The sequence below is a fragment of the Nicotiana tabacum genome, chromosome 20 (genome assembly GCF_000715075.1).
Source record: "Nicotiana tabacum cultivar K326 chromosome 20, ASM71507v2, whole genome shotgun sequence".
NCBI lineage: Eukaryota > Viridiplantae > Streptophyta > Magnoliopsida > Solanales > Solanaceae > Nicotiana > Nicotiana tabacum.
In genome coordinates, this window is record NC_134099.1 from 28,956,059 (window position 1) to 29,028,147 (window position 72,089).

At 39.3% G+C, this 72,089-nt stretch overlaps 1 protein-coding gene across 5 annotated transcripts; it reads right to left on the reverse strand.

Annotated features, from left to right (window-relative positions):
- Positions 1–24,012: 24,012 nt before the first annotated feature.
- LOC107784628 (uncharacterized) lies at positions 24,013–33,647 on the reverse strand. Of its 5 annotated transcripts, none has more exons than XM_016605785.2 (11): positions 33,368–33,647; positions 32,242–32,532; positions 30,539–30,616; positions 29,881–30,419; positions 28,118–28,750; positions 27,805–27,959; positions 26,600–26,811; positions 26,345–26,478; positions 25,921–26,267; positions 25,743–25,846; positions 24,013–24,463 (listed from the first exon to the last, which is right to left on the reverse strand). In XM_016605785.2, exons 2-11 carry the CDS (start codon positions 32,522–32,524, stop codon positions 24,393–24,395), a joined length of 2,556 nt encoding a protein of 851 aa, XP_016461271.1. In that variant the 5' UTR covers positions 32,525–32,532; positions 33,368–33,647; the 3' UTR covers positions 24,013–24,392. The 5 variants fall into 5 exon arrangements, with proteins under 5 accessions (XP_016461271.1, XP_075096027.1, XP_016461272.1 ...); XM_075239926.1 differs by having other exon boundaries at positions 25,743–25,828; positions 26,020–26,267; positions 32,242–32,542; positions 33,368–33,603; XM_016605786.2 differs by having other exon boundaries at positions 32,242–32,542; positions 33,368–33,603.
- Between the last annotated feature and the right edge of the window lie 38,442 nt (positions 33,648–72,089).

Consider the following 72,089-nt stretch of genomic DNA (forward strand, 5'->3'; position numbering starts at 1 on the left):
CTCTCTTTGCTGGGGATTCTTTTCGGCTATCAATTCATTTCCAGCTTATGATCTTCTTCTTTGCTGGGGATCAGAGTGTTATTCCCGACTTCCATTTGCATTGACTTGGCACTTCTCAGATATTGATCGGGAGGTCTTTTTTGGACATCAATATGAGTTTTTGTGTATGGTTAAAAAGGAAAAGGGGTATCAAAAGTTCAAAATAATTTTGATGGGTAAAACAATACAACTCTTGGAATCAAACTTTCTTACCAAAATTACAAACGCAAACTTCTGCCCCAGTTTTCTTGCTCGTGGATTTTTATTTAGTTACACTATGTTACATTATGCACACTATGTTACACTATGACCGAGCCGTGAGGCGCCTACGTATCCTTCTTTGAGGAATCAGGTCAAACGTAGTTCCCATTCCTTTATTTTTCTTATGACTTTTTCTTTATCATCATTATTTTTCTCTTTTTCTTTTTCTTTCATTTAAATTACTGATTCCAAAAGTGGGATATGAAAGAATAAATAAGGCTCAAAAGGGGAAGCAAAGGTTAAAGTGTTTGGATAGAAGAAAGAATTGTCTCCGTCATTTCATTCTCCGATAAATGCCAACTACAAACAAACAACCATTACAATCAAAAGAAATCATACATAATATCTCTTAACTACGTCAGAATTAATATCCATATCGAAGCATTTCCCATCGATATCTGTTAAACATAAAGCGCCATTGGACAACACTCTGGTTATAATGAATGGTCCTTGCCAATTCGGGGCGAACTTGCCTTTTGTTTCGGCCTGATGTGGCAGGATTCGTTTCAACACCTGCTGCCCCACCTCAAATTTTCTTGGGCGCACCTTCTTGTTGTAGGCTCTCGCCATTTTCTTTTGATATAACTGGCCATGACACACAGCTACCAATCTCTTTTCATCAATCAAGTTCAACTACTCCAAACGGGTTTTGAACCACTCGTCATCATCAATCTCAGCCTCAGCGACAATCTGAAGGGATGAAATTTTAACTTCCGCCAGTATTACTGCTTCAGTTCCATATACCAATAAATAAGGAGTTGCCCCTACCGAAGTACGGACAGTGGTGTGATAACCCAACAATGCAAATGGTAATTTTTCATGCCATTGTCTGGATCCTTCTACCATCTTCCTCAGTATCTTCTTGATGTTCTTGTTGGTTGCTTCAACTGCTCCATTCGCCTTGGGACGATATGGTGTGGAATTATGGTGTGTAATCTTAAACTACTGACATACCTCTTTCATCAAATTGCTGTTAAGATTAGCACCATTATCCGTGAAGATCACCTTTGGGACCCCAAATCTACAGATGATATGGGAGTGAACAAAATCCACCACTGCCTTCTTGGTTACTGACTTGAAAGTTTTAGCTTTAACCCAGTTAGTGAAATAGTCGATGGTCACCAGAATGAACCTATGACCGTTGGTAGCTGTCGGCTCAATAGGTCCAATGACATCCATGCCCCAGGCAACAAATGGCCATGGTGCTGACATTGTATGCAATTCTGTCGGCGGAGAATGAATCAAATCTCCGTGTATCTGACACTGATGGCATTTTCGCACGAAAGTGATACAATCACGCTCCATAGTGAGCCAATAGTACCCTGCTCGAAAAATCTTCTTTGCCAATACATATCCGCTAATATCTGTGGCCCACAAACTCCAACATGTACCTCTGTCATAACTGTCGTGGCTTGACTGGCATCTATACATCTCACCAATCCCAAATCTGGGGTTCTTTTGTACAACACTCCTCCATTGAGGAAGAATCCACTTGCCAATCGCCGAATGTCTCTTTTTTGATCTCCGGTGGCCTGCTCCGGGTATATCCCCATCCTGAGGTACTCCTTGACGTCATAAAACCATGGCTCGCCATCCACTTCTTCCTCTATCATGTTGCAATAAGCATGCTGATCACGAACGTGGATGTGCAACGGGTCAACATGAATTTTGTCTGGGTGGTGAAACATCGATGCTAAAGTGGCCAATGTATCGGCAACCTCATTGTGAACTCTTGGGATGTTTATGAACTTCACTGATCGAAATCGCTTGCTCAGATCATGCAAACATTGTCGATATGGTATGAGCTTCAAATCCCGTGTTTCCCATTCACCCTGAATCTGATGCACCAGGAGGTCCGAGTCTCCCAAGACCAAAACGTCCTGGACATCCATGTCTGCAGCTAGTCGCAGACCCAAAATGCATGCCTCATACTTAGCCATGTTGTTGGTACAATAGAAACGCAGCTGAGCTGTAATAGGATAATGACGTCCTATTTCAGAAATAAGTACCGCTCCTATTCCAACTCCCTTCGTATTTGTGGCTCCATCAAAGAAAAGCTTCCAACCTGGTTCCTCAGGTAATTACAAATCATCTATATGCATCACTTCCTCGTCAGGAAAATACGTCCTCAATGACTCGTATTCTTCATCAACAGGATTCTCTGCCAAGTGATTGGCCAGTGATTGGGCTTTCATGGCCGTCCTCGTCATATAGATGATGTCAAACTCCGTGAGTAATATTTGCCATTTCGCTAACCTCCCTGTGGGTATAGGCTTCTGGAAAATATACTTTAGTTGATCCAAACGTGAAATGAGATAAGTAGTATATGAGGACAAATAATGCTTCAATTTCTGGGCCACCCAAGTTAGGGTGCAACATGTCATCTCGAGTTGAGTGTACTTAACCTCATATACTGTAAACTTCTTGCTGAGTAATAGATGGCTTGCTCCTTCCTTCCTGTAATGTCGTGTTGCCCCAACACGCAGCCAAACGAATTCTCCAGGACCGTTAGATAAAGAATTAATGGTCTCCCCGGCTCAGGTGGAACCAACACAGGTGGATTTGATAAATATCCTTTGATCTGGTCAAATGCCTCCTGACATTCTGCCGTCCATTCTATCGCAGCATCTTTCTTCAGTAGCCAAAAAATGGGTTCACAGGTTGCTGTGAGTTGTGCAATAAACCTGCTGATGTAATTCAACCTTCCCAACAGACTCATTACTTCTGTCTTATTCTTCGGCGGTGGCAAATCTTGGATAGATTTGATCTTCGACGGGTCCAGTTCAATACCTCGCCGACTAACGATGAATCCCAATAGTTTCCAGATGGAACTCCAAATGCACATTTGGCCGGGTTGAGCTTAATATCGTACCTTCGAAGCCTTTGGAAAAACTTTCTTAAGTCTGCTACGTGGTTTTCCTGATGCTTGGATTTTATGATCACATCGTCCACGTACACCTCAATTTCTTTGTGGATCATGTCATGAAACATAGTAGTCATTGCTCTCATGTACGTCGCCCCAGCATTCTTCAAACCAAATGGCATTACCCGGTAGCAATAAGTTCCCCACGGCGTAATGAATGCCGTCTTTTCCGCATCTTCTTTATCCATCAGAATCTGATGATACCCAGCATAGCAATCTACAAAAGATCCGAACTCATGTCCGGCACAATTGTCGATCAAGATATGGATGTTGGGTAAAGGAAAGTTGTCCTTTGGGCTTACCCTGTTCAGATTGAGGTAATAACCACACACCCTGATCTTCCCATCTTTCTTCGGCACCGGCAACCACATTAGCCAACCAATCAGGATATCGAGTGACACGAATAACCTTTGCTTGCAGCTGCTTGGTTACTTCCTCTTTAATCTTCACACTCATATCCATCTTGAACTTCCTCAATTTCTGCTTGACGGGAGGGCATACCGGGTTAGTGGGCAATTTATGAACCACTAAATCCGTGCTTAACCCCGGCATGTCATCATACGACCATGCAAAAACATCTTTGAACTCAATAAGTGTTTTGATTAATTCTTCCCTGATATTTGGTGCAATATGGATGCTTATTTTAGTTTTCCTGATATCGACTGCATCTCCTAAATTGATGGCTTCTGTGTCATTTAAGTTGGGCCTGGATTTCTCTTCAAACTGGCTTAACTCTCTATTTATCTCTTCGAAGGCTTCATCCTCATCGTATTCCAATTCATTATCATAATCGACCTCTTGTATAGTTAGTTCGGAATTAGATTGATCTTTTAGACTAGGTTAAAGATCCGTTGTGCATGCCATGTCGTTAAGACCAGTATAAAGAGAACTGTTCAGAAAAAGAAAAGAAGAAAATGAAATTAAAAATAAAAAACAAAATAAGGAATGAAGAAAAAACTTTTTATTTTATTGAATTATGGAATAACAAGGTTTCACACTTTGATGAACACAATAAAAATAAAAAGAAATCTGGACTACAACCCTGGATTAATCCAGAAAACAAGAAGGAAAATCAGAGCCAACTACCAGGACTCCCTCCGAGTAGGAAGAGGAGTAGCTATCCAATTGTTGACATTAGCCCTAGGCCCCACAAACTGTATGTCTGCCTTACTGGAACCTTCTCCAGCTTCTATCATGTTGACATCGGCGAACAACCTTTCAAATCCTTCATTCAAATCTCCATTTGGCCCGATCAGTGGTCCGAGAACCTTCGGTACCGATAACTCTCTAATACCCGCTCCGACAAATGATCTGGATAGGCACGGGATTGGCTTAGGAAGGATCCAGACTCTTTTCTTCAACTTGCGGGCCCGCTTTACATCCGCTGCGGTAGGCTTGAATCCCAATCCAAAAGTATCCAGGTTCTTGGGCAAAGAAACTGGCTGGACTACTCCCTGCAGATCAATCCCCAAACCTTTCCCTGGTACAAACCCGTTGTTCAACATCTCTGAGGCTATCATGAAGGTCGCAGCTGCGATTCTGGGAAGTGGAAGGCCCCTACCCTCAGGAATTTTGTCTACTGAGACTGCGTCAAAAACCTGATAAACCTATGGGCCCTTGTCATCGTCGGTTTCTATGAAGGGCACAATGGCATCACTGACGGCATGTGTGTCGTCGTCCCCGTGTACCACAATCTCTTGTCTATCCCATTCAAATTTGACCATCTGATGTAGTGTAGAAGGCACTGCTTTGGCTTCGTGGATCTAGGGTCGTCCCAATAAAAGATTATATGACACCGCCATATCTATCACTTGAAATTCCATGGTGAACTCGACCGGACCAATTGTCAATTCTAGTATGATATCACCCACTGTGTCAATACCGCCCCCATCAAAACCTTGGACGCAGACACTATTCTTGTGGATCCTATCATCAACAACCTTTAGTTTGTTCAGAGTGTCCAAAGGACAGATATTGGCACTTTACCCATTATCAATTAGTGCTCGAGTGACCACTGATTCTTCACATTTCACCGTCAGGTAGAGTGCCCTGTTGTGTTCTGTACCCTCTACCGGTAACTCATTGTCAGAGAATGTCACTCGGTTTACTTTGAAGATTTTGTGCGCTATTTTCTCCAAATGGTTCACTGAGAGCTTGTCCGGGACATGGGCTTCGTTCAGAATCTTCATTAATGCCTGACAATGATCGTTTGAATGGATCAACAAGGATAGCAACGAGATCTGGGCTGGGGTTTTCCTTAACTGCTCTACAATGGAGTAGTCTTGTGCCTTCATCTTCTTTAAAAACTCCTCTGCTTCTTCCTCCGTTACTGGCTTCTTTATTGTTACAGGATTGGCCCTTCTCAATTCTGCGGGAACAAAACACTTTCCCGAACGAGTTAACCCCTGGGCCTCGCATACTTCTTCCACAACCTCCTTCCCCTTATGCATCACTGTCACTTGAATGTAGCTCCATGGCACAACTTTCTCATTTGTTATCGGCAACTGCATTACTGTCCTAATAACAACTGGTTCTACGTGGACCCCCTTCACCACCAACACTAGTGTGCTTGATACTCCCTGCAGCACTGCCTTGACTGACTCTGGCTTCTTCGCAGCAACAGACGAACCTTTCCCCACTACCACAAACGGCTTGTCATCTACCTTTCCCAACTGTACCACTTCCTTTCCACTGGTCGACTTTTCGTTTGGACTGGCACGAATCATCATTACCGTTTGTGAGGGTGTTTTAGGTTTCCCTCCTTCGTGCACTAGTTCGATCATGTGGGCCTCATGGTGCATCGGTAACGGGTTTTCATTGATGTTGGGTGCCTCTGGTGCCTGAACCTCGATCCTATTTGTGCCAATAAGATCTTGTACGACAGTCTTCAACTTCCAACACTTCTCAGTATCATGCTCGGGAGCCCCCGAACAATATTCACAGCTTACTGAGTGGTCCAGATTTTTGGGAAGGGGATTTGGCAATTTGGGTTCAACAGGACTTAATAGGCCTAACTGCCTCAACTTGTGGAACAGAGTAGTATAGGTTTCTCCCAGCGGAGTGAATGTTCTCGACCTCTGCACCATCTCGTTCCTGAAAGCCTGATTTTCGCGGAAGCTTGGCCCCGAAGGATTCCTGTAGGCCCTTGGTGGTGAGTATGTGCTTTGCGGAGGTGGGTATATGTTTTGTGGGGGTGGATATGTATGTTGGGGAGGTGGATATGTATGTTAGGGAGCCGGCGCATGCCATTGCGGGGGAGCCAGAGGCTGGGTATGAGTTTGGGCGTGATGGACGGAGAAATGTGGCTCTTGTGGTGGATAATAGGGTTGTGGAGGGTTGTATGAAGTGTGTGGATAATTTGGGTAATGGGGTCTGGGTTGGTAGCGAGGGGAAGGACCTCTATATTTGGACCAAGTACCTGCTTCGACTGTTGCGACCTCCTCTCTCTTCTTTTTCCCGAGCACACTTCCCGTGCCGCTTTGGATAGCCTGAGTTGTGGCCTTGATCGCTGAATAACTCATTATCTTGTTGGAACTGAGTCCGTCTTCAACCATGCCGCCCATTTTTACTACTTCATTGAAAGATTTACCAACTGACGTCACCAGTTGACCAAAGTAAGTTGGCTCCAACATTTTTAAGAAGTAGTCCACCATTTCACCTTCCCTCATTGGTGGATCGACTCTTGCTTCTTGTTCTCTCCAACGGAATCCGAATTCCCTGAAGCTCTCTCCAGGCTTTTTCTCCAGTTTTAACAGTGTGAGACTGTCGGGGACGATCTCAAGGTTATACTGGAAATGACCTGCAAATGCTTGTGCTAGATCGTCCCAGGTATACCACCTGCTAGGATCCTGCCTCGTGTACCATTCTAATGCGGACCCGCTTAAACTTTGACCAAAATAATCTATCAACAATTCATCCTTTCCACCTGCCCCTCTCATCTTACTGCAGAAACCTTGTAGATGCTCCATGGGATCACCATGTCCCTCATATAGATCAAACTTTGGTATCTTAAAACCTGCCGGCAATTGAACATCGGGGAAGGGACACAGATCTTTATAGGACACACTAACTTGGCTGCCCAATCCATGCATATTACTGAAGGATTGCTCCAGGCTTTTCACTTTACGGAGCACTTCGTCCTGCTCTGGATTCTTAGCTGGCCTCTCAGTTTCTGTCGGGAGCTGAAGGTGAGGGGTGTAAGTGTATGGCTCGGGTGCTTTGAAGGTGAGTTCAGGAGGATAGTATTGATTGTCGTGAACCTGAAACACTGGTTCATCGGATGATTTTTGCAATGTGGTGGGTGGAGGTGCCACGAAAACAGGAACAGCTGGTGGAGGAGGGTTTTGTTTGGGTGGTGAAGCTTGGGGATTATAGGAAGTTTCCCCTTGATAGTATTGGGCAATGGGGAAGCTCGTTCATGGACCAGTGGAAGGGTGTTCCGGAGTCCGAGATGGTGAAAGGGTAGGAGTAAGGGGAAGTATTGGTGGTGTTTGTCCCTTAGCCCAGGCTAGGTGCATCCCAGCTATCTCTTGTCTCAACCTGTCTACTTCCTCCTTCATCATTTGCATCTCCGTCTTTTCCTCCTCAACACTTTTGTCTGAACCAGACATACTTTCCGGAATGGGCCCTTTTGATCTTATGTGGTAATGGTAATCTGCTAGAACATTCTAATGAGCTAACTGTTTTGAAATCTCTTTCTCTGATATAAACAACAAACTTGTTAGCGTTAAAGTTTAACACATATTGCAATTTCACATTGGGGAATGCAATGTTCCTAGGTAGTTTAACCATTTCTAATTACTTCGACTGCATGCGTCATTCCGGCTTATGTATTCACTTTGCCTTTTCCCTTCTTTTTTGACCGTCGAATCTTATGTGGATTGCCTACGTATCATGTCCCCATATGAATCAGACCGGGCGTAGTTCTGCCACAAGTAAAAATAAAGACAATTTTTTTATTATTATTTTTTTTCTTTCATTTTCATTTTATTACCAAAATATGCTATTACAAGCTACCCATTTGAAAAAAGGACAAACAAAATACAGACTCCACACTATTAACATTGTTTGATATGAAAAGAGAACAGAAGGGTAGACAACAGACTCTTAAAAACAACAAGTGTAGACTTGAACTAGGGATACATTAAGGCCTTGAATTTTGGTGCCCGCGAGGCATCGTTCGGCCTTTCCGCGGGCTTTGGTGCCATGCCTCTTTGCAAGCTTTTTAATTCCTCCATGATCCGGTGGACATAACCCATGACTGAGGCAAAAAGGGTATCACGGGGCATTTGCTTACATGTTAGGCACTTCGTGGTGATGTAGTGCCCAATCTCATTGATCCTACCCCTGATTCTATCCCTTTCCATACACAGCTGTTCTATTCGTTGATTCTTTAATCCCAATACTTGAGTGTTGTCAACGAGCTGATCTTGGAACCTATCCATTTGTTCTTCCATTCGGGCTATTGAATCATAGCAGTGCTCCCTGTCTGTTCTAGCATCTCGGGCTTGTTTAAAGACTCGATCTCTGAGAGTGGAATTTGTTTCTCTTAATATTGCAATGCTCCCTTCATAATCCCTTCTCACTTGCCATAGGTGCTTTTTCCGCGCTGCTGTACCTTTTGCCCATCTGGCCCGCATTCTTGCTATGCTAGCCTCGAATCTTTCCAAGTCCTTTCGGCTTTCCATGACCTGATTCCTTAACCCTGCTATCAGCTTTTTATCGGACCGACGTCTCCGTTGGTTTTCGACATCCATTATGACTTGTCAGTTTTGAGCTCTAAGGGAGTCATTTTCTTGGGTTGATTTCTTTCTGTCCCCTTCATCGGCCGCGGTCTGAATTTCTCTTCAAATTGAAGATCTATGACCTGCTGCTTCAACTTGCCTATTGTGGCCCTGTATTCTTTTTCCTTCGCCAATCAGTCCCAATACTCTTCTGAGGACTTGGAAAATTCTTGAAGGTGAGGTCTTTTAGCCGGTCTTCCAGACGAATTCCCCTTTGTACCAAGCTGGATATCCGGGTGAAACTTCTCCTCTTGCCCGATTCAGTACACAAGTATTTGCCTCCAAGTATTGACATTGGCTCCAAATCTGGCGGACCCTTGCTTCAGGAAACTGGCCATCGGAACTGATCTCAATCACTTGGGTGCTCAGGTCCTCATCTTTCGGCACTATCTGACACCTCCCAAGCTGCCTCAAAACCCGATACGGCGCATAAGGTTGAATGCTCTTAAGCCCCATCAAGAGAAAATGGGACCTAGCTGCTGGCATATATATGACTTCGTCGATCGGTAACCATCCCAGTGTCCACTGTATTTGACTGGCATTGAGGGTCCGAAAGTATGAGGTCCATGCCGAGACTCCTTCAGGTAAGCGGACCTCATTAATTCTGGTGTAGAACTCCTCTATGCAGGTTTTCTCAGAGGATCCATGGCTTAGGAACTGGGCTTGGTGACATAGCTGTTCGGTCATCCACATTTGCAATAACAAGTTACACCCTTCGAAAAAGTTCCCTCCGGCTTTGCAGGCCGTGAGAGCTCGGAAGATATCAGATACAATCATGGGCGCAAGTGTGCTATCATCTTGAGTGAGCAAAGTACTGACGACCCCAACTATCTTTATGTCAATATTCCCGTCTTTTCTTGGGAACACTAAAAGCCCTAAGAAGGTTATCATGAAAGCAACCCGTCTATGTTCATCCCACTTTCGACGGTTACTTTTGCTGCACAACTTGTTTTCTGGCTTGTCGAATCCTCCTATGTGGCCGTATCTTTGGTATATGAAGCTCAGAGTGCAAAAACCTTTCGCCAAGTCTGGGTTATGGATCGTTCTGACTATCTTTAACGAGTCCAAAAACCGGTGCACCGCTACGGCTCTTGGAGCAACCAGGTATTTACGCATCAACAAAACCTCAGCACTGCCGATGTACCCTGCTATTTCCTCTAAAGTCGGGGTGAGTTCAAAGTTCGAGAAGTGGAAGACATTGTGCGTCGGGTCCTAGTAAGTGACTAGTGCCCTTATAATATCCCCTCGAGGCCTGATACCCAACAAACCCGTAAGACCTTTCAGATGTTTCTTGACTTCGTCTCGCCCTTCTTTGCCTAAATCATTCCACCATAGCTGCAACTGGAGGGGGATTTTATTCATGATTGAAAAAGGTTCATTTTGAGTCGTGCTCATTCTGCACATTTATTAATGTGATTAAACAAAAGAAAATTTATTTGACTAAAAACGATTTGATTATTTTTCATAAAAGACCCGATTTTCCGAACCCGACCTTTCAGCACTTCAGGGACGAAGATTTTAAGGTTGTGTGAGTCAACCGATCAAAAATCCAAAAATGACAGAAGCGGCCGTTTATGCAAAGTCAGCCTTCCGGCGTCCCTTTCGGGAACGTTTGGCTATTTTTGATAAAAACGGCATCGCCCGACTCTATGGTGAAAAATTAAGATTTGACATTTTTTGTCTACGACGAAGGTTGCCTACGTATCCCATGCCCTGTGAGAATCAAACCGGCGTAGTTCGCCCAACATAAACTAAATTTGTAAACAAGACTCCTTTCTTTTCAAATAAATCAAACTAAAAAGTTTTTTTTTCATTTTTCAAAATTTCGGTAAAGTTTTGACACTACTTGGACAATGGTTTTATTTTTCTAAAAATAAGTAGTTATTTCCCTACACTGCTATTTTTTTTTTTTTTTTTTAAAAAAAAATTCCACAATTTTTTCAAAAATTCCCGATTTCAGAAGCCGGTCAGCATGCAGATCTGAAGCAAATAAATGTGCAAAACAAACAAGATGCAGCAGGATGGTCTTTTTTCATTTCAGGTTGCTTGTCTTAGACGGACCCAACCCCTGTGTTGAGGCCCCTAAGTCAAATGCAACATAATGCAAATAAATGTTCCTACTAGGGATCCGGTATGAAGTCAAGTTATTCTAGGTTCAACCTGGGTATATATTCTAGACAGTGTACCTGAGCGGACAACTCGAGTTGAGGAAGGAGCTCCTTTCCGGGATCCAAAAGGCCAGCCGGCTTAGAAACATTTTGAGCCTCTTTTATTTTAGGGTATGGCACTAACAGAATAGGAAGTCTCAACCAGTAAGCACATCCACGGAGGTGAGAAAAGAAGGTTTCGGCACAGTTTATATGTACAGTTCAAATAATATCAAAGCGGTAAAAAGCATCATTTTGCGCATTTTAGGCCAAAACATGTAATAAGATCAAATAATAAATAAAGTCAAACATAACAATTCATCTAAGCTCGAATTCTGAACCCTAAACTAGAGATTCTGGGTTCGAGTCCCCAGCAGAGTTGCCAGAGCTATCACACCTCCTTTTTCACCCGCGCCCCCGCAGGAGGGGCGCAGAGGGGCATTTTTCCAATTAAAGGACAACCGAAACGGGATTTATTTATTTATTTCAGAGTCGCCACTTGGGAGATTTATGGTGTCCCAAGTCACCTGTTGAATCCCGAATCGAGGAAAAGAATGACTCTGTTTAACAGTCTGTGCACCAGAAATCCGGGTAAGGAATTCTATTAACCCGGGAGAAGGTGTTAGGCATTCCCGAGTTCCGTGGTTCTAGCACGGTCGCTCAACTGTCATATTCGGCTTGATTATCTGATTTTATACAATTATGAACTTATGTGCAAACTTTAAACTCTTTACCGCTTTTATTATTATTATTATTATTTTAACAGAGAATTACAACATTGTAAAAAAAGCGTATCTCGAACCACGTCACATCAATGTATCCGTGGTTATCGACACATTTCGACTCTGTTGAGATTTGGATTTGGGTCACATAAATGTGCACCCGAGTTTAAGAAAGTAAATTGTTAAAGGCGCGCCTAAAGCGACTAGCGTATCATTATTTTGGGTAAGGCCATGAAATTTGCTAAACGGCCGATCCCGAAGTCTATACAATTATTAACCAATTATTGAGGGCCCCACGACTTGTGCATTTTATTGGGCGAGACTCATCTCGTTTATTTTGAAAGGATAATCCTAAAGTGACTACATTTTTTTTATTTAAGTTCGTCTCTAAAAAAAGAAAAATTCTAATTAATTACATGCTTGAAAAGGCCGCTACTTATTTATCGGATTAAGACAAATGCAAACTGAAAATTGCAATCGAGACAAAGGGAGATTGTTTCATGCCTTATTCTATAATTGAATATTACTAAAATTGAAACTATAAATAGAATACAGAATTTACAAATAATATTACCAAAATAAACTAATTATCCTCTAACTAATTTAGACCCACATTGTTAGATGAATTGAACCGTTGAATTTAATTGTTTACAACTATTTGAAACTGGAATTAACCTTAATCACTAATGCTTATTCGAAAGTTTGTTAAACTTAATCGTTAACTCGTCTTGTTTGAATTCAACTCATGCCTATTGGATTAATGATCTTAGCAATTACTACTACGATCCTAACTTAAAATATAGTGGGCCTACTGATTCTACGAAATTACTAGCCATTTTTGATTCTGCCTAATATTTACAGATCTTCATTACTAACATGATTAAAAAATTCACAAACTTTGACTCATTTCTATTCCGGTTTGCATGAATTCAAAGTTATACTTCACTAATTAAACTAAATCAAAATAATCTCCAGTAATGACTATCTATCAATTCATGTATCCATAGGCATATAGAAAACAGTTCAAACTACTTAAAATAATTCTAAGTACAGTCCAATTTTCAGTATAGTTGTACAATGTAAATACATGTTTAAGATGAGCATAAACATATACAATATTTCCTAATGTACATTCTAATACATTAATTGAACACAATTTAATAGGCAAGCTGTTAAGCCTTTTAATTCAGCATTTTTTGCAGTTTGAAGTCACCTCAGAACTAATCTCAGAAATGTGTACCTGGAAAGGGACGACAAGGAAAAGGAAGAAAAGGATCAGCAGGAGCAGGAGCAACAACAACAGTAACGAAAACAGAACAGCCCAGTAATAGTGTTTAATAAAACCAGCAGAATTCCAGCAACACCCCAATGAAACAATAACAAATAACCAACTAAACTCAAGGAACAAACCAAATGAAAGCCCAGAAACACCAACAGCAATCAACAGGCAGAAACAAAGTGAACCAGTAATGCAATAGGACAATCGATTTCTGACTCTCTATCTTTCAGACTCTTAAGGAAAGAAACTCAGAACTTCAATTCAAAAAAAAAAAACCAACACTAATTCTGATTTTCAGTAGTCAAAGCAAGACCTCACTCTTTCAGTTTTTAGTTCTTAAATTACTCACCTTTTTTTTTGATTGAAAGACCCGTTAATGTTTAACCTTTAAAAATCTGCACCCTTAACTTGTGTCAACCCCCTTATTTATAGCCAAACTTGAAGCACTCAAATTAATTCCCACCATCTTCTACTCATCCCCTTTTTGAATCCTACTACTTAATGTTTTGTCCCCCACTATATTAAACAAATATATTAGTTCCCACTACCCCATATCTTTTCTTTATTTAATTCCCTTATTCCCCCTACCGCATGCTTTGTCCCCCACTATATTAAACAAATATATTAATTCTCACTACCACTTGTCTTGTCCCCTTCTATGTATTAAACAATGTATTATTTTAATATTATTTAATACTTAGTGGACAAAGCACTCATTAATCAATTTTTTTTAAAAACTTAAAATCCCGAAAATGCCCCTGAAAATACTACAATTTACCATTCTACCCCATCCCTTTCAATCTGTACCAAAACCATATCAAATATAACCAATTCACCTAATCAATTAATCAAATTACAGCAGCTATAACCAAATCAAGCCTGACAATTGACAACTAATAATAAACTCTGCATAATAAACTCGCCAAACAAACTCCTAATCGACAACGTTCATGAATTAACAAAAAAGTCAGATTCATATCCGAACAAACTCAACAGAACAAACAAGTAAATACAAATCACTAAACTCGATCATCAATCGAACTTCGAATTAAATCCAACAACATTACAACAAAGATGAATGATTCAAACTAAATCAAAAACTAAAGACCAACACATAAACACTCACATTAAATCACTTGATGAAAAACTAACGAACTTCAAACAAAAAATGAACACGAATTAAATCTAACACAAACAAAGACCTGGGTTCGAATTCAAACCAACCTATCGGAACAAGAACAAAATCATGGAAAGAAGAAAAGGAGCAGAAGATGAATTTACTGAACGAAAACTAAAAGAAAAGAGAACGGAAACCTACTAGTTTGAAGTCCGGGTTCGAACGGAAACTCGACGCGCCTGAACAAACATCACTGTTTTCAACCCATTTTCATTTTTGACGCAGTGACGATCGAGTTCATGGCTTGACGTAGTAGAAGTGATGGTGGTCGCTCATGTGGAGTGGTCGTTGCTGGTTTTTCCGGCGACTTGGGGTGTTGAAGACGTGACAGTGGAGCTGGCGTTTGGAGTTGTTTCACGGCTGCTGTTCGTCGTGGGTATGGGTGGTCGACTGAAGGAGCTGCTGGTCATCAGCTGGACGACGACAGGTGAAGCAGTAGCAGCCATGGGATGGGTGAAGCTCGACGGACTGTGGTTGTTTAGAACGAGGGGTCGTTTAGCAGATGGTCGTTTGGGACCTATGGGGACGGGGTGTTGTTTGTTGATGGCTAGATGTAGCAGAAGCGATGGTGGTTCATCCATGGCTGGAGTTGAAGACGAATCAGCAGCCATGGTGGTCGTGGAGCTGCTGGACGTGAGGGAGCTGGTTGCTCCGACGAAGAAGAAGGCGAAGCAGAAGGGTGGACGATGAAGAAGGGGGGTGGTTCGCTGGTTGAAGATGAAGGGAGAGGGGGCGGGCAGCCATGGGAGGTGATGGTGGAGGGGGAAGCAGCGAGGGTATCCATGGGAGGGTTGATGGGGAAGGGGGGTGGTTTGGAGAAGGAGAAGAATAGGAGGGGGCGGGTGTTTTTTTAGGGTTTTGGGGTGGAAGAATGAAAAAAAATGGGAAGGGGGGGGGGGTAACTCGTTTGGTTATGGGGAGGACCGGGTCGGGTTGACCTGGTAGGGGTTTAGTTAAGGGGTTATCCGGTTTTAGGCTTGTGGTTTAGAATTGAAGAAAAGGCCCAATTCGATTTTTTCTTCTTTTATTGCTTCTTTTTTTCTTCTTTTATTTTTTTCTTAAACTAAAACTAAATTCTAAAAATCCTAAATTATCCTATAGAGCTAAATTAATTTATAAAAGTGTTAATTAATTATTAATAACAATTAACACACAATTAATAGCAATTACGATAAAATCACACAATTTGGACATTAAATGCTAAAAATGCAACGTACATTATTTTTATGATTTTTTTGTTCTTGTAAAACAAACTTAATTGCTCCTAATTGTAGAATTAAATCCTAAATACAAATGCGACATATTTTTGTATTTTTTCTTAATTTAACAAATAAACATGCACGAACAAATACAAATAATTATCCAAAAATGCCACAAAATCCAAAAAATTGCACACAAAAGGAAAATTGTTTTATTTTGAACTTTTGGGAGTAATTCTCATATAGGGCAAAAATCACGTGCTTACAACAGTCCCCGAGATAATTTAATCTTCGACTGATGACCCCATATTTTCAAGGGTTCATCGTTATGCCCTCGAGGTGTATGGTGCAGGGTCCATTCTTTGAACCGGTGTAAGGTTACCTGCAATTTGTCCAAGTACCTCTGCATTCGATCTTCTTGAACCTCGAAAGTTTTGTTGACTTGGTTAACCTTGAGTTGGGAATCACACTTGGCCTCGGTGACCTCTACTCCAAACTTTTAGCCAACTCGAGACCTGCAATCATGGCCTTTTACTCGGCCTCATTGTTAGTCAACTTAGGGGTTTTGATAGATTGTCTAATCGTATTGCTTGTGGGTGGATTTAAAATGATGCCTAGCCCGAACCCCTTCACATTCGAAGCACCAGGTCCACACCCCCGAGGATGTACCCGATTTTAGCAATCGGGCACGAGGGCTGGTGTAAAGTCATCCACGAAGTCTGCCAAGGTTTGAGACTTGATGGTCATTCAGGGTTGAGACTCGATATCTACCCACTAATTTAGACGACCCATTTGGCCAGTCGACCCGAGAGCTCGGTCTTGTGCAAAATGTTGCGAAGGGGATAAGTGGTCACAACACAAATTGGGTGACATTAAAAATACGGTTTTAATTTCCTAGAGGCGCTTATTAGAGCAAGCGCTAATTTTTTTAAGTGTGGATATCGGGTCTCTACTTCACCTAAAGTTCGTCTAACGTAGTAAATAGGAAATTGCGTACCTTGCTCTTCTCGAACTAGGGCACCACTTACCGCGACCTTCGAGATTGAGAAATATAACTAGAGTTGCTCGCCCGTTTTCGGAGTATGAAGCAATGGTGGGCTCGAAAGATACCGCTTCAATTCTTCCAATGCTTGTTGGCATTCCGGGGTCCAAGTGAAATTGTTCTTCTTTTTGAGCAGCAAGAAGAACCTGTGACTTCGGTTCGAAAACCTCGAGATGAACCGGCCTAAAGCGGCTATCCGTCTTGTTAACCTTTGTATGGTCTTAACATTGTCCACGACTGTGATGTCTTCAATTGCCTTAATTTTATCGGGGTTGATATCGATTCCCCGATTTGACACCATAAAGACGAGGAACTTGCCTGAACCGACCCCGAATGCGCATTTCTCAGGGTTGAGCTTCATGTTGTATTTTCTCAATATGCCTAAGGTTTCCTGCAAATGTGTCAAATGGTCCTCTACACGCAGGGACTTAACTAGCATGTCATCAATATAAACCTCCATTAATTTACCTATTTGTTCTTCGAACATTCGATTTACTAGGCGTTGATAAGTAGCACCAGCATTTTTTAGCCCAAACGACATTACATTATTGCAATAAGTACCGTACTTAGTGATAAATGAAGTCTTTTACTGATCCTCCGGGTTCATTTGTATTTGGTTGTACCCGGAGTAGGCATCGAGAAAGCTGAGTATCTCGTGGCCAGTCGTGGCATCAATCATGCGATCGATATTCGGTAGGGGAAAAGAGTCCTTAGGGCATGTTTTGTTTAAGTCTTTGTAGTCTTTATACATTCTAAGTTTATTCCCTTTCTTGGGGACTACAACTACTTTGCCAACCACTCGGGATATTTTACTTCCTGGGTGGATCTTATTTTGAGAAGTTTGGTTACCTCGTCCTTGATGAATGCATGCTTTACCTTAGACTGTGGCCTTCTCTTTTACTTTACCGGTCTGAACTTCGGGTCCAAAATCAATCGATAAGTGGTGATCTCCAGTGGGATCCCTGTCATGTCAAGGTGGAACCAAGCAAAATAATTCATATTTTTAATAAGAAATTTAATGAGTTTTTCCCTAAGCTCGGGAGTTAACCCCGTGCCCAGGCATACCTTTCGATCGGGCAAATGCTCGATCAGTATGACTTGTTCTAGCTCTTCAACCTTTGAATTCATGGCATCAAAATCATTGGGGATTACGAAGCTTCAAGGTATCAGACAATCATCATCCTCGATAATTTCCTGTTGTTTCAATCTGGTCGAAGTCGGCGACTGTGGTTTCTATTTGACCTTTTGCTTTTCCTTTGATTCTGCTCCCTTTGTTGATGTTAGAGTCAATACTGGTATCACCTCATTGATTGCAAATATCTCTATGGTTGATAGTTATTCCCCGTACACCGTTTTGACTCCTTTCGGTGTTGGAAATTTCAAGACTTGATGAAGCGTTGAAGGTACCTCCCTCATATTATGGATCCAAGGTCTCTCGAGCAGCGCGTTGTATCTCATATAACCTTCGATTACATGGAACTTTGTTTCCTGGATAGTTCTAGCCACTTAACTAGCAACATGATTTCCCTTTTGATGGTTTCACTTGCCATGTTAAAACCATTGAGCACTCGAGCTGCATGCACGATTTGATCCTGAAGGCCGAGCTGCTCCACGACCCTCGATCGATTAATATTTTTCGATCTACCTGGATCAACCAACACACGTTTAACTTGAATTTTATTCATAAGGATAGATATTACCAGTGCGTCATTATGAGGCTGTTCGATTCCTTCTGCATCCTCATCATTGAAAGATAAGGTATCTTCTGGTAAGTAGTCCCGGGTACGCTTCTCCCTTGTGATTGTGACTTTGGTGCATTTAAATGTTGGACCCTAAGGGATATCGACCCTACCGACGATCATATGAATCATGTGATGCAGTTCCCTCTGTTCGTTTTTCCTATTTGCATCCCTATCTCTGAAGTGATTTTTTGCTCGGTCACTCAAGAACTCTCGAAGATGACCTTCGTTGAATAAACGAGCTACCTCCTCCCTTAATTGTCTATAGTCATCGGTTTTGTGACCATGGGTTCCATTGTACTTGCACATTTGATTTGGATTCCTTTGAGCTGGATTGGTCTGCAGGGGTCTGAGCTACCTAGTATCCTTGATTCGTCCAATGCCTGAAATAATACCTGAAGCATCGACGCTAAAATTGTATTCCGATAACCGTGGTGCTTCCTTAGGCTCGACATGCTTATCGAAGCCACTCTTACTCATGAGCCCTCAAGAATTTTGACCTCGATCATTCCTTCGATCATTTCAAATAGGATTACGTCCTGGTCCGTTATTTTTACGATCTACGCTATATGGTTGGTACCGATCTCTGTTCGATCGAGGCTCTCTGTCCATGTCTCTTTGAATCCTGCCTTCGGACCTATTTGAGTAAACGGAACTGAACGGGGCTCCGAACTGATCATCCTCGACTCTAATCTTTGATTGGTATCGATTATGCATATCGGCCCAGGTCACCGTTGGATATTCAATCAAATTCTGCTTTAGTTGATGTGATGCACCGAACTTCGCTCGTTCAAACCCTGAGTGAAGTATTGGATAATCCAATCGTCGGTAACTAGGGTAGGTCCATGCACTTCATCTAAAATCGAGATACGAATTCCCTTCACATTTCATTGTCCTTTTAAATCACTTTGAAGAGGCCCGACTTCCTAGTCACGACCTTTATTGCTCCGGCATGTGCCTTTACGAGCGAATCGGCAAGCATGGCAAAAGAATCGATGGAATTGGGCGGCAAATTGTGGTACCATATCATTGCCCCATTCGATAAAATTTCTCCAATTTTTTTTCAACAAAACAGATTTAGTTTCATCATCTTCTAAGTCATTTCCTTTTATTGAGCATATATAAGAAGTGACATGCTCGTTAGGATAAATGGTTCCATTGTACTTGGGAATTTCTGGCATGCGAAACTTTTTTGGAATGGGCTTCGGAGCCGCACTTGGTGGGAAAGGCTTCTGTACGAACTTTTTCGAATCCAAACCCTTCAGAATCGGGGGTACCCCCGATATTTGATCAATCCGGGAGTTGTAAATTTCTATTTTTTTATCATTAGCCTCGATCTTCTTTTCTCCGATTCAATCCATTTAGTGAGCTCCTCGAGCATCTTCATGATAGCGGGATCAGTTCCCGATCCATTATCGTTCAATTTCTCCTGTACGGGTTCGACCCTATGAATAACTTCCTGTGATGTATCGAGTTCGATTATGCTTGGGACTCGATTCTGATTTTGGAGGTGCGTTATCGCGGTCTGCTAAGTTTGTAGCATGTCAAATATCATTCGAAGGCTAATTCTGCCTTCTTCACCATTTTGTGCATTCTGATCGGCTGCCCGGACGGCTCTGTATATGCTATTTTCAAGGTCTGCGCCTAAATCTTCACGAATGGTGACACTAGAACGGACATCAACCGGATCTACATCCTGTGGTGCGTCGAGATTGATTGGAGGCACTCCGTTTCCCGGGGCAGTTACGTGTTCGTTTTTTCCATGAAGACCAAGGCTGGTATCAGTGTGAGTGGGTATTGTCTGAGATTTTGACATGTTGATTCGTGAAATCAAAAATACTCACGAGAACAAGCATAAAAGCAGTATGTGTTATGAAGGTTAAAATATTAAGCAATCACTATTATCCTTAGCCCCACGGTGGGCACCAAACTATTTACCCTGAAATTTGGATAACAATTAAACTTATAATGTATTTTTAAGGATATGTGATTTTACCTAATACCAATTGATAAACGTAAAGATAATGATGCAAATTGACAATAATATAAAGCGAACCAGCATTTGGATAGAGCACTCGAGCTCGGACACCCTCAAGCTAGTTATGCAAGAATAGTTAAAGGCACAATAAACTGATGAACAAGAAAGTAAGATGAGAAATATTATATTGCTTTGATATTCGTGAATGTAAGGTCCTTTACAAATGATGGGAACTCCCCTTTATATACTAGAGGAGTCCTAATTATAGTACAATTCAACAGAAGTAAATCCCATGATTGGTACAAATAACCGCCCTTAATTTGATCTGTTCCGGAATTTCCGCCGTGATCTTCGACCGGTTCGGATATCTCGCCTTTCCGTTATTGCACTTCACTCGAAGTCGGTCATACTTAGTTTCGATTGTTGCTGGCCTCGGTCTCGACGGACATCTCGATTCTTGAACTCGACACCTTGTCTTTGTGCTATAGCCCGATCCATTGCGAGGTTGACCCTCGACGTGATCTCTTGGTCTCAATTAAATAGCAAAATGGGGCCTGATTTTAACCGTATACAATAATAATTCAAATAACTCAAGAAACGCATCTAAATGCCTACCAAATAACTCACTTTTCAACTAATTCAAACCATTAGCAAAGTGGTAAGGTTCTAGAATATAAAATCAAATAAATGTGATAAGCTTAGGTCAAGATTAGTATGAGTGCCGCATGAGCCTCAAGTGTGTCTACAACAAGGATAATTTAAGAAAAGATGTAGCCAAAAAAAAAGGTTATCCTAAAGTATGAGAAATTGAGAAGCAAATTAAATCAAAACAAGAAGACCTTTTTTATGTATGACATATATAGCCACTTCAAATTCTTATTTGATTTGTTTATATCTAACTCATGGCACATACTTTAGTTGCTCTTGTCATTTTAATGGTGCGGCTATTTTGTCAGCTCTTATGTTCCCATGATTTTGTCTTAGTTTCAAACAGTAAACTTCCACAAAAACCTAACATCATTGACAACTTATTAATTATAAGATGACTTAGCCTTCCAGCTGCCAACAATTTAGTGCAAATTTTTATGGATATGCAACAAGGTTTAGCTCTTCCATGCAAATATTGTGGATTATGATTATGTTTTAGACCTTTTTTTTTGTTGAGATTTCAGCTGTGTTGGGATATTATTTATAGCTATGCCTCGGACTTATTATGACATTCTTTTCGTTGTTTAATAGTTTATTGGAAATGTTTCGCTTGATGGTAATAGTTCATTGGGTGTCAATTATGACTTGTGATTTTGATTCTTGATAGTGCTATTAGCTATATATAAATCTATTTTTTAGCGTTACCATGTAAGACTTCTCGTTAGTTATCTGGCATGCAATGTTTTAAAAGATATAGGGCCAAAAGTATTGCATTTTACTAACTGTAATAGGGTGAATGTGTTGTTGCAATTGTAAAACCATTGGTCATTACCTTTGAGATCTAAACCTCAAAAGGTTAAAATGTGAAACAATTATAAAATAACTTAAAAAAATTCAACAGAAAAATGCAAGAGAAATAAGTTTGTGTCCAAACATAATAAGTACACATAACAATATATACAATATGTGTCCTATGTGTATATGGATCGGGTTGGTTTGATTTTGATAAAAACTAAATCAAACCAACTATATCGGTTTGGAATAGTTTGGTTTTATCTGGTTTTTTGGGTTTTTGAGTTTTTTGTTACTTAAATATTATTTCAATCTTACTTTATTAAATTTTTGATAAATAAATATATGTTATTAAAAATATAAAACATTGACAAACAATTACTATCTATTAAAATATTCTCATGGGAGAATTTTTTTAATAACACAGAGTAATAGTTATTTTTTTAGTCATTTGATAATAACTTTTCGTTGATATACGCTTTCAAGGTTAACTGAATTAGTAATTAAACATAAAAATCAATATGATATCTAATTAATAATAGTCACTTCACATTCGAAAAAGATATAAGAATTTAATAGATCTTAACATATGATATGAATATGGAAGAATAAAGAGATTGACACATTTCATTAACACTTGATGGGAAAGCGATCATATAACCCATTATTTAAGATTAATAAATATGGAGTACTTTATATTCTATTAAATATTATATTCCAACAGAGAATTACAAATATTTCTAGATATTTTTTTTAAAAAAATTCTATATAAAATCTTATAAGTATATATAAAAATTATATATTTTAATTGTCGATTTGGTTCAAATTTTTTACTCAATACCAATCAAACCAAATCAAACCTAATCGAATTTTTTAATCGAATTGATTTGACTTTTTGATTTGATGCGTTTTTTAGATTCGGTTTGTTCATTCCTATCCACTAAGAACCACATGTAACAGCGTAAGAACAGAGTAACATGAGGTTAGAACTTAAGAGGGTTATTATATTCGAAACGTGGTCAAAATACAATTTTATATGGACAATGAATCCAAAAGAAACCTTAATTTTCTAATTTGCAAATTCAAAGGTTAATGTTTCTGTCACGCACGTAAAATGTGGCTCGTCCTTTCATATGCAAAAGGTCAGCAGCCTTATTGAAAAAATCACCTGACCATAACCAGCTCGACATGACTTAAGTAGGTCATGACCTTATCTACCACTGTACTTCTGGCCCAACTAGCTCTTCTTCCGATTGATACGTCACCCTCCTTCCCCCCACCCCCCCCCCCCCCACACACACTCTTTTTTATTTTATTTTTTAAAGTATGTACTTTTGACCATAAACCACTAGAGTACATTAGATTAGAGAATTTCTAGTGTTAGATAGGTTTTTAAATATTCGGTTGAATGTTTATCAATTCAAATAGAACATTTATGACATACAACCGGTCAAAACTAGCTTTCATTGTTGTTATAGTAGTCAGTGGTGAAGCTAAAGAATGCAAGAGGTTTGGAGCCGTCTTCGCCAAAAAACGTATGCTGTATATACAAGATCAAAATTGTTTTTTATGTACATATAGTAGATGTTGAATCTCTTTGACACAACCTAAGAGTTCCTGTATGTTTACTTTTTCATATTTTGAATCTCCTCGATGAAAAACCTAGCTCTGTCACTTTGAATATAAAATTTGGGCAACTAGAGTGAATGTTAAAGATGTTCCCTCAATGTGGGGGGAAACCAGGGAATGGAAAAACGGGGAAGTCTAGTGAAACTGGAATCATTTGGAGGGTGGGGCTTTATGTCCCCTAAATTTACAAGGCTTTACGTGTCTTCGTAGAAAGCTTGTAGTTTAACAATAGATTGTAAAAGAGAAATTGCTTAACTACCTTTTCTTTTGTTTGGGGGAGGGGTGTCACCATGAAATGCTTAAATTATTCAACAGTCCAAGAACTACATTACTGTCCCTTCGAGGATATTCCGTTTAAATAAAATAAAAAAAGAACTGCACTACCACAAAGGTGTGGTAAGATGATTGAAATTTCTTGTAATCATACGTCTCGAATTCGAGCTCTTAAAATAGAAATCATTTAATAGAGAACGCTTTACGCCTGGGTGAAGTCACCGGATACTTGTAGAAAAGGAAAAAAAAGCTTATCAGGACAAGCTGGTTGTGTAAAAAGGCAAGAGCAGCAACACCAGATACACTTGACATAGATCAAAAGAACAAATTAAAGAAAACGGATTTAACACCCAAAACACAGAGAGCAAGAATTCACCAAGATCTGAAATGACCTGACCATCCTGATCAATTATGGTTTTGTTTCTTTGGAATATAACAATTATACACAAACATGATACTCTTCCTTTTGCTTTTCACTTTTCCCCCTGGTGGTGTTTTGAATTGAACATAACACCGTCTACAATAAGGTACAGACATAATCTCTACGCATAATCCATTCTCCTTTAGTTCGTCCATCACATGCCATTTCTATAGACTGGCATATGAAACAAGATACAAAATAAAACTACACAAAATCGTCAATCACACAAGGGATTCCTCAAATTTACATCTCAACCGCGTATCATCTATGTATGATACTAGCACTATGAATATCTTTCTGTCCACTTACGCTTTGGCATCCAAAACCTGAATAGTCCACCTCATATAATCCCCGTGGAAATGCTTGAAGTTGCATTAATCTTCAACGAATGCTCGGGAATATACGTCACACCTGCCAATGCAGAGTATTTGTCTCAGTAAATTCATTCTCTTACATTGACTTCAACTTGCTATGTACTCAAATGACCACCACAAAGAAAATCAACAAGCAATATCCACAAGAATCAAAAGGATCAAGCAGATAGTACCACATACAAAAGAACATTCTCCAGAAGAAGAAGAATGGAAGGCACAGATAACTAATAAAGGCAGCTCAAAAATGCCTTTACACCGCATGGAGAGCACAGTCAAATTCTTTGGACAGGTGAAAAATAAAATCAGAAGAAAATGGCCGCAGACTCAATAACTTGGACATGCTCACTGAAGCATAGTTCCATTTCACGCTGGAAGCTTGTAGAGATTTGGAGAATAGAGTGTATCCTCAAATTGAAACACCCTAAGATTGAGAAAACTACGAAACATAACTAAAGAGGAATAGGATTAATGCGGGGTATTCATTTCTTTCTTTATCAACAAATCTGGTCATTAATTTGGATGTTAAAGCGGAGGGGGGGGGGGGGGGTACATATTTACAGAAGCTGAATATTTCCCACACGAAATTGGGGCAATACCATAGCTCGATAAGTTCTAATATTAATCAAAACAAGTCCGGTCCTTTTCCATTCTAATACACGTATTAAGAGGAATACTGTCAGGTCATCCAATCCTTTGTTTTCCCTTTACAAGACCAAATATGGGAAAGAACTTCTCCTCTCCTTTCTTTTCCTCTTAACTGACCTCATCTCTGTTCTTTCAATCCAAATAAACCCCAAAACAAAATTGTCAAGGCAAGTGTAACTCATACCCTGCGCTAATTTTCGAGTAATAAGTCAAGCAAGAGCGGCAGAAAGGAACCAAAGAAAATAAGATACAAATCAGACTTCCTGGTATTTCTTATATTCAGGTGAAAAAGTTAACAAAAAACTCATCCATTTGCAAACTTTTGCAAAAACCAGCATCACCATGCCTCTTCTTTCTTTAGGGTGCAACCTTTGGTCATAAGTTCCTTGTGTTTTAATAAGATGGACCTGTGAATTCATAATTCACAAGGTATTGAGGAGGTTAGGTATTACAACCCCCTCTCCACCCTTCACGCATTTCTTTTTAGGGAAACTTGTATATGGGCAGGTTGATGCCAAATTCCTGCAACCTCAAAGGATATTTAAATAGAAGGTAGGAAACATATGAAACTTTGAGCTCTGCTAATACATATATCGACAGGGGTTCAATGCGACAATTTAAATTAAAAAAAAAAACAGGAAATAAATTTAACAATCTGAGCTTGCTAATACCTTTCTCCTTAACATCAATCTGTAAAGAATCAAGTGTGATTATACCATCCGTTAGGGGGAGTAGTTCAAGTTTGATGGTTGCTGTAGATTGAGAGGGCACACATCTGAAGCCACCAAGAAGAGGTATAAGCTTAAACTCCGAATGAGAAATAAAGAAAATTAACAGATAAATGCTTACCCTAAGGGAACTCTGCTCTGCAACCATAAATGTGTACAACCTAAATTGCCATTTGGAAGCACATCAGGTATGGGAGTGGCCCTCTCACTAAATGAAACTGATTGAGAAAGACTTTTTCCTTCCGGTACTTGATTAACTGATACCAAGCTATTGCTCTGAGCAGCAGTTATTTGCTTATCGATACTCACTCTCTCTGTGAAATCAGAAGAACCAATGAAGGGACTCATTGGTGATGTTGGTGAAGTGCTCAATGACACCACAGAAGGTGGGGAAGTAAGGGAAGCTGGAGCAAGCACTGTCATTGTTAGATCTTGTGAAGTCAGGTTTGATGCCTGAAGAGTTAAGACCTGACAAATTGAACAATTTAAGAGAAAACCTTCATCTTGACAGGAAAAATACATGTATTCTCATATCATGTTCAAACCTGTACTGGAAGCTGAGCACCTCCTTCAAAAGATCCAAGGGTTTGTTTTGTCATTTCAGATGCAACAGAGATCATAAGGTCCCTAGAAATTCGTGGTCTCCAGCTTGTTGGCTGCTTGAAGAATAACTTTGATTCTACAAGTATCCACAGAAGATCCGACAACTTAACAAGATTAAAAACCCATAATATCTTTCACATACATGCACCTAAAAAGAGTTCCTTTTTTTTGGATAAATACCTAAAAACAGTTCCTACCTGTGTAGTTGCATCGACATGATACCAGAACTGCATATTGATCAGTAGGTGACCCAATATTTCTTTCCTCAACATTGGAGAAATGGTGCCACGTTGATGCTGCGGTTCTAGAATGTACCCGTGAAGATCGAAAAGCTTTTCCAGTATGGCCGTTGGAACTCTTCAAGATGGGATTGACTGGTTTGAGAATGAAAGAGTGTTCTTCACCTCTCCTGCAAAGGGCATGTTGCAGTTATTCTCTTTAGACTTTCAATCCAGCAGTTATAACAATTCCAACAATAAGTAAGGCCAATACTGGAGTTGAAGCTAGCAATAAAAAATAATAGCCTTAATCTAGAAACACCTAACTGAGGACTAGTGGACTTAGTTTGGACTTACTTGGAGAAAGGAGTAAGATATTTAAAATTTCCTCGAATGTCAATATTCCACTTGATCACTGGTAATTGGCACAAAAACAGTAGGTTTAAATAAATTCTAATCCTGATGTGATATTTGTTGATTTCTTAATAAGACCTGCCTCAATGGAAGGGATGTTTCTTGTTTCTGTTGATGGTCAATATATGTTCCAATCTCCCAGTAAAAACAAGAATAAACACTAAACAAATGTAGATTAGGAAAAGTTCAACCGCTAAATACAAATTAACATACACCAGGGCCAAGAAGTGATGTTTGTTGTGAGCCAGCAAACTAGCACTATTCATAGTGGTCTTATTCATAGTCTTAATAAGACCTGCCTCAATGGAAGGGATGTTTCTTGTTTCTGTTGATGGTCAATATATGTTCCAATCTCCCAGTAAAAACAAGAATAAACACTAAACAAATGTAGATTAGGAAAAGTTCAACCGCTAAATACAAATTAACATACACCAGGGCCAAGAAGTGATGTTTGTTGTGAGCCAGCAAACTAGCACTATTCATAGTGGTTTTATTCATAGTCTTAATAAGACCTGCCTCAATGGAAGGGATGTTTCTTGTTTCTGTTGATGGTCAATATATGTTCCAATCTCCCAGTAAAAACAAGAATAAACACTAAACAAATGTAGATTAGGAAAAGTTCAACCGCTAAATACAAATTAACATACACCAGGGCCAAGAAGTGATGTTTGTTGTGAGCCAGCAAACTAGCACTATTCATAGTGGTTGGAATTAGAAAAAGAAGATAAACCTTTATTAGAAAAGGACAAAGGAGATAAACTGCAGAAAACCTGAGGGCCAAATTTGGCAAACTATAGTCATCCCCAGCTTCAATACATGCAATTGGTAATGATAACGGAGGACCGCTTTTTGAAGCTTCTTCAAAAATGATTGTTACGGCATCTATGTAGACAACAATGTCAGGTGCATTTGGTGGACAAACATTCTGCAAAAGAATACCAATTTCATATTAATCGTCTACACATGCCCAAGCCATAAGGTACATTATATTCTTAGCTACATCGATATATCCAGTAACAAGTTCCAATAACATAAACGATGAAGGAGTTGATGAAGTTACTCTGGCTAATGAATAAAACCCACCTTGATCTGGACACAAAGGAGATCATCTGTATTGCAGTCAGCAGCAAAAGAAGTAATTTCTACTGGTTGAATTATTTCAATTTTCCTCCTCCATCTCCTTCCAGGAAGGAAAATACCTTCTAAACCACAACGAACAGAAAATCTTTCTGGCTCTAGAGATACACCTCTAAAAGATAAAAGCCCTTCACTCCCAGTCTTATCATTTTTCACTGACCTTTGAAATGAAAAACGTTCCCAATCTTCTGGATTAAAACTTGGTCCAGCAGTGGAGGTTGCAACAGACGGAGGTGGTGCACTATTTGGTGGAAGTGAAGACATGGAGTAACTTCTAAAGTTACCGAAAGAAAAGAGCTGTGATCCAGAAGATCCAGATAAGGTGGGCTTTGCGGATGTACTACGAATGCTCGCACTAGAACTTAACTGAGGCGGGGATAAAGGTCGCGCTGAAGGGGGAATAGAATTATCTATAGGGAGTAGCCATTTCAACAGTTCACCACAGGGATCCTGCTTTGCATAAGTCAAATTCTCCTCATTCAAAGACGACAAACTTCTCTCCTGATACTTCTCAAATTGAAGAATTTCCAGCACCGGATCTCTCACAAACTCAATACCGACATTTACTAGTAAAAGTACCTGCATCCTTCCAGACAACAAAACTGAATCCACATCAGTTGTTCTCCAGGAAAAAAGACATACCAATTAAGTATACAATCCCAAGTATAAGCACAGAAAGAGCGGGAAAAGAGGAAATGTTTTTCATACTTTGATTTAAAACTTCCACACCACTAAAACAATACTTGTCTAAGATCTGCAGTAATAATTGTTTTCAGTGGAAATTGAACAAGGAGAAAATATAACAAGGGATGAGATCTGTAAAATCCACTTTCTCATCCTGCACTACATTGAACAGTAAAACCATTCTTCTATAAGTAACACTAAAGACTCCATCTTAGCCTGGAGAGAAGACATTCACAATTTCCTAGAATTTAGAACTTCCATCACCCAATTATAAACCCAAATTTTGAGAGTCATCCCATTCAACACCAAAACAACCTTCTCCTGGACCCTGATACTGCTCTCAAGAACCACACTCTGAAAAATCTATTGTTACCCCTCCCAGAACTCCTTTCCAAACAACCTCCATCCCTGTGGACAAGCTTATGTAGGACATCAGACCACCATCTCCACACCTAAAATGTTGTTTTGACTGGACAACAACAGATTCTGGGAACTTTTGAAAACACAATCTGAATATGATTTCTTTCAACCAGGGGTGAATCTAGCATGTAATATATGGACTCTACATGTTAAAAAATCCACTAAATAAGTACAAAATAACAGATTTTGAACCCATTAAATTAAATGGGCGGTGGTAGAATCAGAAACTCGAAACCATAATGTTCGAATTCTGGATCTGCCTCTGCTTTCAACCACGTAAATCCTCTTTGTCAAAGTTGACATTTCCTACAATCAAGAAATTGTTTCTTGTAGAGCAGCTAACCATCGGCCAAGTAATACAATCAAGAAACTATGTTTCTTGTAGAGCTGCCAACCATGTGCTAAGTGACAGGAAACAGGTTCATGCAGGCATAAGTTAAATATAAAAGCAGAAACATGACAGCAGATACCAAAGCCAACACTATGAAAGAAACAGAATGCCTTTATACAAGCTGACTCAAAGGTTATGGCATGTGGTTTGGTCTGTAGACATTTCACGAGAGATTAAGTATAACTGCAGACAATACAAATTTTTGCCGACATACCACTATATCTCCATTTGGAAGGGCACAACACTTGACAGCATTTCTTGCCACTCCACCAGAGGTTCTAGCATCAAAGTTTCCCTTATCAGTGGAAGTACTCAAAGAAAGCTTCTTTTTAAGTCTCTTTACCGTTTCTGAGCCATCTGCTCCATTCATATCAGAAACTTCCTCCATAGCTTTTCTTTTTGACCACAGAGGCTCATCAGACTCGGCAATTCGAGCGAAAAAGTGAGAATTGTTAAACCTTTGTACTAGTGATTCAGTTTGTCTTTTGTAATCCTCCAATCTCAAAAGAGATTCACCAGCAGAAACCTCTTTTTCGGGATCAATCTTTGCATTACCATTCTCACTCACACTACTATCATCCACTGCTCCTCCAGGGGAAACAGACCCCGAATTACTCCCCGTGTTACCATTTTGTTTTTGGTTGCTTTGTCCAATACCATTTTTATTCATGACGGCCGCAACTTTAAAAGGTGTAATAATTTCTGTATCCTGCTTATAGGCTGAGAGACATGCAAGTATATGGACCTGTTCACCTATAATTGATGAAAATTTTAGAAATAAATAAAAGAGGAAGTCTGAAAGAAAGTGGACGATGATACAAAAACAGAGCAAGAGGAGGAGACAAGAAAAGGAGATTAACAGTAGTAGCTACCAGGTATAACAAAGAAGCGGTCCAGTGAGCATATGGATGATATATCTGATGCCTCACTCCAGTTATCAGGAAGCCTATCTGGAAAGGCATGTCAAGACTTGGTAAATAGTTCATTAGATATGAGTTCTGAATTACTGGACAAAATTTTTGAACATCGAACACTATCTTTTGAAGCAAAAAAAACAGGTCAGACGGAAAAATCAAGCACACCACTTAGATTTCATCCAAGACAAAACAAAGTATTACATAAATGTATGAAAGACAGAATTATAAATATATTAGCTTTCAGAAGATGAAGAAAACAACAACATTCTGTGAAAAAAGAAATAGATGGAATCAGGACTATTTGAATCCTTCTGTACACCCAAGTTTGAATAGTCCCAGTGCTTACAGAAAAAGTAGAGATGAAATAGAAGACAACAGAAGTACTCTTCACGGTGCAACTTTTCAACGTTTTTCCTGAATATTGCAGATAAAACTTATGAAAGTTTAGATCCTTGACCAATAGTTTGATCCAACTAAATGTCATTGCCAAATGCCAAGCACTGCTCGGAATAAATCAGACTTCCCTATTATAAAAAGTTCGATACATAAAAATTTACAGAATACTTGAAGCAGATTATGATCAAAAACTATATATAATAATGTTGGGAACTAGAATAAAAGAAAGTACCGTACCCTGCATTCTAATCAGAACTGAAGTGATGATCCACAATAAAAATTATAAATGATACCCTTCAATTTAAACAAGGAGGGCAAAAGATAACATTTCTAACCTCTAGATTTTGAACTTCATGGATTCGGGATTCTAGGACAGATACCACAAATGCTAATAACTGTGTTTGAAATTTAATATTTGTCCATAATCAGTGGATATCTTAACACACATGTAGGGTCTAGGCCAAAGCTATTGGGTTTCGCCGAACACATAGCTTACACTGTGGATCCCCCTGTTTCCAAGCACTCAATTCAAGACACCCATGAGTAACTTACTGAATGGAACCAATAGCATATAGCCGAAAAGGACACTAGGCAGGCCATCAATATGAATAAAACCATCTGACTCCCTGTCAGAAAAGCTCCCCAACCTTTGGAGAAGATAAGAGTTGTATTCACCAATTGTCCACAGAGATGAGAATATTTGTACAAGTGCTTTCCCTCCTTCAAAGAATGGACAATCTTTCATAATAACTATGGTAATCTAAAGTTTAAAATCGCTATCGAGCCCAGTAGGATGAATACAAGCGATACTTCGAAAACAGGATTGTAGATTAAACTCCTGAGAAAATTCTTTCCCACAACTTGAGGTAGAAGGACATAATGAAATTAGGTGTAAAGCTACTATCCCAATCTGTACTGGAGATTTTTAGGCAATAAAATTTCTAACTTTGAATACAAATGACTCAGAGAGACTTGCAACTCATCCATACAATGAGTAATAGGAGTCCACACAGTTAAGGAAATAGAAATTTCCTAGAGATCGAACAAACTCCCACTCCGTGGGGAAGCAATTCAGATTACTCTCCATTTCTAACAACTAATGCATATGGCCATATGCTACATATCAATATAGGCCAAGACATGTGATGCATAACATCTTATCGGTAATGAACATACAGATACAGATGCCAAACATCAAGAGCAAGGAGCAAAACAAAAATGCTTAGACTTCAGAGCAAATGAGAAAAGAAGGAAGATGTTACCCTTTGGAATAGTTATCCATCCTTCTTCATCTTTAACATCAATGTGGTTGGCAAGAAACCGAGAGTTGGTCTTCTCATTTGCGTCCAGAAGATCTTCATCCACATTCCCATATTCATCACCCTCACCATCGCGTTTCTCACCCTCTGGAAAAGGATCTTCAGCAATAAGACCCTCTAAAGTAGTACTTGGTTTGGAAGCATGGTTTGGCTCCGATTGAACTTCACGAGCAGGTGAGTGCTCAGAAGCTGCAGTCTGATTAGACCTCAGCATCAGGAAATTCATGATTTCCCCTGTAACTCCCTTCAAAAATAAAATCTTAGCTTACATTATCCAAACTTAATCCTAGAAACGGCTCCAATAAATACACATATGTGTGCCAGTGTGTGCGTGTGTTAATTTTCTATGCACATAGAGTAGAGTTCAAGTACAACCAAGGGGTGTGATGGGATGGATGCGATTCCTCCATCGGTCTATGGTTCGAACCTTGCGAATGGAGAAAACCCTGGTAGGGCTTCCTCCTTTAATGGCCCTACGTGGCGTGAATCCAGATTAGCGAACCAGTCAGTGGCCGAGCCACATAGACTGAAGGGTGGTCAACTGAACATTCTCGTTGGAAGTTCTACATTGTATAGAGAAAATTACACCGCATATAGGTCAAAAATCACTTTCTATACATATATATTAAATTTTGAACACACTTAGCTGATATTCCTGGCTTCATCACTGAACTAGTGGGTCGTGAATACCGGTTTATACCAAAATAATAGAGTTCCAGTCCGAGGCAGTGGATGAACACATGCTGGATCTACCTAGGCTCAAAAGATTGCCTTTTCTACTCAACTATGATCATATGCTTGTAACCAACTCTTTAAATTGTAATAACTTCAAATAACTGTACTATTTGAGTTTCTGCTTCGACGAAACCACTATATTTATTCAACTAATAAACACGACAAATATAAGTTACTAGCAAATGAGAACAATAAGTAATTAATAACTGCAATAATTAGATAGACAGAAACTGTGAAGCGATAGGGATCCAACAGATGCAGAATAGGGCTTTGTGAGGTATTGGATCACTACTTAATAGAATGAGGAAATGAAAATCGGAAAGTGAAGTGTAACCTGATCGGAGAAGTCACCGGAGAGGAGAGCCGAGAGGTTGCGATCAGGAACACGGTGGAGGACCGGTGGTGAGTCGGCCAAACTCGGACCGGGTTTAAGATGTGCTAGGTGATAGGCTTTGGATCTGTGTCAGAGGGTCGATTTTTAAGTACTCACTTCGTTCAGTTTTTGAGTTTCAATTGTTTTAACAATGACTATACCCAATGTGAGGGAGTACTTGCATTTTGAGTGACAAGAGTACAAAGGGAGATGTTATTTTACTAGTACCACTGTTTTAATTACTTTTTGACTTTGAACTCTCACTCTCTCTCTCTATATATATATAAATATAAAAAGTTGGATAATAACAATTTGATGTCGCACTCTCTAATGCTAGGATTCCTATTTATCTATTCTCTCATTTTTTTTTTGGCCTTTTTCTCTTAGTTTTCAAATTTACACTTTGAATAAAGTTTTTAGCACAAAGTTAAACAACAATAGTGACAACTTTAATCACGTTATTGAAAGAAACAATAAAGCACTGGTAAAATGTAGAATTATTGGTGAAATTGAAACTTAATTTGTTACAATCATATAATTATACAGTTTTGTGGCTATAAAAGTAAAAATTGCGTGGTGTAGCCACTTTTTAAAGTGATATTTATTTTTTATCCAGCATTTTTAATGCTTAGCAATAGTAGCCACTAGTCTATTAAAATTAATATGAAAAGACTGTGTTACCCTTTCTTCTATCTCTTTCATGTTAGGAAAAATCTCTTAGTTATCACAGCTCCATCCTAATGTACGCAAACAGTTTAAATAACGACACCAACTGCAATGCTTGTTTGCCTTTACACCTCTAAATAGCATCACTAATTAAAGTTAAGGACAATAGGACCTGAAGTCTTGATAGACTAACAAGCTCAAAAGTTAAGGTCAATAGGTCCTGAACTTAGGCTAAGAAGCCCAAAAGTTAACGACAATAGGTGATGAAGTCCTGAACTTAGACTAACAAGCTCAAAAGTTAAGGACAATAGGTCCTGAACTTAGGCTAAGAAGCTCAAAAGTTAAGGACACTTGGTCCTGAACTTACAGTTACAAGTTCAAAAGTTAAGGACATTCCTGAAGTTAAGTTCAAAAGTTAAGGACATGAGCAGAAGGGTATTTTCATCCGGGCGGTTAAAGTTTATTAAAGCAGTGACTAAAGACTAAAGACATTTTAAACAATAGCTTAAAAGTAAATACATGTGTTATTAGTGGCTAACCGTGCACTTCCCCATTTATAAAACGCAGAAATTGGGCAAGGAGTAAAACTCATATACAAATGGCCATTTTCATAATTTGGACCCCCAAGATAAACAATGGTTCGTACCCAATTTTTTTGCATAACTTGTTTAAAGTTATGCCCTGCTATTGTTCAAAGTTATTCCGCCTTTCATAACTCTGAGCAAGTTATGCCTTGTAAATTTATTCTTGCAAAACTTATTCAAATCGTGACAAAAATTTAAAATTTAAAATGATCCTATTTGTGCAAATCTCCCGTTGTACCCTCTTCCACGTTCGGCCCAGATATCTCGTTATTGCAGGCATTACTAAATTATTGGGCCAATTGTAGGTAACAAAAGAAGTCTAGCTTCACATTTAATCAATTGTTCCAGCTGGTAGGATCATTCGGGGTGAAGTACACAAATAGCGTTTAAAGTGGATGGTATTGCCCCATGGCAACATTTTTAATTTTGATCTTAAAGTTCTGCCCATGGGGCAAGTAGCAGTTAAAAGTTAAAGCCCACCTCAAAAGTGTCACATCTCTGCAATTTTCATTCTACATTTTGGAATTTATGTACATAATACAAGAAATCACGGATGGACCTTATTAGAATCACCACTTGTTTATTGACCCGTTTAAGATAATTTTGATAAAATAGCCCTGCTGCCAGAATTTTGAACCACGTTACCAGAATTTTTCCATATGAAAAGTTCTGATGATTGTCATGCTTTGTGATAAATCCCGGTGATTACCATATAAAAAGTTCTGGTAATTGTCATGTTTTCGCAAACTGCTAGTGATCACTATATGAAATTTTCTAACTAAATGCATGATACATATATATATATATATATATATATATATATATATATATATATATATATATCTTAAGATGTATATATAGTATTGACTGACGAGATAAAAGACGAGCAATTCTTCAATCAAAAGTTAACAACAAAAAAAAAGTAAAGAAAAAAGAAGGAAAGAGATCGAATTCAACACATATATAGCGTATAAGCAAGAAAGAAAGCGAAAAGACAAGCAAGTCAGGACTCAAGAGCAGAGCAGGGCATCCATGTTCAATATACTCACAATAACACATACCAACTCAACACACTCTTTGCGAGATTTTCTTATTTATGTCGTATGTACTATTTTTATGCTATTGTCTTCTTCCACAATATCTCATTGACTTAACTTGTATATCAGAAATGTGTTCTATTTAGTGAAGGACGACATGATAGAGGAACATATAAGAGCTGTCGCATATGATGGCATATGAGTCTTCGCCCTGTCGGCCGTGATGAAATTAGGAATTTGGTTGGCATATATATATACACACATTATAATTTTTTTGATAAAAGATACGTTCAACTGATCATTCTTCCGTTAATGTAGCACTGCCCCTGTCTATTTTTAATCAGACTTGTTATAACAAGTTAGCGTCTCATAGGCTCATTCATGATATGATGGATACAACCAATCGGAATTATAAGCGAGAGAGTGATATCTACATGTATGTTGAAAATAGACAGGGGCAGTGCTACATTAACGGAAGAATGATCAGTTGAACGTATCTTTTATCAAAAAAATTATAATGTGTGTATATATATATAAAGACTTTATAATAGATGGATAAAGACATACAATTGAAGAAGAAAAACTTCTCCTTCTTCCTATCTCTGTTTCTTGTTTAAGTTCTACCAAATTGTTTTTATTTACTAACACATTATCAGCACGAGTCTTTAAGCTCGCTCTTCCCTCATATCAGATTCATACTATTATTACTTTACCAACTAGTATATTTCCTTTAAAAGTTTTTTTGGGTACTGCCGCTATGTATTTGTATAGGTGGAATATATTTCTTTTGACTTACTTAGAATATGATTTGTCTTACGTAAGAGGAAGGATAAAAATTATATAATTCATACATCCAATATAGTTTCTTGATGCCCTAATTCTTTCAATTTATGAGATAAAAACATAACAGAAACCTGACATACATAGCTCAAACTTATGTTTTCAATTATTATACAAATGTATGTCATACTTTCGATTTTATTAGGTAGTTCTCTATCCATGTATTCTTATATGCTTTTACAAAATAAATTCATATTTTTGGTTTATCTAAATAACTAGCATGATCATGTTTTGTTTAATGCTTAATACTTGGTTGTTGCTCGTGAATAAGCATTATTAATAAAGATTAAGAATATGATGGTACTATTAATCTCATCCAACTTATATCATACAATATTTATGTATCACTGCTTTATGGTATTTGTTTCATTACATCATTATCCTTTTTCTAACTTGAGTTATTTTCTTTGATAGTTTTTACTATGTCAAATTTATTAAAGCTTGAATTTGTGGCACTTGACATTTTTTAAAAGAACTAAGTATTTATCATGGGTCCTTAATACTGAAATTCACTTAGACGCTAAAGGTTTTGGTGATACCATTACTAAAGATAATGAGGCATCAAGTTAGGACAAAAACGAATGCTATGATTTTCCTTCGTCAACATCTGGATGAAGGATTGAAAGTTGAATATCTGACAGTAAAAGATCCACTTGAATTGTGGATTGGTTTGAAGGGAATGTATGACCACCTTAAGGTAACGGTATTGTCAAGGGCTCGTTATGAGTGAATACACTTACGGTTGAAAGATTTTAAGATCGTAAACGAGTATAACTTAGTTATATTTAGAATAACTTCTCAATTAAAATTATGTGGGGAAGTTATAAATGATGAGGACTTGTTGGAAAAGACTCTTACAACTTTTCATGCCTCAAATACGATTACAACAATAATACCGTGAAAGGGGTTTTAGAAAATATTCTGAGTTAATCCCATGCCTCTGGTGGCTGAGCAACATAATACCCTTTTGATGAAAAATTATGAGGTCCACCTCGCTAGATCCACTCCATTTGCGGAAGCAAATGTGCTAGCAGCATGTGATGTGTTTGAAAGAGACAAAATAATTATTGGGACCATATGAATGTACGTGGGCGTGGCAAGAGACGATCTAATAATCGTCATCGTGGTGATCGTTATAAACGGGAGAACAATATGGGTTCTCAAAACAATTCTTCGAGAGGAAAAGGCAATAACTGGCATAGATGTGTTGTGAAATGTCACTGGAAATATGAATGTCGTGTGCCTGAATATTTTGTCAGGCTTTATCAAAACTCCACCAAAAGAAAAAACAAAATTGTTAGAGTCTTTTCTTCTAGTGCCCAGTGGAGTCGCACTTGACCTTTCAAAATGATGCTGAGGCAGGGGTTTCAAATAAATATGATGATAATGCCGAGGCAAATAATGCTTTTAAATGTGATAATTTTGAAGACCTCGATGATATTACTCATTTGGAAGTTGGAGACTTCTTTGGGGATCAAAACTGAAATTTGTTCATTTTACTAGGAAATATAATTATATTGTAGTTTTTGTTTATGTGTTTTAATTATCTTGTTCTTTCTGAAGTTGTTTTAATTTTCAAGTACCTTAAGTTATCTTATAGTGTTGTTAGTTTTTTTTCTGTATTTCTTATGATGTACTTCTGTTTTATGAAGAAAATAAAGTTTCTCAATTTTTAGTTGGATCCAAGAATGAGTAATGAAGATACATGTCTTCTGTATAGTGCTACAACTAAAACTATACTAAGAGAAAATAAATATTTTTCTTATTTGGTTATAAAAAAGGCCTATGTGAATACAATATCAGGTAGTACAAAATTAACTAAGGGCTCTGGAAGAGCGGCTTTATTACTACCTGGTAGAACATTATTGGCTATAAATAATACATTGTATTGTATTAAGTCCCAAAGAAACTTGTTGAGTTACAGAGCTATTTCAAAATAGTTACCATGTTGAGACTGCCAATGAAGGAAAGGTTGAATACCTTTCTATTCCTACAATAAAAGCGAGAAAAATATGTATACATGAAAAGTTACCCGCATTTTCCTGTGGATTGTACCAAATAAGTATTAGTGTGGTTGAATCACATTCCGTAGTAAAAAAGAAGTTTACTGGTTCTAATGATTTTACCAGTTGGCATGACCGACCGGGTCATCCCGGTTCTAATATGATGCACAAAATATTGAGAATTCCCATGGCACACATTGAAGAATCAAAAGATTCTTTAATCTAAGAAATTCTCTTGTATTGCTTGTTCTCAAGAAAAATTGGTTATTAGACCATCAGCAGCTAAGATGGGGATTGAATCCCTTACATTTCTGAAACGTATACATGGTGATATATGTGAGCCCATACACCTTCCATGTGGACCATTCAAGTATTATATGCTTTTGATATATGGATCTACAAGATAGCCACATGTGTGCTTGTTATCAACTCGCAATATGGTATTTACGAGATTGTTGGATCAAATAATAAGGTTAAGAGTACAATTTTCAGATTATGCAATTAATATAATTCGTCTTGATAATGCTAGTGAGTTTACATCTCAGGCATTTAATGATTATTGTATATCAACCTGGATGACAATTGAGCATCCGGCTGCTCATGTTCAAACTCAAAATAGTCTAGCGGAATCATTAATCAAACGTTTCCGATTGATTTCTAGACCAATGCTTATGAGAACAAAACTTCCTATTTCAGTATGGGATCATGCTATTTTGCACGCAACAACAATTATGCGAACAAGACCCACAAGTTATCATAAAGTCTACCCATTACAATTAGCTTTTGTCACGCCCCAATTTCCCCTCCATTGGGTTTCGTGACGGCACCTAGTCTTAAGGACTAGGTAAGGCTAATATTTACGGAAGAACAACAATAACAAATAACATCATAAAATTCTTCTGGAATGAATCTTTTATACAGTGAACATATTCCCAAAACCCGGTAGTACAAGTCATAAGCTCTACAGAGTTAACTACCACTTCTATATAAACTATTTGAAAAAGAGTGAAAACAGTTGAATACAAGTAACAAAGTGACTCCGAAGCCTGCGAACGCAGCAGCAGGTCTACCTTGAGTCTCCTCAGTTATGATCCGTACAGCTACAAACGATCGATACCTGGGATCTGCACAATAAAAATGTGCAGAAGTGTAGTATGAGCACACCACGGCGGTGCCCAGTAAGTATCAAGATTAACCTCGGTGGAGTAGTGACGATGAACAGTAAGGACACCTACCTGTCTAATAAACTGTACAAATATACGCATAGGAACAACGGAACATGATGTATGTATAAAGACTGCACGATATGGCTAACAATACAACAATCACAATGAGGGAAGAAAACAACAAGTAACAGTAGAAATACCATAATAATAACATAGAAGAGCGAGCGAAATCACAAACCCAAATCCTAATTCACAAATGCAGTAAAGGTAAGCAATAACTCAAAACCTACGATAGTGCTTACATCAGGTCTTAGCCAACAAACTCCACGAAGTACCGAACCTCGGACAAACATACAGCTCACGGGTCCCAATACCTGAACCCTAATACCTGGCATCATGTGCCCTCATCATACCTCATGGTCACGTTGACAACTCACTTGCTAACTAGAGATACTCTCACATATATGACAAGTAAACGAGGGTGTACATATATACTCAGCAATATTAGGAGAACTTCATATCCAATGGGAGTGTTCAACTACGTATATGCTTGTGCAAGTGCTCTAACATAGTTCCTACCAGCTAATAAGCATAATGAAAAGAACGGACAACACGTAAGATGTTTTCTCACAACTTCCACGATATAAAACTCATACAGGTAATCGTACCACAACACAATATCAAACAACAAGAATGCCCCCAGGCCATCACAAATCATCACAATCAATCCCTGGCATAGCCCACCTTGTCTCGCCACATGTGCAAATAATAACATAATAAGTGCCTGCCTTGTTTCTCCACACGTGCAACGTAATATTCCTACCTTGTCTCGCAATATGCGCAACCCACATATAAGAATATATACATATCCCACCTTGTCACACCGCATGTGCAATATATAAATAGTAACAATAGCATGGTAGAAACCTCGTGCAACCCCACAACAACAACCGCACGGCAAAGACCTCGTGCACCAATACAACCAGCACAACAACCACAATGACAATAATACAAAATACAGCTAGTGAAGCCACTCCAAAACTTCAAATCACAAGGAAACGTATAACCAGTTCACAAGAATAACCACAGTAAGGGAATGAAAGGCATAAAGGGAACAGTTCAACAAAAGAGAAAACTAACATATAGTGACGATCCCACAATATACAAGGAAATCAACACGAGCCTAGTAGTCCCAAATAAAGGCAAGTCAACAAGATATAGGTTATCTAAACTCCGTTTAAGGTTGGGAAGTTATGAGAATATTCGACAATTCAATTAAGGAAAGGTGATCTTAGCTGCACTTAAGACTAGGCAATTATAGGAGGGATGATAATAAATCTCAATAACAAAGGCAGTTATGAGAAGGTAGCATGACAATAAGAGAGACGAAATTCTACAGTTAAATCAAATAGGTTGACAATTAGGCGATAAGAGTGAATCATGAAGCAATTAATTTCAATTAAGCATGTAGAGACGAAACTAATAAGCAGGAACTCGGTTATATCAAGAATAACTCCATACATAGTGAATATAAGAACCTAAGAACCCTAAAAGGCCAACTATCCATAATTAAGTTCGAGCACGAACTCGTCACCTCGCGTACACGGATTGCAATCAATATAGAAGACTCAATCCTAAGGGGAAGTCCTCCCCCACAAGGTTAGGCAATATACTTACTTCAAAGACGACAAACCGATACTCTAAAATGCACTTATCGGGTGAAAAGACTTCCGGACGGCTCAAATCTAACCAAAATAACTTCAAAGCACAAACAAAACACATAAGAAGCTATTCCGGATCATAAAATCTCAATCTTTAACAAAATCCAAAAACCGATCTACAAGTAGACCCCCGGGACCGCACCTCGGAACCCGATAAATTTTACAAAATCCGAATATCCTTTCCCATATGAGTTCAACCATACAAAAATGATCAATTTCCGACACCATTTGGTCCCTCAAATCATGATTTTTTATTTTAGAATTTTTCTTCAAAACACCACATTTCCCTCAACCCAAAACACAAATTAAAAGATAAAAATGAAGGTAGATTCATGGAATATGTTAGATTCTAGGTGAAGAATAATTACCCAATCGATTTTCTTGAAAACCTCCAAAAGAAGCTCCCAAATCCGAAGTTTAAAACTCAAAATATGAAGAAAATGGCTAACCCTCGATATAAAAGGATTCTCCCAGGACTTCCGCATCTGCGATCAAGAAACCGCATCTTCAGGACCATATTTGCGAGAAAGAGTCCGCATCTCCGAACTTTGGCTACTTGGCTTAGGACCGCATATGCGGAAATTCAACTGCACCAGCAGCATTACAGGAGCAAAAATTGGAGCCGCAGAAGCGAGAAATTACCCAGGCCTGCATGACCACAGAAGCGGCCGGGTTCACGCAGAAGCGGAGTTGCACCTACGCTCCAAGGTCGCAGGTGCGAAAACACCAGAACCAGACCTATTTAAAACTATGCAAAACATTCGAACCTCGTCCGAAACACACCCGAGGCCCCCCGGGTCTCATCTAAACACACAAGCAAGTCCTATAACCTAAAACAGACTCGCTAGAGGTCTCAAATCATATAAAAAATGCCGAAAATACACATCGCGCCAAGAATCGAACTATGAACTTCCAAATCTTCCAACTTTGAAAACTCGTGCCGAAACCAATTAAATCAACTCGGAATGACGCCAAATTTTGCAGACAAGTACAAAATGACATAACGGAGCTGATCCAACTCTTGGAATTGCATTCCGACCCTGATATCACAAAAGTCAACTATGGATCAAACTTCTCCATTTTCCAAACTTCAACTTTTCCAACTTTCACCGAAACGCCTCAATTTAACCTACGGACCTCCAAATCTGAATTCGGACGCACGCCTAAGATCCAAATCACGATACGAAGCTATTGAAATCACCCAAAACCCATTCCAGAGTCATTACTCAAATGTCCAATTCCGGTCAAATTCTCACTGCTTAAGCTTCCGAAACTAGATTTCTTCTCCCAATTCGACTCTGAATCATCCGTTAACTGAATTCAACCATGCACGCAAGTCGATATCTATATTATGAAGCTGTTAGGGACCTTACACCGTTGAACGGAGCTTAAATTCCCAAAACAACCGGTCGGGTCGTTACATCCTTCCCTTCTTAAAACCAACGTTCGTCCTCCAACGTGCCAAGATTCGCCTCGAAGTCCTCAAGTTGCTGAATGCACACTTCCAACGTTCACCCGTGGTTGATCCCACATCACCCCAATACACATAAACCTGTCAACACCATCTCAACTGAATTTAGCCTTTCTAGCAATACCCAATAAGCCTTAGAGCTAGAATTCTCACATTCCATCCATTTCCAAAAGACTCGATCCTAAATCCACATCCGATATCAGTCTCAACCAGCTGCATCAACTCATGCCAACACCCACAGAGTACAACCACACAACATGACACATCACACCTAGGATCACAGGAACATTTCTGGTCACAATATCCGCTTGAAATCTAATCTATCACCGGCCATAAGCCTCATATTCAATAGGAACCCGTTTCAAACCTTCATAGCACTAACGGTGATACAAGAACCACAAAAACCGCATAACTAACATCCGAACCAACAAGCCACAACTAACACCATTGAGCACACACCTCGCAAAGCTAAAATTTAAGAGCACAAAACGAAAATGATTGGATATGAAAAGAGAAACACATAAAGGGATATCAACAAGCCCGACATGCAAAATTTTCTATTAGTACTAACCTACAAAGCAATATAACAAGAAAGAATTAAAGCATATAAACAAATCACAAGGATCTCATACTAATATAACTTCCACCACGGTTCACAGCCCGGTCTCAACACATCAAATCACATGAAATCACAAGGGTTACGCCCTCAACTCTGAATCACAAGTAGGGTACACATCAACTAGCTGGAAACTCTTACCAGATCAATTCCGTCAATAACAATACAACATGTACTGGCTCCCATACCGGTGGAGCATACCTAAATGACTTCACCTGGCATAGCGGCCTTAACCCTACTATATGAAACACATCAATAGGTCGGGCCTCCCCCTCTTGGGCACCCTATATTCCCCTGAATACCTCACGGTGACATATCAGCCTGAAGTCTGGATCAATCTCTCACCATATGGCTAATATCTCCACACTCGAAGCAACCTCGATGTTGATGTGGCGACGTGGTTGTGGGAACTATGCGGTACGGGTACTCCGAGATCTATGAACACCTGAATCACTATGCGAAGCCTGAATCGCGAACTGAACTAGCTCACCCACAACCTCTACCATGACGTACCCTGCCTCCAAAATAAGGACCAGCAGATCTCCCCGGTCTACAGGGCCTCCTCGCCTCCTTTTACTCTCTCTCCTAATCTCGTCCGCCCTCTCTCTCACAACCTGCATGTCCTCTCTCTCCTGGCCTCGCCTAACCTCTCTCTCCTTTCTCTCTCTCATGCCAGCATGCCCTCCACCCTCTTAGCAATACTCACGGTCTGCTGATACAAATTATCTATCTCTAACTCCCGGGCCATGCTAGTCTTGATGTTGGGATGTAGTCCCTCAATAAACCGACGAACCCTCTCCCAAATAGTAGAAATCAAGGTCGGTGCATGTTTGGTGATCACAACCTACTCCGCACCACTAAAAAGTAGTGAGAGAGGGTCGCAATAACTTTTACCCGATTTTGGGTTGGGATCGATTTCCACAGAGAGCTAGAAAGGGAGTTGAGTATCTATTTAGGTTGGGATTGCGTATTGGTTCCAAATTGCACTTCTATTCATTTTTGGGTTTTCGTTTATAATTCTACTATTATCAAACTACAAATTATAATTGCAATAAGATTAAGCTAAGAGTAAAATGCTACAAGTTGTTCAAATATTCTAAAAGGCACTAGGGTAGTGACTTTCACCTAGGTGACCAATTGACGGGTAATTGCGTCTAAGACACGATTGATATAATTGGGGAATATGTTATAACCGTTGCTCGATATTACCCAGTCTCACACCTTTCGGTAAAAAGAATGATTTTGCCCAATTGACTTTCTCAAAACCAATTGGGTATGCATATTTGCTCAAGCAACTAAGGTTCAAGTCGGGTATTACTCTCTCAAGGTTTAACCCTTTAATTGGGACTATCAATTCTCTTGAGTCCATCCCAATTCCTTGTTGGATCAATTTCGGAGACTTAGGCTCTCTTTCTCAAGAAGAGCCCAAGTCAACTTAGCACAAACTAGTGTTTGCAGCCACTAATTCAGTAATTAAACCATGAAATTGACCCAAATAGCAAACACCCATAGTCAATCTAGCCCTAAATTGCAACACCCATCAATTACACACACTATAGTTGAGCCACAACCCTAGCTAATGGTTCTAGCTACTCATACTTGAAGAGAAAAACAGAGAAATAGATGAAGATGAACACATATTAATTAATTGCTAAGATAAATACAAAGATTCAATGATAAAAAATAAGTAAAAATACCCAAAATGGCTACAAGATACGTTCTCACGAGCGCAACAACTATTCTAAAATGTCTGATGCCCTAAAAATGGAAAAAGGATCTATTTATACTAAGCTGAAAAAACTGAACAAAAATGCCCCTACGGGGTTAGTGCGGACCGCACAAAATGGTATGCGGCCGCACTGGGCTCTTGAACTTGAAAACTTGGCTCTCTAAACTCATGCTCCGCGGACCGCACAGAATGGACTGTGGCCGTGGAGGATTCTAGTGTGGTCCGCACAAACTGGATCGTGGACCGTACAGGCTTGAAAGCTCCACTTCACCCTCTCTGAACCTTGACTCTGCGGATCGCACAAAATGGTAGTACGGTCGTATTGCCTTCAGTGTGGACCGCACAAAACCTTCTACGGCTGCACTGCCTTGATGCCTGAAGTACCAACTCTATGAATCTCCCTAGTGCGGACCGCACAAAGTGTAGTGCGGCCGCACTAGGCCTGTTTTTCCTGAGTTTGTCTTGTCTTTGATACTTGTGCAAGTTTCGCTCCTTTTGAGATGATCTTTGACATCTTGTCACTTTATTGATCAAACCTACAATCAAGCACAACTTATAAGCCTGTTGGGACTATTTTGTATGAATTTATAATCAAAGCGTAAGCAAGAAGGAGTATAAAATGCGTCAAAATCCCTAGTTATCATCTGGCCAAATCACTACATCTGACGGCGTACTCTGATACTGACATAGTGCCCTGGCACAGCTGCTCAAACTCCACGCCCCATACATCCCAAAGAAACTGAGGTACGAACTCTCTTAGGAACATCTCTGAAAATTGAACCCATGTAAGTGAAACTGACTCGGCCGGGCTACCCGACTCATATGCCCGCCACCACTGATAAGCCACTCCCCTAAGCTGGAACGCAGTAAAAACAACCCCACTTAACTCAACAATACCCATAGTGCGGAGAATGCGATGGCATTCCATCCAGAAAACCCTATGCACTCTCTGAAGCCAAACCACTGAACGTAGGAGGGTCGTACTTCTTGTACCTCTCAAGCCTAAGCTGCTCTTCTTCAGATGCTACTTCCCTGACTACAGGATGAGCTGGAACCACAGGCTATGCCACCCTGATGCCTGGAACCTGACCAACATGAACTTGCTGCTCTGGAGTGTGGGCGGTGGGAGTTTGAGTCCCTCCCCTGGTTTGTGAAGTAGCTGGTGCAACCAGAATCACCCCCGCCTGAGTCAATGTACCAAACATGCTCAGGAACTGTGCTAAGGTCTCCATAAGTCCGGGGTAATAGCAGGCGCCTCCGGTACCTGCCCCCAACTGGAGCTACTGGCGGCTTCTAAACAACTGTTTTGGTAAGTGATCTAGTTGTGGAACGTACTCCTCGTTGACCTCTGTATCTGCCTCCAGCGACCCCTGCTCTGGGAGCAGCATTATCAGTAACTGTAGTGTGTGTCCTCACCATTTGTGAGAGAATGGAATGATAATAGTTCAGACACCGAGATCAATAAGCTCGGACGATAGGAATGAAAGAAGTGAGATTGTCCTAATAGTTCTGTAGCCTCTCGAAGATAAGTACAGACGTCTCTGTACTGATCCGCAAGACTCTACTAAACTCGCTTATGACTCGTAGTACCTATGAACCTAAAGCTCTGATACCAAATTGTCATGACCCAATTTCCCCTCCTTTGGGTTTCATGACGACACCTACTCTTAAGGACTAGGTAAGCCTAATATTTATGGAAGAACAACAATAATGAATAGCATAATCAAATTCTTCTGGAATGAATCCTTTATACAATGAACATATTCCAAAAAACTAGTAGTACAAGTCATAAGCTGTAGAGAGTTAACTAGCACTTCTATATAAAATGTTTGGAAAAGAGTGAAAACAGTTGAATACAAGTAAGAAGGTGACTCCGAAGCCTGCGAACGCATCAATAGATTTACCTTGAGTCTCCTCAGCTATGATTCTCACAACTACGAACGATCGATACCTAAGATCTGCACAACAAAAATGTGCAGAAGAGTAGCATGAGCACACCACGGCGGTGCCCAGTAAGTGTCAAGACTAACCTCGGTGGAGCAGTGACGAGGAACAATCAAGACACCTACCTGTCTAATAAACTGTACAAATATACGCATAGGAACAACGAAACATGATGTATATATAAAGACTGCACGATATGACTAACAATACAACAATCACAATAAGGGAAGAAAACATCAAGTAATAGCGGAAATACCATAATAATGACATAGAAGAGCGAGCGAAATCACAAACCTAAATCCTAATTCACAAATGCAGTAAAGGTAAGCAATAACTCAGAACCTACGACAGTGTTCACATCAGGTCTTAGCCAACAAACTCCACGAAGTACCGAACCTCGGACAAACTTACAGCTCACGGGTCCCAATACCCGAACCCTAATACCTAGCATCATGTGCCCCCATCACACCCCATGGTCACGCTGACAACTCACTTGCTAACTAGAGCTACTCTCACATATATGACAAGTAAACGAGGGTGTACATCTATACTCAGCAATATTAGAAGGACTTTATATCCAATAGGAGTGTTCAACTACGTGTATGCTTTTGCAAGTGCTCTAACATAGTTCCTACTAGCTAATAAGCATAAGGAAAAGAATGGACAACACGTAAGATGTTTTCTCACAACTTCCACGAGATAAAACTCATATAGGTAAGCATACCACAACACAATATCAAACAGCAAGAATGCCCCCAGACCATACAAATCATCACAATCAATCACTGACATAGACCACCTTGTCTCGCCATGTGTGCAAATAATAACATAATAAGTGCCCGCCTTGTTTTGCCACACATGCATCATAATGTGCCCACCTTGTCTCGCCACATGTGCAACCCACATATAGGTTATCTAAACTCCCAGATATACAAGTCAATAACAAGGAAATCAACACAAGCGTAGTAGTCCCAAATAAAGGCAAATCAACAAGATATAGGTTATCTAAACTCCGTTTAAGGTTGGGAAGTTACGAGAATATTCGACAATTCAATTAAGGAAAGGTGATCTTAGCTGCAGTTAATACTATGTGATTATAGGAGGGATGATAATAAATCTCAATAACACAGGCAGTTATAAAAAGGTAGCATGACAATAAGAGAGACGAAATTCTACAGTTAAATCAAATAGGATGACAATTAGGCAATAAGAGTGAATCATAAAGCAATTAATTCCAATTAAGCATATAGAGATGAAACTAATAAGCAAGAACTCAGTCATATCAAGAATAACTCCATACATAGTGAATATAAGAACTTAAGAACCCTAAAAGGCCAACTATCCACAATTAAGTCCGAGCACGCACTCGTCACCTCACGTACACGAATTACAATCAACATAGAAGACTCAATCCTAAGGGGAAGTCCCCCACACAAGGTTAGGTAAGATACTTACCTCAAAGACGACAAACCGATACTCTAAAATGCACTTCTCAGGCGAAAAGACTTCCGGACGGCTCAAATCTAACCAAAATAACTTCAAAGCACAAACAAAACACATAAGAAGCTATTCTAGATCATAGAATCTCAATCTTTAACAAAATCCAAAAATCGGTCCAAAAGTTGATCCTCGGGACAACACCTCGGAACCCGACAAATTTTAAAAAATCCGAATACCCATTCCCATATGAGTTCAACCATACAAAAATTATCAATTTCTGACACCATTTGGTCCTTCATATCATGATTTTTCATTTTAGAAATTTTCTTCAAAAATCCACATTTCCCTCAACCCAAAACACAAATTAAAAGATAAAAATGAAGATAGATTCTCGGAAAATGTTAGGTTCTAGGTGAAGAATACTTACCCAATCAATTTGCTTGAAAACCCCCAAAAGAAGCTCCCAAATCCCAAATTTAAAACTCAAAATATGAAGAAAATGGCTAACCCTCGATATGAAAGGATTCTGCTAGGACTTCCGCATCTGTGGTCAAGAAACCGCATCTGCGGGACCGCATTTGCGAGAAAGAGTCCGCATCTTCGAACTTTGGCTACTTGGCCTGGGACCGCATTTGCGGAAATTCAACTACACCAGCGGCACCGCATGAACGAAAAGTGGAGCCGCAGAAGCGAGAAATTACCCAGGCCTGCATGACCGCAGAAGCGGCCGGGTTCACGCAGAAGCGGAGCCGCACCTGCTCTCCAAGGTCGCAGGTACGAAAACACCAGAACCAAACCTGTTTAAAACTATGCAAAACATCCGAACCTCATCCGAAACACACCCGAGGCCCCCTGGGACACCGTCTAAACACACAAGCAAGTCCTATAACCTAAAACGTACTCGCTCGAGATCTCAAATCATATCAAACAACGCCGGAAATACACATCGCGCCAAGAATCAAACTATGAACTTCCAAATCTTCCAACTTTGAAAACTCGTGCCGAAACCAATCAAATCAACTCAGAATGACGCCAAATTTTGCAGACAAGTACAAAATGACATAACAGAGCTGCTCCAACTCTCAAAATCACATTCCGACCCTAATATCACAAAAGTCAACTATGGGTCAAACATCTCCATTTTCCAAAATTCAACTTTTCCAACTTTTACTGAAATACCTCAATTTACCCTACGGACCTCCAAATCCGAATCCGGACACACACCTAAGATCGAAATCATAATACGAAGCTGTTGAAATCACCCAAAACCAATTCCGGAGCTGTTTACTCAAAAGTCGAATTCCGGTCAAATTCTCACTGCTTAAGCTTCCGAAACTAGATTTCTTCTCCCAATTCGACTCTGAATCATCCGTTAACTGAATTCAACCATGCACACAAGTCAATACTATGAATCTGTTTGGGACCTTACACCACTTAATGGAGCTTAAATTACCAAAATGACCAACCGAATCATTACATCCTTCCTTTCTTAAAACCAACGTTCTTCCTCGAACGTGCCAAGATTCGCCTCGAAGTCCTCAAGTTGCTGAATGCACACTTCCAACATACACCCGCGGGTGATCCCACGTCACCCCAATCCACATAAACTCGTCGACACCATCTCAACTAAATTTAGCCTTTCTAGCAATACCTAATAAGCTATAGAGCCAAAATTCTCACCTTCCATCCATTTCCAAAAGACTCGATCCAAAATCCACATCTGATATCAGCCTCAACTAGCTGCATCAACTCCTGCCAACACCCACAGAGTACAACCACACAACATGACACATCACACTTAGGCCCACAGGAACATTTCTAATCACAATATCCGCCTGAAATCAAATCTGACACCAGCCATAAGCCTCATATTCAATAGGAACCCGTTTCAAACCTCCATAGCACTAACGATGATACAAGAACCACGAAAACCTCATAACTAACACTCGAACCAACAAGCCACAACTAACACCATTGAGCACACACCCCGCAAAGCTAAAGTTTAAGAGCACAAAACGAAAATGACTGGATATGAAAAGAGAAACACATAAAGGGATATCAACAAGCCCGGCAAACAAAATTTTCTATCAGTACTAACCTACAAAGCAATATAACTAGAAAGAATTAAAGCATATAAACAAATCACAAGGATCTCATACTGATATAACTTCCATTGTGGTTCACAACTTGGTCTCAACACATCAAATCATATGAAATCACGAGGGTTCCTCCCTCAACTATGAATCACAAGTAGGGTACACATCAACTAGCTGGAAACTCTCACTAGATCAATTCCGTCAACAACATTACAACACGTACTGGATCCCATACCGGTGGAGCATAAAATTACAACTTTTAACCAAAAATACTAAGAATCATATCAAGCCTACCATAATGGACAATAGGAATTTACTACTAGTCTTATAACTCTCAACAATGAATAAAACCGACAATAGACACGGGCTATCACTATAAACTCTCCCAATAGCGAAACACATAAACGAAGTGCTATTCATGAAATGTGCCCATAAGCGGAACAACAAATAGGGAAACTCGCCGCGATAAGCAGAACTGTAATGAACTACGGATATTGCTCCTCTATATCAAACTAAAATCATACTTGAATGATTTCACCTGGCGTCGCGGCCTTAATCCTACTATCTAAATCATCTGTTATCTAAATTCAACCATGCACGCAAGTCAATATCCATATTATAAAGCTGTTCGGGACCTTACGCCGCTGAATGGAGCTTAAATTCCCAAAATGTCCAGCCGGGTCGTTACAGCTTTTGATTAGGAGCCAAATATTTTTTGTCTTAGAATTTTTAGTTGTGCGATATATGTTTTACTTGCTCCACCAACGTACAAAGATGGGTCCCCAAAGAAGGTTGAAGATATATATTGGGTATGAATCTCCTTCTATTATAAAATATTTGAAACCTATGACTGGAGATTTATTTCCGACAAGATTTGCTAATTTCCATTTGATGAATCAGTGGGGAGAAAATAAGCAACTGAAAAAGGAGAAAGATTGGAATGCATTATCACTATTTCATTTAGATTCTCAAACAAATCACTGTAAACAAGAGGTTAAAAAAATAATTTATTTGCAAAATATTACGAATCAGCTAGCAGATGCATTCACTGACCTACCAAGAGTGACTAAGTCACATGTTCCAACTGCTAATGCTATAATTCGAGTTCATGTCCCTATAGGACAATCAGTTAATGCAAACGAGTCTAAGCCACGCTTGAAACGTGCTAGATCAATCGGTTCTAAAGATAAAAATTCGCAAAGAAGAAAATGAACAAATGATTAAGGTAATCATAATACAGAGGTAGTGGCTCAAAAAGAGCCTCGAGATATAACAAATAATAAGATTCTAGGGGAGGTCCAGGTACTTGAAAATAATGAGAATGAAGAGATCTCAATATGTTATATTTCTACGGAAAAAGATGGAATTGAGATGATATTGTTGTTGATAATATTTTGCGTATAATGTTGTTGTTGAAATAATGCAACAAGATGAGGATCTCGAACCAAAATCTGTCGATGAATGTAGACAAAGAAATGATTGGCCAAAACGAAAAGAAGCTATCCAGGCAGAATCAACTTCACTTGAAAAACGTGAAGTCTTCGGACTTATAGTTCGACCACCTGAAGGTATAAAGTCAATAGGGTACAAATGAGTTTTTGTGCGAAAACAAAATGATAAAAATAAAGTCGTTCGATATAAAGTGTGACTTATGGCACAAGGGTTTTCACAAAGAGCTAGAATTGATTATATGCAGACATATTCTCATGTGGTGGATGTTATCACCTTCAGGTATCTCATAAATATGGTGATGCATGAACTTGATATATGTCTAATGAATATTATCACAGCCTATTTGTATGGATCATTAGATAATAAATTTTTTATAAAAATACCTGAGAGATTTAAAGTGCCTGAAGCATATAGAAATTTTCATGAAACTTGTTCAATAAAGCTTCAGAAATTCTTATACGGATTGAAACAATCAGGTCGTATGTGGTACAACCGCCTGAGTGAATACCTATTGAAAGAAGGGTACAAGAATGATCCAATTTGTCCTTGTGTCTTTATAAAAAGGCCTGGATATGAATTTGTTATAATCATTGTGTATGATGCTGATTTAAATATCATTGGAACTCTTGGGGAGCTTCTGAAAGCATTAGACGGTTTGAAGAAAGAATTTGAAATAAAAGATCTTGGAAAGACAAGATTTTGTTTTGGTTTTGAGTATGTGAAAGATGGAATATTTATCCATTAATCAACATACAATGAAAATATATTAAAACGATTCTATATGGATAAAACATATCCATTGAGTACCTCGATGGTTGTGAGATCACTTGATATAAAGAAAGATTCATTTCGACCTCATAAAAATGATAAAGAGCTTTTTGGTACCGAAATATCATATCTTAGTGCAATTGGGGTATTAATGTATCTTGCCAATAATTTTCGACCAAATATAGCTTTCTCAATAAGCTTGTTGGAAAGATTTAGTTCTTTCCCAACACAAAGACACTTGAATGGTATTAAGCATATATTCAGATACCTCTGAGGGACCATTGATATGGGCTTATTTTATTCAAATGAATCCAAGTCATCATTGGTCGGTTATGCAAATGCAGGATATTTGTCCGATCCACATAAAGGTCGATCTCAGACAGGCTATTTATTTACATGTGGGGGTGCAGCCATATCATGGCGTTCAACGAAACAAACTATGGTTGCTACTTCTTCAAATCATGCAGAGATTATAGCCATTCACGAAGCGAGCGGAGAATGCGTTTGGTTGAGATCGATAACTCAACACATTTAGGAAATATGTGGTCTTTCTTCGAAAGTGAATATTCCAATAATGTCGTATGAAGAAAATGTTGCATGCATAGCTTAACTGAAAGGAGAATACATCAAATGAGATAGAACAAAACACATTTCACCGAAATGTTTTTCACTCATGATCTTAAAAAAAATGGTGAAATAGATGTTCAACAAATTCGTTCAAGTGATAATTTGGCGGATATGTTCACTAAGGTATTACCAACCTCAATATTTGAGAAGCTGATATACAAGATTGGAATGCATCGTCTTCGAGACATTAAGTGACATTTTCATCAGGGGGAGTAAATACGCTCTGCACTCTTTTTTCCTTAACCAAGATTTCGTCCCAAGGGTTTTCCTGGTACGGTTTTTAATGACGCAACAAGTAATGCGTATAACAAATAACTACGTGCTCTTTTCCTTTCACTTGAAATTTTTATTTGATATGGACATCCAAGGGGGAGTGTTGAAAATAATAGATAGGGATGCCCATGCTGAACCCCATTTCATTTACAGTGTAGTAGCCATTCGTCTCACTATTTTACAATAGTGATTCTTTACTTTACATATCTATATAAAGACTTTGTAACGGATAGATATATAAAAATACACAATTGAAGAAGAAAAACTTCTCCTCCTTTCTATCTCCATTTCTTGTTTAAGTTCTACTAAATTATTTTATTTTATAACAATCTACACCTTTTTCTACATAACTATTTTGGGTATGAAAGCTGAAGCAGCTTATATCGTATAAAAAACAAACAGGATTGAAGTATCAAATTAGTAAAGTATCAGTTCTTTTTCAGTTAGTCATATTCTTATGAGATATTTTGTGCAGCTCAATTGTGTTTCTAAACAAGTAATTAATGAGAAATATTTAAAAGGTGCTGTTCCTTTAGTCAAAGTGCTAGTGGTCCTTAATTTAAATAAATAAATCTCTGTCACAAAGAGGTGGCTGTTTAAACTATCATTTCCATTCTTTTTCTTCTCTTCACAGATGCAAGTTGTGCCTTGTCCTAGTTATACTTCCACCAAATACATCTAATTGCAAAACCGACAAAATTAGCTTATATTATTGTTATTTTTGGTTGCTGCCCAACATTATTGTTATTTTTTGGTTGCTTTGGTAACATTCTTATCCACCCAAAAAGGTCACATCCAAAACAGTCATCACCATGTCACAAAACTAGCTGTTTTTAAACTCCTGATGGTATTAAAAATATTTGAAGGATCAAATTATTTAGTTGCTAATTGCATTTAATTTTATAAATTTGTAATAAGTATGGATATCTATCATATGATAAGTGATAAAAAATTTGTTATGATATTGATAGTGCAAATTTGTTTAAATAATTAATATATATAACTTAAATCTTTTACACTAAAATAGGCGCTTTTGGCGTGGCAATACAATAAAGACATTAAAGCAAAACGTATTCCCCACATAAATTATGTCCTGAATAAAAAATATTATCAAATCTTCCGGGAGATCAAGTATTTTTTTAATATAAAGTATACAATTTTTTTTCTCTATAATAAAAATAAAGACCATGTTCCGCATTTATTATTTCTTTATTCTTTGAAATACAATATCTTGATAATGGAAAACGATCCTTTGGACAAGTCTAACTTCGGCTATATATTTGATTGGGTGGAAACATATATTTTAAAATATAATTTGTAATGCGTCTTTTCACTTGAATGAAAAAGCAGTTTTTGTTTGACGATTCTTTAACTTTTTTTAGTGAATTAAATTAATTATCATGAACATTTTGTTAAAAAATACAGTAAGCTTTAACTTCTAGACTAGATTCCGCATATCTGAATCTTGTTATAGCAATATTTATAAGATGAAATAATTCATATTGATTTATGTTGTTCAATATTTACAATAGAGAATGAATATTCATTAGGCTTATAATTGGACCACTTCTTAGGCAGATAAACCAAAAGAGAATCCAAATTAGATATACGTGTAAATGCGGCTATAAGCCACCGTTCATTTTGCATTATTGCATACTCTTCAAATACTACCTCTATTTCATTTTAACAGAGTCGTAGTTACAAAAAATAATTATCTCAAATTATTTATTATTTTAAAAGTTTAAAATAAAATTAATTATTTTTTTCTTTTTTTATTCTTTATAATAATTGTTCTTGAAGATGGAGATAACACATATATAGAATAAATATTCAATGAAAGATATTATATTTTAAGACATAAATAAAGGTAAAATAGTCCAATTCCTTTTCTAATTAATATTTCTTAAGGGATTGTCACACCTCCTTTTTGCGCGCCCGTCCCCGAAGGGTTAAGTGCGCGGGTAGAGTTTTTCCAATTTAAGTGACGATATTCGAAATGAGATTATTTATTTAATTTAGAGTCGCCGCTTGGGAAAGGTTTGGCTTTTGGTGTCCCAAGTCACCGGTTTATCTTGAATCCCAAATCGAGGAAATTTTCGACTTTTCCAAATGAAGTCTGCGAACCAGAAATTCTAAGTAAGGAATTCTGTTGACCCGAGGGAAGGTGTTAGGCACCCTCGAATCCCGTGGTTCTAGCACGGTCACTCAAATTGTTACAATGGCTAAATATCTGATTTAAGTACATGTTGTGACTTACGTGCTTTTATTAAGTTTAAACCGCTTTTATTATTATCATTTATTTTTATAGAATTGCAACGTCGTGAAAATGCATCTCGAACCACGTCACAATCAATGCACCCGTAGTTGTTAACACATTTCGACTCCGTTGAGATTTGAATTTGGGTCACATAAATGCGCACCCGAATTTAAGAATGTAATTTAATTAAGTCGCGCCTAAAGAATCTAACGCGTTATTGTCTTTGGGGAGGGCAGTGGAATTCACTAAACAGCCCGTCCCAAATTCTAAGTATTTATTATGATCAATTATTGAGGGCCCCGCAATTTGCATTTTTATTCGGCGAGGCTCGTCTCATTATTTTAGAAGGGTACCCTACAATGACTACATTTCTACTACATTTATCTTTAAAGAGAAGGATGATGCCGAATTTTGCGGGTTTGGACAAATACGGACTGAATCCTTATTATGTTTGCCGAACCTAAACTTGTTTGATTACCTGATTGATTGTTCATGAGGTGAGGGTTACCGCATGCTTTGTCTTCATCGAGTGAATATGCTTATTAATTCGCTAAGTGAGATTGCAAACAAACTAACAACATATATTAAGTTATGTTTAACGACCTCCAAGTTCTATTTTTAACACTCTAACCTATTTGAAATTGATAAAACGAAATCGGTTGTTTTATTAGGGAAATTACTACTAATTGAACTAAAATATGATTATTAGTTTTTCTCAACAATCATCACATCATTTCGAAACAAAGAATCTATACCGAAACCCAGTATCGAACCTGCATTGGAACGAATAAACTGACAGGAGAACTGGCATTCATAGCCAAACTCTTAATGTGACTGTATGGGAGTTTGTTTGGGATACATTTATCCCGGACCCAGTACCACAGTTTTGTCAATTCAGTGGTCTAGGCAAAATACATACAAGTGCTTACCATGACTCTATGTTATACAGTCATAACTAAACCAAACAAGTGTTATACTGAACTGAATATATACTAAATCAAAACATGCTGTCTATGTCATGCTGTCATTACTGTTGAACCATGCTATCTAACAGTTCATCTTAAACAGAATGTATGCTAGTTTATACAGAATATTTGCAGTTCGCAGTAAAAATACAGGCCCAACTAACATTCGAACTATCTTTTTACACCAGTGCTATAACATAAACTGATGTTCATTTCTTTATTTCTGCTTCAACTTCAAACTTTCAACAATACAAGGTTCAAAGGTTGTGTACCTGGGAATATTTGCAATTGAAGAAAAGGGCAATCAGTAGAGTAACAATGAACAAATGCAGCAACAGTAACAGCACTATCAGTAGCAACAAGGCAGAATAGCAGCAGGCAAAACAATACAGCCAGAAACAGGCTCGAGTGCAGAGATGCAACTATGGCCAATAGAAAGCAATAGCCAAATAGCAGCAACACCCAGTGGAATAGAATCAGAAATCCAGACAGACCAAACCAGTAGTAAACCAATGAAAACACTCGACTAATAGACACAACTGGAATTTCAAAGAATCAGAATTGATTTGAACAGGTTGAACAACTGAAAACCAGTAATAATAGGAGGAAAAAAGCTTCTGATTGTTGGTTGTATCCCTTCTATCCCTTAAACTCTCTCTATCTATGTGTATCTATTTGTATGTATTTCAGCTCTCCTGTCCAAACTCCTCACAGTGTGTTTTTCTTTTTTTTTTAACCTTCAAAGTCCGTTTTCTTTTTGTATGTCTGTCCTTTTGTCTCCTCCCCCCCTCCTCTTATAGGCCTCAACACTATCCCTTTTAAACAGCCTGTTTTCAGAACACCCCAGTGCCCCTCCCATGTGCCTTCCATTTCAATTCTGACTTAGCTAATTAAATATTTAAACCCCATCAACATTCCCTGGCAGACTTACTTTTTTAAAAGGTTTAACATTTTTTAAACTTAAAGCAAGGTATGGGCGGCAGAATATACCTGACAGCATATGCTGTCAAATTGTTTAAAACTTAAAAGCCTTCTTATGCAGAAAAACAGGCTGTGCACAAGGCACATGAGGTGCACCAATGCACATGCTGTGCACGAGTGCACCTGCCTTCCAATTCAGAATTTAAACATAAACAATCCTTTTTACATTAACTGATCAATTCAAACAATCTATAAGTAAACAAAGCTAGTTCTTAATTGACTCAAGGCAAATGTTCATCAGAAGCAAATCGATTTACTTTGTTCAGACAGTTGAAACTAATTGACGACATATGTCGACTCGACTATATTAGCATTGACATACACAATCGTAACCAAAAATCCGACATTTAACAGTATCGATACATGGTTTGAATTATACTGACTAAGCAGAGATGCACTTGAGGAGTTAGCTAGTCAATACAAACTCGAAACACAACCAATGCCTTATCAGAATAAGAGGGGGGGATTTAGACAAACACAGAGGTTTAAGCAAAGTGGACAAACAAAAATCAAAACAAATATGAACAGAACCCTTTTTAAAAAACAAATCACACGAAATAAAACAAAAATAAAGAAAAGAAAACAAGACTCACCTCAAATCTTTTTAAGGAACAAATCAGAAAAATCCACTGGTGTTTGAACAGACCTTCTTTAAGGTTGAATGGACTTTTAAACGAAGTGTTTCTCGGATGAGAAACACCTCGATTAAGGTCCATTAGACCTTAATCTCTTCGTTTTGAACAAAACACGGAACATGCACAGGGAAAACTAGAGTTCAAAAACTTAGATCTGGGATTCATGTTTCCCTGGTTAGATTCGGACCAAACCAAGTATGGTTTGGTCACGAGGAGGGTCCGGGGAGTGTCTGGTATGAAACTGGGGTTGGTTGGGTTAGATCGAGTTTTGACTCGAATCTTCAAATGAAGATTCGAGGACCTGGGGGTGATTCGAACCAAACGGTTAACAGGTCTATGTTCAGGGTGGTGAGGGGGTTCTATGGTGTTCAAGTGGAGGTCACCGGCGTTCAGGCCGCCGGGTTTCTGGTGAAGGTGTGCAGGGGCGGCTAGGGTTTGAAGGGGATGGGTTCGGTGAAGACGAAGGCAGGGGTGTTAGCTAGGGGGGGCAGGGTATGGTGAAGGGCTTATATAGTTAGTGGGTGGGTGAACCTCGACCGTTAGATCAATCTAGATCTACGGTCTGGATCTGAAGGCTTAAATGGAACGGTGTCGTTTTGAGGGTTTGGGTTCGGTCCGGGTGAGACGGGTCGGGTTTGTTGGTGGGTTACGGGGGATTGATCTTGGCCGTTGATCAATCTGAGATCAACGGCCCAGATCATACTGGGCTAAAACATCGTCGTTTGGATGTCCTGGGTATCAGGTGGTGTTGGACCGGGCAGGCCTGGTTTGGACGTTGTTTGTTTTGGGCCAATTTTAATAAATTGTCCCAATCCGGAAGAAGAAAGGGTCTTTTTCTTTCTTTTTTTTATTATTTTATTTCTTTCCTTATTTATTTTAAAAACAAAACTAAGCAAAAAATCAAATTAAAATTAAACACACACTCAATACAATTATTTGCACACACACTAAAGATATTTCAAAATAGGTGAAATCAAACAAAACAAAATCACGGACAAAGATGCATGTTTATGCCTTTCTATTTAAACCTTGTTACGGTTCAGATTATGCATGACACGTACATATATTTTTTTTTGAATTTTGTTTTAATAAAGTAAATAAATAAAAATGGGCCAAAGTCACAAATAAATCAACAAAGTGCCGCACAGAAATCCAAAAATTGTACAGCAGGACCAATATTTATTCTTTTGGAGCGACTGACGCGCAAAACAAAAATGACGTGCTCACAGCTGCCCCTCTTTGTTCGGAAACACGAAGAGTTTTCGTGCAAAGATAAAGTGAGCGTGTATGAGTGATTTTTGCCTATGGACCACTCCGTATGAAGCATGTTTTTGAAAGATCTGACCGAATCTTGCTTCAAAGATTTCCTACATATCCTGGGCTAAACAGGAATCAGGTCAATGTAGTTCGAGAGGTTTTGGTAGCTGGGACTACCCTGGGATTGCAATGCTTGCTGTTACTGCTGTTGCTGTTGTCACTGCTGCATTACTGACCTCCTTATTATAACCAATGGAAAATTGAGACTAAACTAAACACTTATATGCATGTCAACTGCTAGTTACAAGATTCCTATCTATGATTCTTTTGCGACTTGATCTTAGGTCTTAGCTGATTCTGCTTGTAGACTCCGATCTGAATCTTGATGCTTGCGAGTTGCTACGACTTGCTTAATCTCTGGGATGCTGAGTGAGACGCGATTGGCAGGGTTCAAGACCTTGATCAAATGTTGGAGTCAATCTGCCTTCCATTTACTCTGATATCTCGGGACATCTTTTTTCTTTTTCTTCTTTGATTCCGAGCTGGGACTCATCTCGTGGGTCATTTCGAATCGTGTGGCTCGAGGTTAGACCTGCGGGAGAAAACAAACGAACGAAATTTTTCTGTCCCAGTTTCACTAGGAAAATTTCGTTAATTATTCGCCAGGAAGTTCATAAAATTGATGAAGGGAAATAAAAATGCTTAGTTCAGGATTGGAGCTCTAATACCGACTAGCTGGGGAAAGGTTCAGTTTAGGGTTTAAAACCCTAATGCCGAACAAAGGCAGAATTCAGTTTAGGGTTTAAAACCCTAATGCTGACTAAAAGGAAAATTCAGTTTAGGGTTTAAAACCCTAATGCTGATTGCATGGAAAAGCTCAGTTTAGGGTTCAAAACCCTAATGCTGGCCGAATGGGAAAAAAGTTCAGTTTAGGGTTTAAAACCCTAATGCTGACTAAAAGGAAAATTCAGTTTAGGGTTTAAAACCCTAATGCTGACTGCATGGAAAAGAGTTCTCGGGTTATGCCGAAAAGATTCATCGAGTCATGCTGGGAGGATTCATCGGGTTATGCCGGGAGGCTTCATCGGGTTATGCCGGGGAGATTCATCGGGTTATACCGGGAAGATTCATCGGGTTATGCCGGGAAGATTCATCGGGTTGTACCGGAAAGATTCATCGGGTTATGCCGGGGAGATTCATCGGGTTATGCCGGGAGGATTCATCGGGTTATGCCGGGGAGATTCATCGGGTTATGCCGGGAAGATTCATCGGGTTATGCCGGGAAGATTCATCGGGTTATGCCGGGAAGATTCATCGGGTTATGCCGGGAAGATTCATCGGGTTATGCCGGGAAGATTCATCGGGTTATGCCGGGAGGATTCATCGGGTTATACCGGGAAGATTCATCGGGTTATACCGGGAAGATTCATCGGGTTATGCCGGGAAGATTCATCGGGTTATGCCGGGAAGATTCATCGGGTTATGCCGGGAAGATTCATCGGGTTATGCCGGGAAGATTCATCGGGTTATGCCGGGAAGATTCATCGGGTTATACCGGGAAGATTCATCGGGTTATACCGGGAAGATTCATCGGGTTATGCCGGGAAGATTCATCGGGTTATGCCGGGAAGATTCATCGGGTTATGCCGGGAGGATTCATCGGGTTATACCGGGAAGATTCATCGGGTTATACCGGGAAAATTCATCGGGTTATGCCGGGAAAATTCATCGGGTTATGCCGGGAAGATTCATCGGGTTATGCCGGGAAGATTCATCGGGTTATGCCGGGGAGATTCATCGGGTTATGCCGGGGAGATTCATCGGGTTATGCCGGGAGGATTCATCGGGTTATGCCGGGGAGATTCATCGGGTTATGCCGGGAGGATTCATCGGGTTATGCCGGGAGGATTCATCAGGTTATGCCGGGAAGATTCATCGGGTTATGCCGGGAAGATTCATCGGGTTATACCGGGAAGATTTGGGTAGATAAAGCCCCTTGGGTTATGCCAGGGAGATCCATGGTTTTCAATCAAAATGCATGAAAATATTATGGGAAACTTACCTTTGGCCGTTTTCTGCTGCAAGGTTGTTTCAATGCTTGCGCGCTTTATCTCTTTTGGGCTACACCTACTTCTTGCACAGCTACTTTGTGTCGCACCTGTCTCAATCTTCCTAAACAAAGAAAGATTATTAGTTTGAAAACGGCGGTTAGTTTGGGGGCCTTGACTGTTCCAATTGCTTTGCCTTGGCCTAATTCTTGTTGAGAAACTCTGCTATTGATTGGATTTCACATGCGAAAACCTTTGGACTACTCAGACTTGTGTTTCCAGATTTTGTGATGATTTGCCTTATAAGGCTTTGGCTTTTCCGTCCCGTTCTGCTTGGGGATTTTTGGTGGGGATTTTATTAGGGAGATTCTGTGGGGATTTTTTTTTTTTTTTTTTTTAGCAAACTTGCTGGGGATGTGCTGGGGTGGACTTCTTTGGGGAATTGTTCAAGGGATAGCTTGTGGGGATTTGTCGGTTTTGGAAGCAAATCAACCATCATGGCCAGTCGGGATGGGACTGACGCGCCACCGAGGTTGTACATTTTATTCGACTCTCGCCAAACGGAGCCCTGTAAAACCGGTCCTGCCACCTTTCTTTGCGATTACTACGGAATTAAGAGTTAGATAAAAAAAGAACTCAAAGAAAACTATGTAAAAGAGAACATATGAGTTTAAAGAGAAACGCCCCTTTCGGGGAGAAAAGAGGGACTTATCTGGAGTGTATGCCAGTTTCAAACTGACATGACATGCCTTTTGGACTGGATGCCCGACCTCCGAGAACTTGCATTTCCTCATGAATCAAAACAGATCTATATTTTTTTCAAAAACCCGGGAACCTTGCCAGGACTTTCTGAGGTGGAATCATCCTTTTGGCCGACAACGCCCTTTGCGGGTTTTCGCTAGTCGACCTCTCTCATTTCTCTTCTTACTGTCGCCTGCTAGTACTCCTTGCGAGTTTTTACTAAACAAGCTCTCTCATTTCAATTTCTCTTCTCTCGTCGCCTCACGATGCCCAAAGGTTTTCACCGACAAGACTCTCTCATCTTTATTCTCCTCATTTTGTTGTATCGGACCCAAATAATTCCATCTTCCTATTTTGAAATGCTTTGCTGATTGATCAGAAGGACTTAAAAAAGGTTTGGGGTGAAAAGAATTTGGATTGAACTACAACTTTGGAACTTTTGGGTGGGATCATTGCTGAATCGTTATAACTTCTGCCCCAGTTTTATTTTCGGGGGGAATTCCTGGATTTTATTGTTGGTGTGACTGAACCCCAAGGAGAGGTTGCCTACGTATCCTTTCGGAATCAAGTCAGACGTAGTTCATATGGTCCCCTTTTTTTTTGGATTTTTGTTGTTGTTTTTCCTCATTCTTCCAATTCTTTCTTCTTCCTTCTCTTTTTTTTTCTTTTTTTTTTCAATTTTCAATAATATATTTCAGGTTCCAAAGAGGGTAATCAAAGAAGAGTAACCAGCTCAAATGGGTTTGCAAAGGGTTGATAGTGTTTGGGTAGCGAGAATGAAAGCCTTCGTCATCTCAAACTGTGCAAAGATATCGCTAGAGTGATTTAGACATATCACTGCACCTGCTTTCCAAGCAAGGCTGACGTCGTTTCTTCCGACATCGCCCAGATACAAATGCTCCATTTGGTAACGTTTTTCGATGACGTATGGACCCTTCTTTTTTTTGGTACAATTGCTCGTGACAAACCGCAGTTATTAAGGTTATCATTCTGTACGGGTCTAAACCCATTTACTGCTCTCAAACTCTGCTTTAGTGACGGACATTTTCCAAACCATGAACCACTTTTCTTTAGTTGTTACTACTTTTCAAATTCTTTATATCTCAAATTTTGACTCATTATTTGAAATCTGATCGGAGTTCTCGTGATCCGGGCATGAAGTCCGCAAACATGTCATGTTATCTAAAGCTGCATTTATTAGAATTAAAGAGAACACAAAAGAAAACATAGAAGAAGAAAGTGAGTAATCAAGCACGATTTCATTTCTTGGCATTTTGGGGAAGATAAGGAGAAAGGTTGACATTCAGGAAATTAAAAACATGAAACTGAAGAAAAACATCCGAGCCACCTTCTGGGGTTACTCGTGATACAGAGAAAGTGGCAAGAAAAGTTCATTAGGACTTCCGTTTGATCAAGAATGGCGTAGCCTTCTAGTTTTGAAACTAGGTGCTTGGTCCCATGTACGATACTTCAACGATGCTAGTGCCCTCTCCTGGCTGGACCATGTGTATTTCGCATAGCTTTTCCCTTGTCGCCTCACATATTTCCTCGCTCTCGTCGAGCGGGGACACCTTATCATCTCCCTCTTTTTTGTATTTTGGTTCCTGTGGTATGCGTCCGACAAACACTGGCTCGTTCGGCCGAGGTTGTTTGATCGTCCCCCATACCATGGAGGCCTGCTTGAATACATCACTTATTCCTTTTTCTTGCTCCGGAGTTACCCTGTGTCCTTTTTCTGTATCAGCAATAGCAATTATGGCTTTAAGTGCCGGATCATCTTCCTCGTCTTCACAAATCATCCCAACTATCGGCCCGTTGTTGTGGGCGGGCAGCGGATTATTGGTCACATTTGGGATATCCTCGTCTCTCAACACAATCTTCCCTTGGTATAACAGATTCTCTACAGCTTGTTTCAATGTCCAACAGTCGTTGGTGTCGTGCCCTTCTACCCCTGAATGGTATGCACATCTGACACCCCGCTGATATGATGGTGATCCCGGGTTCTGCCCGTTCGGTGGTATGGGCTGCAACAAATTCATTTGGACAAGCTTAGGGAATAGGGTGGAATAGGGTTCACCGATTGGTGTGTAGTTGGGTCTCCTGGGTGGTTCCCGAGGACGGAAATTATTTGGAGGAGGTCGAGGATTGTAGTGGTTTCGGTGAGGAGGCTGATTCCTAGGATGTGGGGCCTGCCCCCGATTGACTGGTTGTGACCGCTGGATATAAGGCTGGGTGCTCATGACCATGTAGGGTTGAGGAGCGTAGGTCGCATTTTGGTGGGGGAAATAATGTTGCGAGGTTCTTTCCGAAGAACAAAGCCCGGAATTATGATATTCTCCCATCTCTGATACCGCCATGGATGTTTCCTCTTTTTTCTTCCCTCTTGCCATTCCTCCAGACCCGCTTTGGACGGCCTGGGAGGTTGCCCTTATGGCTGCCTGACTCAAAATTCTTCCCGTTTTCAAACCGTTCTCCACCATCTCTCCAATCTTAATCGCTTCTGCGAAAGGCTTTCCCATGACCGACATCATGTTTTGGAAATAGTCGGACTCTTGAGCCTGGAGAAAAGTAGTGACCATCTCTATCTCGTCCATGGAAGGTTTTACCCTTGACGCTTGCTCACGCCATTTGATGGCGTATTCTCTGAAACTTTCCGCGGGTTTCTTCTTTAAGTTTGACAAAGCATTTCTGTCTGGTGCGATGTCAATATTATATTGAAACTGCCCTACGAAGTCTCTGGCAAGATCATCCCATATATGCCAGCGAGATATGTCCTGGTCCATATACCATTCCGAAGCGACTCCCACCAAACTTTCTCCAAAATATGCCATTAGCAGTTCTTCTTTTCCGCCGGCTCCCCGCAATTGATTGCAGTATTTTTTAAGATGTGCAATGGGGTCACCGTGCCCATCGTATTTCTCGAACTTTGGGGTCTTGAAACCTGCTGGCAGGTGCACGTGAGGGAACATGCATAGGTCGGCGTAAGAGACGCTCTTCTGTCCGCTCAATCCTTGCATATTTTTCAAACTTTGTTCAAGGCTTCTCATTCTCTTGGAAATCTCATTTTGTTCTGCAATTCTGGGGTTCTGATCCTGCCCGGGTGCAAGCTCGCACTGAGGCGGTAGAGGATTAGTGCTGGTAGCGAATCTAGTTGGTTCCATTGAGAACGATGGTGCTTGGAATGTAAAAGAGGATGAGTCAAAGCTTGGCTTGTACGTGGCAGGCTGTGCCGTAATCGGGCAAGGCGATGCAGTAAAGATGTTCATGCTTGCATCGGTGGCTGACATTCGGGGATGAGGGTCAGAAGGCGATCCAGCAGAGAAGGCTGAGGTGGCTGGGTACCCGAATGGGGTAGCAGGATAATTTATGGGAACATTAGAAGTCCCACTTGACCTGGAGAATAATTCAGGGAATCCGGGGATGACACTTGGCGGCTCTTTCCCATTATTCCAGTCGTCCAGCATTTCCAACATGCGGAGCCGTAGGATTCTATTTTCCTCCGCAGTTGCGGATTCAGGCGTGAGGACGGCTGAGATCGAACTCTCCTCAGAAACAGGGATTGTTTGCAATGGAATTTCTGAAGACATTCCCACACTTCCTTTTGACCTGGTGAAGTAAGTGTGAGTACCGCTTCTGGCCCTAGGCAGCTGAACACTTCCCCTTGACCTTGTGAAGTATGGGTGCGAGGCCAGACTTTTACCAAACCAACCGTCTTTCAAAAAACCCTGGATATACTCATCGACAAGCGCACGGTTAATTTGCAGCAAATAACAGATAGTTAATCTCACGTTGGGCATGATGCACCTATACAGTTAAGTGGATTACTATATGTTTGCTACGAGAGCATGCGTCATTCCGGCATTTTTATTAGTTTTTCCCCTTTCTTTTCTATTTTATTTTTTTTTTGTTTTTTTTTTGTTTTTCTTTTATCATTATTTTTTTTTATTTTGCAGTAAAAGAAATGCGACCGGATCCGATGAGGATTGCCTACGTATCACGATGCCTACGTGAATCAGATCATTACGTAGTTCGAAACTAACAAATATATAAAAATAAAGAAGCAAGTGCTCATTTAGCATAGGGCTCAAAAGATTTGATTTTTTTTGGATTTTTTTTGAAAGAACTTCTTTAAAAGAAGAAAGAAAATTTTGTTTATTCTGATTCTTGTTTTATTTTTAAAGAAAGACTTCTAAAAGTTTATTTGCTTTTGACTGGAATTCTGGAAAATTTAAAAAAAGAAAAATATGTTTGGTTGATTTTTTTTTTTTTGTTTTGTTTTACCTTTTCTACGGAAGAAAGAATGTATATGATGTTGCCCCTTAAATTTTGAAAGAGGGACTCTTTAAGAAAATGATGTGAAATTCTGAGTTTTATTTATTTACAAAATCACTTCTAAAGAAAAATCCTAATATTTCGAAATTCAAATTTTCAAATATATATATATTTTTTTTTATTTTGAAAAAAAATATTTTACAAAAGAGAGACTAAAAGCAAAGAGTATTATTTTTTTTTTGGATTTTTATTGCTGGTTTTTAATTCTTATTACATTATTTCACATGAAAGACTTCAGAAAGAAAGAGACTATTTTTATTTGAGTTTAAGAAAACTTCTATATTATTTTTTGTTTCTTTTCTTTTTATGTTTTCTAAGGAAAAATTTATAAAGAAAGAACTAAAGGGAAATATATATTTTTTTTTGATTTTGAAAATTGGGGCCGGAACCGATGAGGTTTGCCTACGTATCTCACACCCGGTGAGAATCAGACCCGCGTAGTTCGGTCATATCGCGAATAGAGAAAATCAAATAAACCTAGTAATCAAGAATAAGCATTTTTATTATTTTTGGAGAAAGATAAATACTAAACAAAATATATATTTTTTTTTGTTGTTTTTTTTTTTTGCAATATTTGGACTATCGGTCCGAATTTATAAAAGGGTACTACAAAAGAAACAACACATTTTTTTTGAATTATGAGTTTTCCATTTTTTTTTACTTTTAAAATAAAATAAATACCCTCTTTTTTCCTTAAAAGAACAATTTTTTTATATGTTTTTTTTTAATCAAACTAAAAGGCAACTTTTGGTTTTATTCTTTTTTTTTTAGAAAAATTCCGACGAGGTTTCGACACTACTTGGACATTGGTTTTATTTTTCCAAAATAAGTAATTATCTCCCTACGCTGCTATTTTTCTTTTTTTTTTAGAAACCGATCAACATGCGGAACCGAAGCAAATAAATGCGCAAAACAAATAGGATGCAGCAGGGTGGTCTTTTCATTTCTGGTTGCTTGTCCTAGACGGACCCAACCCCTGTGTTGAGCCCCCTAAGCCAAATGCAACATGATGCAAATAAGCGTTCCTACTAGGGATCCGGCATGAAGTCGAGTTATACTAGGTTTAAACCTTGGTATTTGTTCTAGACTGTGTACCCGAGCGGACAACTCGAGTCGAGGAGGGGCAACTTACCGGGAACCAAAAGGCTGTCCGGCTTCGTAACTTATCCGTCCTCTTTCTTATTTCGGGTATCGACACTAACAGAATAGGGAGTCTCGACCAGCGAGCTTCTCCCCGGAGGTGAAGAGAGAAGGGTTTCGGCACAGTTTATATACAGTTCAGATAATATCAAAGCGGTAAAAGACAACATTTAGCACGTTATGCAAAAACATGTAATAAAGATCAGATAATAAAGCCAAATATATCAATTATTCTAAGCTCGAATTCTTGAACCCTGAACCAGTGGTTCTGGGTAATTATCCCCAGCAGAGTCGCCAGAGCTGTCACACCTCCTTTTTGCGCGCCCGTCCCCGAAGGGTTAAGTGCGCGGGTGGAGTTTTTCCAATTTAAGTGACAATATTCGAAATGGGATTATTTATTTAATTTAGAGTCGCCACTTGGGAAAGGTTTGGCTTTTGGTGTCCCAAGTCACCGGTTTATCTTGAATCCCAAATCGAGGAAATTTTCGACTTTTCCAAATGAAGTCTGCGAACCAGAAATTCTAAGTAAGGAATTCTGTTGACCCGAGAGAAGGTGTTAGGCACCCTCGAATCCCGTGGTTCTAGCACGGTCGCTCAAATTGTTACAATGGCTAAATATCTGATTTAAGTACATGTTGTGACTTACGTGCTTTTATTAAGTTTAAACCGCTTTTATTATTATCATTTATTTTTATAGAATTGCAACGTCGTGAAAATGCATCTCGAACCACGTCACAATCAATGCACCCGTAGTTGTTAACACATTTTGACTCCATTGAGATTTGAATTTGGGTCACATAAATGCGCACCCGAATTTAAGAATGTAATTTAATTAAGTCGCGCCTAAAGAATCTAACGCGTTATTGTCTTTGGGGAGGGCAGTGGAATTCACTAAACAGCCCGTCCCAAATTCTAAGTATTTATTATGATCAATTATTGAGGGCCCCGCAATTTGCATTTTTATTCGGCGAGGCTCGTCTCATTATTTTAGAAGGGTACCCTACAATGACTACATTTCTACTACATTTATCTTTAAAGAGAAGGATGATGCCGAATTTTGCGGGTTTGGACAAATACGGACTGAATCCTTATTATGTTTGTCGAACCTAAACTTGTTTGATTACCTGATTGATTGTTCATGAGGTGAGGGTTACCGCATGCTTTGTCTTCATCGAGTGAATATGCTTATTAATTCGCTAAGTGAGATTGCAAACAAACTAACAACATATATTAAGTTATGTTTAACGACCTCCAAGTTCTATTTTTAACACTCTAACCTATTTGAAATTGATAAAACGAAATCGGTTGTTTTATTAGGGAAATTACTACTAATTGAACTAAAATATGATTATTAGTTTTTCTCAACAATCATCACATCATTTCGAAACAAAGAATCTATACCGAAACCCAGTATCGAACCTGCATTGGAACGAATAAACTGACAGGAGAACTGGCATTCATAGCCAGACTCTTAATGTGACTGTATGGGAGTTTGTTTGGGATACATTTATCCCGGACCCAGTACCACAGTTTTGTCAATTCAGTGGTCTAGGCAAAATACATACAAGTGCTTACCATGACTCTATGTTATACAGTCATAACTAAACCAAACAAGTGTTATACTGAACTGAATATATACTAAATCAAAACATGCTGTCTATGTCATGCTGTCATTACTGTTGAACCATGCTATCTAACAGTTCATCTTAAACAGAATGTATGCTAGTTTATACAGAATATTTGCAGTTCGCAGTAAAAATACAGGCCCAACTAACATTCGAACTATCTTTTTACACCAGTGCTATAACATAAACTGATGTTCATTTCTTTATTTCTGCTTCAACTTCAAACTTTCAACAATACAAGGTTCAAAGGTTGTGTACCTGGGAATATTTGCAATTGAAGAAAAGGGCAATCAGTAGAGTAACAATGAACAAATGCAGCAGCAGTAACAACACTATCAGTAGCAACAAGGCAGAATAGCAGCAGGCAAAACAATACAGCCAGAAACAGGCTCGAGTGCAGAGATGCAACTATGGCCAATAGAAAGCAATAGCCAAATAGCAGCAACACCCAGTGGAATAGAATCAGAAATCCAGACAGACCAAACCAGTAGTAAACCAATGAAAACACTCGACTAATAGACACAACTGGAATTTCAAAGAATCAGAATTGATTTGAACAGGTTGAACAACTGAAAACCAGTAATAATAGGAGGAAAAAAGCTTCTGATTGTTGGTTGTATCCCTTCTATCCCTTAAACTCTCTCTATCTATGTGTATCTATTTGTATGTATTTCAGCTCTCCTGTCCAAACTCCTCACAGTGTGTTTTTCTTTACAACCTTCAAAGTCCAATCCCTTCTGTATGTCTGTCCCTCCTCTTTATAAGCCTTCCTTACCCCTTTCTAAACAGCCTGTTTAGACACCCCAGTGCCCCTCCCATGTGCCTTCCATTTCAATTCCAACTTAGCTAATTAAATATTTAAACCCCATCAACATTCCCTGGCAGACTTACTTTTTTAAAAGGTTTAACATTTTTTAAACTTAAAGCAAGGTATGGGCGGCAGAATATACCTGACAGCATATGCTGTCAAATTGTTTAAAACTTAAAAGCCTTCTTATGCAGAAAAACAGGCTGTGCACAAGGCACATGAGGTGCACCAATGCATATGCTGTGCACTAGTGCACCTGCCTTCCAATTCAGAATTTAAACATAAACAATCCTTTTTACATTAACCGATCAATTCAAACAATCTATAAGTAAACAAAGCTGGTTCTTAATTGACTCAAGGCAAATGTTCATCAGAAGCAAATCGATTTACTTTGTTCAGACAGTTGAAACTAATTGACGACATATGTCGACTCGACTATATTAGCATTGACATACACAATCGTAACCAAAAATCCGATATTTAACAGTATCGATACATGGTTTGAATTATACTGACTAAGCAGAGATGCACTTGAGGAGTTAGCTAGTCAGTACAAACTCGAAACACAACCAATGCCTTATCAGAATAAGAGGGGGGGATTTAGACAAACACAGAGGTTTAAGCAAAGTGGACAAACAAAAATCAAAACAAATATGAACAGAACCCTTTTTAAAAAACAAATCACACGAAATAAAACAAAAATAAAGAAAAGAAAACAAGACTCACCTCAAATCTTTTTAAGGAACAAATCAGAAAAATCCACTGGTGTTTGAACAGACCTTCTTTAAGGTTGAATGGACTTTTAAACGAAGTGTTTCTCGGATGAGAAACACCTCGATTAAGGTCCATTAGACCTTAATCTCTTCGTTTTGAACAAAACACGGAACATGCACAGGGAAAACTAGAGTTCAAAAACTTAGATCTGGGATTCGTGTTTCCCTGGTTAGATTCGGACCAAACCAAGTATGGTTTGGTCACGAGGAGGGTCCGGGGAGTGTCTGGTATGAAACTGGGGTTGGTTGGGTTAGATCAAGTTTTGACTCGAATCTTCAAATGAAGATTCGAGGACCTGGGGGGTGATTCGAACCAAACAGTTAACAGGTCTATGTTCAGGGTGGTGAGGGGGTTCTATGGTGTTCAAGTGGAGGTCGCCGGCGTTCAGGCCGCCGGGTTTCTGGTGAAGGTGTGCAGGGGCGGCTAGGGTTTGAAAGGGATGGGTTCGGTGAAGACGAAGGCAGGGGTGTTAGCTAGGGGGGGCAGGGTATGGTGAAGGGCTTATATAGTTAGTGGGTGGGTGAACCTCGACCGTTAGATCAATCTAGATCTACGGTCTGGATCTGAAGGCTTAAATGGAACGGTGTCGTTTTGAGGGTTTGGGTTCGGTCCGGGTGAGACGGGTCGGGTTTGTTGGTGGGTTACGGGGGATTGATCTTGGCCGTTGATCAATCTGAGATCAACGGC

Coding starts and splice junctions, on each gene's coding strand:
- LOC107784628 (XM_016605785.2), bottom strand. CDS start 32,524: ATGAATTTCCTGATGCTGAGGTCTAATCAGACTGCAGCTTCTGAGCAC. Junction 30,617..32,241: donor ATGGATAACTATTCCAAAGG/GTAACATCTTCC, acceptor ATGCCTTTCCAG/ATAGGCTTCCTGATAACTGG. Junction 26,812..27,804: donor TTGCCAAATTTGGCCCTCAG/GTTTTCTGCAGT, acceptor TGCCCTTTGCAG/GAGAGGTGAAGAACACTCTT.